The following is a 72,089-nucleotide window of genomic DNA, read 5'->3' on the forward strand; positions in this document are numbered from 1 at the left end:
CTTGTTGGTTTTAGTGAATTATAATGTAAAATACTATTATTCTATACAGTATGTGTTTAAACAGTATTTAGTCGGACTATATCACAAATCATCCGGAAAAGCCTAGAGGGAAGAACTGAGATAATTACTATAAATCACATTTGGTGAGGTAGGTTTTGCTAGGGCTTAAACTAATCACTCATTGGGAGTTTATACCTCTGGAAGGATCACTAACTTATTCAGGCCACCTAGGTACTATTTGCTGTTTTTATTACTCCCTAGTCCCTAAAGCTAAACAGGTAATAAAAAATCAACAAAGGCTTTCTTTCCCACTCATCTGCTATAAATGATTTTACCTTTGATTCTTTGCCATTACCTCAGGCAAATACAGAATCCAAATGTGATAATATTTAGATTTATTTTTTGGCTTTTTGAAATTTTAATTTTAATTTGTTCAAAACTGCCCACTGTAACTCAACATTTACACCCAGGCTTAGAAACTTTTGGAAAGGGATTTTTTTTTTAAATTTTTTAATGAGGGAAAATTACACGGAGGTAGTAAAGCTAGATTTGCTTTCTTCTTTGTGGTTTCAAACATCTGAGAGTTCAATTCCCTGAAGAGTTACTTCAGTAGAACTCCAACTTTTATTCAAGTAATGTTATTTTATCCACTTTTTCCAATTACATTTTCTTAGTGTTTTTATTTTTTACCATATTCATATGGGCTCTTTGTAGAGAGTCTTCATGAAACACTAAAACTTTATTGTTAGAGGTTTCTGTAAATAAGGCTACTGTATTAATCAGAAATTTTATATTCTGTTAGTGTTTGAAGCAACATCACCCTGTAGAAGTTTCCTAGATGTTGAAAATGGTCTGTCTCTGGGCTGTGCAGTGCAGTAACCACCAATCACATGTGGCTGTTGAGTTCTTGAAATGCAACTAGTGCAACTGAGGAACTAAACTTTACATTTTGTGTAATTTTAATTGAAATAACTATGTAGCTAGTGACTACCACCGGAACAAGTACAGAATATAAAGGAGCAAACCTTTAAATGGCAATAAAAGCAATTTTAAAAGCCCAGCTCTGCTGCTGGCTTGCTGTGTGGCCCTATAATGGGGATTTCATGACCCAAAGAAGTACAGGGCTGGGCCACAGTGGGGTTTCCGAAGCATTCTGCGCCTAGTCTCCCGGTAACAGTGGCAGCCCACACCTTGCACCTGGTTTCTTTCTTGGACCTGGGATCTCCACCAGAAAATGTATATGGTTTATGAAGACATAGGATACCCTGAATGGCATATCATCCTCGGTTACTTCCACTCTGGCTTTGATTCCAGTGGCTTCCCACCAACAAATAATGGAAAGCTGATACACAAAATTCAGACCTTTTAAAGAAAGTAACTTCTGCTCTTTTATCAAGAGATAAACATCAGCTCCATCATTTCCTTGGCATAATTACATAGATTTGTCCACTGAATACTCAGCAAAGTAGATTTGTGCTTTGGTTTACTTTCTGGTCTTCTCATGTGTGTGTTCTTCGTTTGTTTCTTTAATAATAGCATGGTAAATTCTGGCTGTTAACAAGACTTTGGGGGATTTACTAACTTCAGGCGACAGCCCTTCATTAAAGCTGTCCTCACCGTCATTGTCATGAAATGCTACTATTATCACCTCATGGCTGGGCCAGCTGTTGCGGAGACAATACTGATTTTTCAAGTACATCAAACATGTGAAGCACAACTGAGATCCAAGGGCAAATGATATTAGAAAAGCAATTGTGCTGTACAAATTGTAGTGCCATATCCAGGGTATATATTTATTTTAGAGCTGTTCGCACGTTTCTTAGACCTTTTAAATTTGATAGCTGCTTACGCACTGGGACAGTTTAGGGATATTAAGTATTTTGATGTTTAAAAGTCCCCAAATGTTTACATCATAAACATTGCGCAATACTATGGTTATAACCATAAAATTAATTTGATAATTAAATAGTCAAGCTGAACGCCGTAATGTCAAGCACAAATTATAAATGTTCTCGTTAGCCGTCTAAATTGGTACTTCATTAAGCGGCAAGGAAAATCTGGGCAAACTAGCATTGCTTTGCAAAGCCGATAGAAATTTCTGACTCCCTCCTTCCTTTCTTGAGGTGGCCAGTTGAATCAACATGTCCCTTTTCAACTCCCCAGTGTTTAAAAGAGAAAAGAATGTAAAGAAAGCTTGAGGGAAATAATGACAGAACCATGGAAGTGGAACAAGTAGGTTTGCAGCTGCCGAGCATTTGCGAGCAGACTTTATTTTATTTTTCTCAGTAATTGTGCTTCTCAGATAAAAAAAAAAAAAAATTCTTTGTCAGAAATACACACTGAATGTACAGAGCCAGTGTTGAGCACCTGATTTTCTAAGTGTGAGTTTCTCTTCCCTTTCAGTGCTGAACATCTGGAATGTGCCAGGCACGCCTGTCTTCTCTCTCCCTTACTAACTCATCCCATCGGAGCCTTTGTTCTCAGTCCTGAAGTGCTTCTCCTCAGAAGTCACCTCTTACCCCGTATAAGGGATAAATTACATCAGTCTGCTTCTTCCCTAACGTCTACTTAAAACTTAATCACTCTCTCCATCTTAAACAGCTTCTTCCCGTGTTTGTGATGCTGTGCCATCCGGGGTCATTTTGCAATCTCTTTAATATAAGAGGAATAATGATTTGCAGATGTGTAACTCTGTGCTTTATCTCTTTTAAAGTCCTCCTTTCCCAAGGCTTTCTCTAAGGGAAGACAAGGGCAAGTCTTACTAAAAAAACAAGATTTGGGTCAGATTTGGGGTAGCTTTAGGGTAGCAGGAAAGATGTTATTTCTGGATTTCTTTAGCATGATGTGTCATAAGACTGGCTTTTGTAGGAGAAAGGATTTCTTGGTGCATTAGCTCTTGTTTTGGAAAACAAACGCTTGGCCTGGAGGGTGAGATCCCTTCTGTAAGGCAGGTTGATGGGTGTCTTGGCAGGAAGAGGAAGGAGGAACAGTGAGAGGAAAGGAAATAAAGAGGAATCTACTGGAGGCAGCAGCATTGAGTGGCTTCAATGAGCATCAAATCCAAGTCCCGATACTTCAGTCCATGACCTTAGGCAAATTATTCTGACACTTTTTCCCTCCTGATCAGCCTTATCCAATGATGATGATATTAACTACCTTTTAAAGTCGTTTTCTCATAAGGTGGTTGTCAAGATTACAAGCTAAAGCACTTAAAACCATGCTTGGTACACAGTCAATGCCTTGTTAGTGTTTGTCAAATATCTTATTGTCTATAGGTCTCCATATTCCGGGCCTGACTCTTGGAGCAGGAAGGTGTCTTAAATAAGTAACTTTCCACTGATGATTCTGGTGGAATTGCTTCAGAGGCTGTTCCCACCCCAACCTGAATCTGCAGGCTGCCACTTCAGAGTAATCTTGACAAGACAGCGTGGTAGCCGAAGGAAGCCTGAGTTTAGTTTGTTCTCTGGAGATGATTTCGTTCCCAGATAGGGATGGCACTTGGGGGAGGGGAGCGGGTCATATACACCAAAAAGGATGGAAATGGAATGAGTTGAGGTATTGGCCGGGCAGCTGACTCCAGCAAGGTCACCACCATGAAGGTAAAATATTTCCCATCCGAGATCACAACCCAACCTCAGAGGGTCCACAGATCCAGCCAAAGGCCACAAGGATAGCAAGAAAGATGAGGAGCTGGGTTTTGATCCTCCCAAGAAGGAGAATGGGCCACAAAGTACATCAGCCCAAGGCTAATGTAGAGGCTAAAGCAAAGTACTCTGAGTCAGAGACTCTCACACAGACACAGAGCAGCAACACTGGAGGAAGAAGGGAAGTTAGTGATCATATGGAATACTGAATGCCAAGAGCTCCAGCCTCGTGCTCCCATTAGGTGGTCGGAGTCCTGTATGCAGAATCATCCAGGCATACTTGGAAAAATATTTTCTTGGGAAACATAACCAGGCCAAGATTAAATTGATTTTATTGACATTGGTTATTACCTCTTAAAAAAAAAAATTAAAAACCCTATTCAGAGCAGTCTATATGATCACGTTGCAAACAGCCCCCACCACACATAGGCATATATATCACCTGGCAGATCCTGTCAGTTTCTTGCACCCTCTTAAACAGGAAAATACAACAAAGTAGGATCAAACACTGTTGGGTCCATGGTCAAAGGAATGAGACTGATACAAAGAGAAGGTCAAGCAAAGCTTTATTTTGTGCCAAGTATCACGAATCAGACTGACCATCCAGGGACGTCTCTTGCAAAGAGGCGACCTCTCTCTGCCTTACAGACTAGTTTTTAAGGGCAAAGGCCATGTTGTTGGGCCTGGCCATGCACAGGTGACCAATGAGATTGTAATACACAGAGAAAGCTGCACAGCCATGCTAGTGACCAATTGAATTACAATTTACCCTATAGTAGATATTAGAACTAGCCTATCACCTTGGTCAGAATTGGCACCCAAAAGGCACCCAAAGGGCGGGGCCCATACTCCTTGGTAGCTAGGGAGATGGTATGCACCCCCACTGATTGGATACCTCCACCTGGCCTGACCCACCCTTGTATTTGGGCTTTGTTACCTGGGACTGGTTTCCAGGACTTGTTTTTAAGTAAGTCCCCTGGGGGGAAGGGGGCACAGGGACAGTTTAAGTTTTACTGCATAAACAACAAAATCACTATTTAACAGGATGGAGCTGCTTTGGCTAAATAGGCCCTTACAATACCTTAAGAAAACCTATAACATGTAAATTATCCCAAACAAACAAACAAAAACCATAATGCATCTTAGAGAAAAAAAAAAATTCTCTTCAGAAGGAAGAATTGTATTACTAGCACTCTATCAGTGAGCTAATAGATGATACTTAATGCATAGTACAGGACTGAATTGTATAAAGAAACATGAAGAAAATAAGAAAAACCTTTTTCATTTAAAAACATCATAGTAGAATTTAAAATTCTGCTAGGAGATTAGGAAGTTACAACAGAGAAATCTCCCAGAAAGAAAAGCAAAAAAAAAAAAAAAAAAAAAAAAAAATCAGAGAGGTAGAAGAAAAAGAGAGAACAAGTGGAGCACTGTGAAAAGTTCTAGAAAGACAGAAAGAAAAAACCAAACAGATGACTTTGTCAGAGAAACTTGTGCAGAACTGATGGAATGTCAGTTGTCAGCCTGAATCCCTAGCACAATAGATGGAAACGGACCTATATACTGTGAGTTTTCTAAACAGTGGCAGTAAAAAGAGAGTCTACAAGTTGTAGAGAGGGAGAAAGAAACCACACAGATCATATACACAGTATCAAAAATCAGAATGACTTGAATGGCATCCTCAGAATCAAAAAGACAGTGGAACTTCAAATTATGAAGAAAATTCTATTCCCAAAAGGTAATAGTCAAATAACACTTTTAAACATGCGCAGTCCTGAAAACTTCATCTCCCATGTACCTTTTCTTAAAAAGCCACTGAGGATGTATTACACCAGAACTAGAACACAAACCTAGACAGAGGAAGACGTGAGCTACAGAGAGAAAGTCAACAAACAAGGGTGTAACAATGTATTTCCCAAGAGGATGGAGAAGGGAGAGCCCCAAACTGGCAGCTGCACATCCAGGAGAGATAGGATGATGGGTCCAGATTAGAACGCTGTGCCTCAAGACCAGATCTAAGGAGGGTTCTGATCACCCAAATCCCCACTGCCACTGTGTGTACCATCTCTTTAACCTCAGAACAGAATGCCTCAGAAAACTTCACTCAGATTCATGTCTACACCTGCATTAATTTGACCTTGTGTTGAAGTCCTTCTTCTTCTTCTTCTTCTTTTTTTTTTTTAAATGCTCTGCTTTCTGGATCAACCGATGACTCTCCTTCTCTCATTTCTCCCTCAAAGCAAGCAGTCGTTTTGATCTTTATGTGAGAGCAGGAGTTTGGCCATGGATCTTACTTAGAAGCAGGAGACTCCATACCACTTCTGGACTTCCAGCCACAGTCTAGGTCTGTCTGATGACCCAATTTTGCCCAATCTTGTTTCGTAGAACTGTTTCATGTCCTTACCACCGACTTCCCCACTGACTGAGAATTGAGTTTTGTTAAACTCTTGAAGCAGTTAAAGTCAAACTATGATCTAGAGGCTCTGTTCAGCTTATCTTCTCTTGGATTCTACTTCTAACAATGGGGATGGTGTCATGCCCTTTTCCCATCAGGTTTGTCTTTGCTACGGATTTTTCTAAATTAAACACTGTATTATTTAAGGATATGTACATAGGTAGAAACACTACCAAGGAAAGAAGGAGAAAGATGGGAATATTCTGGACAAGGACACATGAGTGCTCCTGAGATACTGCAATGATCGATGTCTTAACCCAGGTAGGAAAGATGTTGAGAGCATCACTGTTTTTTGGCTACTATTAATTTGTAAATTACATGTTTACAGTGTAATACATATCAAAAAATAAATAACAATAAGGAAATAAGGGGGGGAGGCAGAAAAGAAGGAAGGGACAGAGAAGGAAGAGAAGGAGAAAGGGAGGAAAGAAAGGAAGAAGGAATGATGGCAGTGGGAACATGATTGTTCATCCTTTCTATTTTAGTGATATATATCCATTCACTATGGATTATTAACAAACAGATTTTTGATCAACCTCGGTAGTTTCTATATATATATAAATCCCAATTTTCCTTTGTTTCTACATCCTTCCAGCCTCTTGGAAATGTTACCATGCTATATTTTAGTTCTGTTATTGAAATTTACATCAACCTGACTGAATGCAGGGTAAAGGCATCTTTTAAGATTTTGGTAAAGAATATGCTACACAATTTTGCTTTACAGTTTTATGTTTTTGAGGATGTGGATATACGGAGAGGGTTTATTAACTAGAGTTTCCATACATATGAATTTAATGTATCTACACATTTAATTTTAAAATACTTTCCAACAGAGTATTTTATATTTGTTTCTGAGAGAGAAAGAGAGAAAACTCTAGCCTGAGCCAGATTTACCACTATATGTATGTATACTGGTCACTGATAATTTATCTATATTGAAAGTAGTCGGAACTACATAGCATTACTTAAGTTTTGTTTGGCCATTAAAACATTCCTTCTAAATGTCCTTAAAAATACTTAATATTTCAGTAACTTCATTAGATTAAACATTTCATTTATTAAGAGCAAATGTCCATGGAAATGAATCATTAACAATTCAGTGTAAATTTTTACGCTCTGTTTATGTTCCTTCTAACATAAAGGCAGCAGGATTATGGGCAGATCATCATTGTTTAATATTAACTGACACCGTAATATGTTCCATAGATTGTGTCCAGCTTTTCATCTATATTTCAATTAATTTTCAAAATAACTTCAAAGGTTGGAATTATTTTTTTTTATCTCTGAGATAAAATTAAGCCCAGAGATACTGTTACCTGCTCAAATCATGAGAATAAGTCAATGTCATGAGTGGGTGTCTAAGCAGATCTGGTGGGTTTGAAGCATAAGTCCTTTCCAGGGGAAGCAGAGAAGCTGAAGGAAAGAGTTTCCAACATGGTAGGACCCAAGATAAAGAGCCATAAGGCGGAGGTTACATAGTGTTAGAGTCCTGTGCTAGGAAAAAATAGAGTTTAAAAAAAAGCGTTGAGAAGTAGGCAGGGTAGGACAGCAACTCTTAAAACATCACACGTTTTTGTCTATAAGCATCCCTAGCTATCATAACTGCAAAGTGGTTTAATGTTTTTCCAAAATATTGGAAAATTCTGAACTATCATGCTTTTCAACCCAGCGTCTTCCTGGCATAGCCCAGCGTCGATGATGCAGATTCACAAAGGTGTCCCATTTTATGTCCTCAACTCTTCTGTCTATGCACCCTCATGGTACTCATGAAATCCAATGAAAGATAACTTCATCATTTACGTGAAGTACATGTATTATGAAGACAACCACAGTCTCACCTGGTTTGCCCATATCCTCTTTCTCGGGGACAGGTGTCTTCTTAAACGCCCCAGCGTGATCAAACCTGAGAGACTCTTTTTACCCTCCCAGTTGTGATTTCAAATTGGACTCTGGTTGCTCTTTATGCCACCATTTGACTTTCATCCACGCCTTTCTCCGTGGGTTCTGCCCCGGATTTGTAAATGCAGTCGCTTCACATCTCCACGGGGATTTCAGCTGAGTCATTTGGGGCTTGTACTCTCACACCTTCCTCCATGAGTTCAGTGCTGCTCCGTCTCTTGAAAGCCCCTCTAAGCCTTGTTTTTAGTTCACTAACATTTCCTTCAGTTGAGTCCCTGTGTCGGTGACAGATGTGTGGAGCACATTAGCCTGAAGCCCAACTCTACATGAAAAAATGCCTCTTTTTTTTTTTGGAACAGTGCAACACAATGTCTAAAAAATAAGTCTGATAACAAAAGTTGATATGTGCTTTCATGTTGAACTATCCTTAAGTTCCTTAAAACAGTTTTGTAAAATATCACAAAATTCCCTCTATCCAAGGTGAGGCAGACTACAGAGATGGGGTCACGCAGTCACTTTCCACAAAGGGCTTTGTTTTTGAGAAACTGTGATATCTTTCAGCTAACTCTTTTCTTCATAGATATCCAGGACATTTGAGTCTAGTACTGCACATCCATGATCCTGCAATGAATGCATTATAAGCCTGCAATAATCAGTTCCAAAGTATAAAGCCCTCTAACGTAAATTATTGGAGAAAATTTATTTAACAACTCTCTAAGTCTGAGATTCATGATCAATAAAGTGGTGATAGGAACAGACCCGATTTCAGATGGCTTTTGTACAATTAATAGAAAAAAAATATGTAAAGCAGTGACCAGACTGTCTGGATTTTTTTTTAAGTTTTCTATACATTGAACAATTATTTAATTTTTGCCATGAGATCCATGAATTAGTTTAAATCTGAATTAGTTTAAATTACCAAAAAATGGGCATTTTTATGTTTTCAAAGAGTAATGGCAATGAAGATTGACCTAGGAAAATATTTGTAAGTGAGAGGTTTTGGATAATACTGCAAAGAATTATTATCCAAAAAATAGGTTTTGGATAATAAATCAACGAATCCAAAGATTTAACATTATAATGGGACATTCTATTGACACCTTCAGAAAATTTTTTTTTTTTTTTTAGTAGACTCAAATGATTTCTGACATTCCACCCCCTGATTATAACTCTCTTAACTTGTATGGCATTGTGGTAGATGAGGGCCATACCGGAACCCAACGGCCTGAGTTCAAATCCTGGCTTTGCCCGGCACTGTCAGGGACTTTTGCCAAATTTCTTTGTGTTTTCCTGAGGTATGCTCCTAGTTACTGAGGTGGGCCGAGCGAAAAGCACATATGTATTTATACACACATATTTCTATCCCTGTATCTTGACAGCCATGAGTTTACGCCAATACCACGAATTCCAATCCAAACATACGATTCATTCAAACTTTCACAATTTCATATTTGTACTCCGCTTCTCCAATGGTGAGAAGCCTGCCTCTCATTACCTTCAATACATTTGCATATTTATTCAATGCTCCTCTGCATAGACAATCTCCAGACTCCGACATGTGGCCATATCACACAGAAGTTTCTCTCTTATGGACTGCACACCATGCCAGCCTATCATGCCTTTGCCTTGAACCAACACAGTGTTTCTTAACTTCTTTTGATATGGAAATTCTTTGAGAAGTTGATGCAAACTACCTTCCCTTTCCCTAGAAAAAAGCAAATTTACACCAAAATGTCTATAATGTCAAGAGGTTCATGCCAGTTGCTTTAGGGCATAAAAATGGTTTTGCACATTTTTTAAATCTAAAATGAACTTTTGGGGTTCTAAGCTTTAGAAGTAGAAAAAGATTAATCTCTAAATAAATAAAATTAAAATATGCACATTTATTCAAGTGGATTGCTTTTAATTTTTTAGAAAGTTAATAACCAAATAATACATTTAATGTAACTCTTCTACCCACTTACAAGAATTTAAAAATAGAGAGAATTTTGCTTTTAGGAAATAGTGGTCTTTATTAATTGTTTTTTCTTTTTTACTGTGGTAAGACCACTTAGCCTAAGATCTACACTCTTAACACCTTTTTTAAGTGCAAAATACAGTGCTATTAACTTTAGTCACAGTGTAGTAAGGCAGATCTCTCAAACTTATTTATCTTGTGCCACCAAACTTTAGACCCTTTGAACAGCAACTACATCTCCTCCTCCCTTTGACCCTGGTAACCACCATTCTATTATTTCTGTGATTTTTCTATTTCAGATTCCTCATATAAATGCAATCATGCTGGATTTGTCCTTCTGAGACTGACTACCTTCATATAGCATGGTAACAGAGCATGTTTGTTTATTGATGCTTCATAACCAAAATTATCCTGAGTAAACCTGAAGTCACATTGTCTGGGTTAGAAACGTGGTTTCAGCAGTTACAAGTATACCGCTGTGCAAATTACTTAGCCACTCGGTGCCACAGTTTGCTCATCTGTAAAATGGACAATCATAGCATCTACTTAACTTGTTGTTTGTGAAAATTAATTGTTGCAAAGTGTTTCAAATTATGCGTATAAATTTCAGCAAAATTTAAAAAGAGAAAATGAGGGGCTCCTGGATGGCTCAGTCAGGTAAGCATCCTTACTTCAGCTCAGGTTCTGGAACGAAGCCCTGAGCTGGGAATCCCTGCACAGCAGGAAGTCTGCTTCTCCCTCCCCCTCTCCCTCTCCCTCTGCTGTTCCCCCTGCTTGTGCTCTCATCCTCAAATAAGTAAATAAAATATTTAAAAATAGAAATAAAAAGAGAAAATAAAGACAATACTTCCTCACTATTAACATACTGAAATGATACACTATAACATCCTACAACCATTTAAATATCAAAACTGTGTCTATACAAACAACAGTGCAAACATTCTAAGGATCTTCTGATTGTATATAGAGCCAAATTACCAGTTTTGTACTCACGTACAGCAGAGCGACCAAAATGGCCTGTTTGCCCCATCTCTACACGGATTTTTGTTATGCAGCTGTTGGCTTTAAGAAAGGTTAGCACGGTTCTCAGAACCACATTGTCATGGATATATGGTCACAGATTAAAATCTAAACCTCAAATCTAAAGTCAGTTCAGTCAAATCTAGGAGACTGGAACAGGGAAGTAAAATTGTCTAAATTTGCTGCGGGGCAAACAGGCATCCATTTTAACAGAATCCTCTTATCTTTTCAATTGGTTGTCTTGGCATTTGTAGTGGCTTTAGGATAAACACTTAAGAAGTGAATACAATACTTATCTCCCTCACCATTCAGACTGATGATTGTCGTTTGACAACCTAAGATGAAAGATCTATTCTGAGTGCAAATACTTATTACTACGGGATGTGAGCATTTTCAAAGACGAACCCAATGTACAATTTTAGGCCCATAAACTGGCTTCAATTACTACTATTCTCCTGTGAGTGTTTATATTTCAAAAGTATTTGGATCGGAAAAATATAATTTTTAAAAAATATTGATGCCATTTGTGTTCCTTTGGGTTACTTCTGAAGTTTAGATGCAGTGTTTATCAAAATTGTTTGTCTTGTAGAGGTAAGAATGACATTTCTAGACTACTAGCTCCATATTTAGGAATGGTCTGTCAGATAATCAGACCTATAAATAAGAACTGGAAGCAGCTGGAACAGAATTGGATTCCTCTGGATAATTGGCTTATATGTCACCCAGGGAGAAGCAAGTACTCCTTCTAAAATAATGTTGACTGATGAGACAGGATATGTCTTTCCACATATACCACACATTTTCACAGGAAAAAAAAAAGCTCAATGTCCAGAGACATTTTAAGTTTCATGACTATGTACTTTGAAATCAAATGGACCAGCTTCTTGAAACCTCAGGAAAAGGAGGCAAAATGTCAAACATTCTTAAAATCAATACCATGCTCATGTTTTGGAAACTGAACTTCCCAGGAAGTATAACAGATTATAAAATAAACAGTTCAAGTAGAAAAGGCTCAATTAAACATATTTATAAGATGTCTGCCTTTGAGCTAATTACATAGTACTATTCATGGTTAACAGTGGGAAAACATACCTTTGGTTTCTGTAAGATGTCTCTTCACATCAAGGAAAATAATGAGTACATTAAGAAAGCACTTTGGAAAGTGATAAAGAATGTGTCAGTTAATCAAAATGATCTGTAAAGTGGCCTCCACATTCACCTTTATAAAACCAACCATAAAGTTAAATATCATCATGAAATCATTTTTTGGTGCTGGTATATTGGTGAAGATGGAATCACTCATATATACAGAAAAAAGGCAAAACAGTACATTAGAAAATAATACCTAGTTGAAGAAACTTATCCCATTTGAGAAAATCTGCTTTTATATTTAAGAATTATTTCCTCTGCCCTTAGAACTACAAATGATCGTAACTCAATTAAGTGTTCATTTCTATTGAGATGCTAATTTATTTACTTATTTATTTTAAAGATTTAATTTATTTGAGAGAGAGAGCATGAGCAGGGGGAAGGGAGAGGGAGAGGGAGAGCAAACTCCCCACTGAGCAGGAAGCTGAGGTGGGGCTCAATCCCAGGACACTGGGATCAGGACCTGAGCCAAAGGCAGATGCTGAGCCAACTGAACCATCCAGAGGCCCCTGAGATGATAATTTATAAGCCACATTGATCATGGAATTTAAAGGAAAAATCAGAATAAGTACAGCTACAATATGATACTAAAAGAAAACTACTAAGAACATAAATTTTGGACATACACCTAAAATTATGATTTATGACCAAGAAATGCTGCTTTTAGTAAATATTTTTTCATGTCTAAAGACATGGGATATGGAGCATAAAGTAATATCTGAATTCCTTTTATTCATTTACTTAGTAAATAATTATTGACTACCTAAATTATTCATTATAATTAACCCCTATCCAGAGGAAGCAGTGAGATACGTATACAAATAAGGAACTAGAGTAGCTACTATATGCCAAGCATTATAATAATCACTGTGTGTTATCTCCAATTATTTAAAAATGTTGCCTGGTATGGGTTAGGACTCCTCTTTGCCTCTGAGACAACTGAGGGTCAGAGAGGTTCCCCAAGGTGCTCAACACCTAGAATTCAAACCAAGTTCAGTGATGTTGCTAAGATTTTTTAAGTATGATGATGACATATAGCTATATTTCAGGAAGAAATATCATATTTAAATTCAAACTGCTTTCAGAACTGAGAGAAGAAATGTCCTTGTGTTTCTCCATCCCTGTCTTCTTCTGCCTTACTCATCTTTTGAAATATAGCTACTCAGGATGGATCACTGGCCAAGATTTCACCATTAGCAATTGGTTCCATTGGCTATTTCCTTTCAATTAACCGTATACATAAAACCAACTTTTAAAAGAATTTTTATGAGTTTAGAGAACTAACCATAAGAGTTGTAGTTGCATTTTTATATTAACTACTGTCACTCTAAAAATAACATGGTTCCTACAAAGTCAATATTTAAAACTAACTCCTTAGTTGTGATTTGTAGGTTCTATGTGGAATCGTCAATAAAGATTTTAGTTTATGAAAGTGAGAATGATAGTCTGAGGGAGAGATGCCAGTGGCATCATGCAAAGCACCTAAATTTGATAGTAAATCCTCAGTCTTTCTGCCCTTAAGAACCAGAGAACAGAGTTCATGCCAACCTCAGTTTTTGGATAGGAGGGTGTGGGAATCCTAGAAAACAGAAGGTAAGAGGGGAAAGTCCCACATTTTGTATATATAATTTGCCAAAATATTTGGCTATGAGACTATGCATGATCTAAAATTAAATCATCCAGTTAAGGGTAAAAGACCTGAGTTTTGATATGACCTCCCTCCCAAAAGACAGGGTTTACAGTTTAAATCCAACCATGTTAACTGCTCAATAAAACTAAAGTCAAGATTCTTCAGAGGATTACAACAGCATTCTGGGCCTCTGCGACATCACAATAACACTGTTTATTATATAATCCAGGAAAATGTTACTCATTCTCAAAAGAAAATGAAATAAATGGAAACTGGCATTAAGATGATCCAGATGTTGGAATTAGCAGACAACAATTGAAGCAGCTTTTAATTACTAAGCTGCACAATATAAATGGAATTGTGGATCTAATGAATAAATAGATGTGAAATCACAGCAGAGAAATAAGAAGTATACAAAGGAATCAGATGAAAATTCCAGAACTGAAAATTGCAATCCTTGAAATAAAGAATTCACTGGTTGTATTTAACAGCAGAAAGAAGATTAAATGAAAGGAAAGAATCTGTAAATTTCAAAATAGGTCAATAAATATAGACTAGTATAGACATTATGTATTATTTTTTTCTTTTCTTTCTTTCTTTCTTTTTTTTTTTTTTTTTTTGCTTTTAAGGTTTTATTTTAATTCCAGTTAATTAACATACAGTGTTCTATTGGTTTCAGGTGTATGACATAGTGATTCAACACTGCCATACATCACCTGGTGCTCATCGCCACACCTATTTCACCCGTTCCTCCAACACCCCTCCCTTCTGATTACCATCAGTTTGTCTTCTACAATTTAAAGAGTCTATTTCTTGATTTCTCTCTCTCTTTTTCCCCTTGCTCATTTGTTTTGTTTCTTAAATTCCATATATGAGTGAAATCCGGTGGTCTTTCTCTGACTGACTTATTTCACTTATTGTTATACTCTCAAACTCCAACCATTCCATTGCAAAAGGCAAGATTCCATTCTTTTTTATGGCGGACTAATATTCTGTTACATATATAACATGATATCTTTTGATGAATCTGTATCCATTCATCAATCAATGGACACATGGGCCTCTTCTTTGTCTTGATTTTGTAAATAATGCCGCTACAAACATGGGGGTACATGTACCCCCCTGAATTAGTGTTTTTGTATTCCTTGGGGAAATACCCAGTACTGCAATTGCTGGGTCATTGGGTGGTTCTATTTTTAACTTTTTGAGGAATCTCCATACTGTTTTCCAGAATGACTGCACCAGTTTGCATTCCTACCAAGAGTGCATGAGGATTCTTATTTTTTTCAAATAAACACAGCATAAAAATTTCAGTAGCCCTGGATCCTATCTGAGAAAATGATTTAATTATTCTCACCTATAAGATGATCTGTAATATCATGTTAAGCCAAATTTTATAAAAATGCCTTAGCAATAATAAATTTATTTGTGCTCTATGTTGTGGTGAGTGTCTAGTTCTACATGCTGATATTTTAACAACCTTTGCATCTATCAGACATATTCCACAACATATCTTTAGTTCCAAATCATGTGATGCTATTAATGTTAACTGTTATTTTTATGCACCATTCAAACTCTGGTACATTCATTTAGTCTAAGTTCTTCTTTGTCTGTTATGTTTGCGGCCTGAGTGACTCAAGCTATGCTTCTCCCAAATTCCACAAAGATTTATTTATATATCAAAAATGACAAGTTTTTAAATTTATAATGAAATATATACTGGACTCCAGGAAATGGTCATTTATCCTATGCTGCTTTATTTCCTAATATAAAGCTACCTGAAGAAAATAAGTGAAAATCAGAAGCTTTTTGAGTATTAGAATCAGAGCAAAAGTGTGGTCTTAAGGGAGATTTTCACGAAGCAAGCACATCCTAATAATGTTCCTTTCTTCAAAAAAATGTAACTACAACTTCTTGGGATAAAATGGTCACTAATTATCCTTAGTTTCTTTAGCATAATAGTCTTTCCAATTTGTTTATTATTTACATTGGTCTATTGATATAAAAGTTATCTAAAGTCTTCCATATCTTTTTGTACTCTCAAGAAATTTGCACATGGGAGTTTGAAAGAATATAAAATTAAATACCAAAGAGCTAGGATCAATAATCTAGTATCAGCACATACTCTCCCTCATAAAGTGTGGGAGCGTGTATAGGAAAGTTCCCTTTCCCCAGTTTCTACTCTTCTGAATTCAGCAATAATCAGTGATTCCTGATTTTCAAACTGTGTTCAATTTCTTAAAAAAAAAAAAAAAATTACCTTTTCAATCTTCCTTTAATGTAAAAGATTTAGGTCAATTTTATGGTAGTGTAGACCCTTGTAGTATGTATATACATTTCCATTTGAAGTGTTTTTCCCTTATTTCATCTTTTCTTTGAAGAAGAAAGATGAACAACTTGTCTAAGTAGAAGTCTAAGAAGAACAACAACAACACTAGATCTTGTTATCCTTCTAATGTTCAACCTAGTGTTCACCTTGGAGATCCAGGCTTATAATAACCACTCTTCGAGTCCTTCATATTTAAAAATACTTTTATTTCTAAAGCTTCAACAGAACATTTTCTTGTGATTAGAACCAAGAAACCAGCAAAATCTAAAAGCACGTTTATCTTGTTTAATTTTGCTAGAGCTTTACTCCACATGACAGCCAAATTATCTACTTCCCTTTATTTTTGAACAAATGAAAACAAAGAACAGATATTACCCATTTGAGCAATCGTAGTTTTACATCACATTTTAGCTCACAGTAACCCTAATGAATTCTCGTTATTGAAGTGATAGATGATCAATTTTTAAGTCAGAGAAGCAGTTCAAAACTAGTTCTTCTACTTTCAATTGCGTCCCTAAATCTCCATTAAGATCATTCAGACCTTTTTCTTCTTTTTTTCCCCCTTGTCCTAGGAAGAAATGAGGGTTTTTTTTTTTTTTTTTTTTTTTTTGCACAAAATAATAATGGCATGCTTTATTCTAATAAAAGGAGTTTGCATTTTGGAAGTACGGGTATGATAATGATGGAGACTAAATTAAATATGCGCTACCCATGTAAATAGCCAGCATTTCTTCTGTAGTCTCCTAAAGCCATAAACTGAGCATTCACAAAGATGAGATTTCTCATGGCGCTGACAAAGTGAGGCTGAGCAACAGAAACTAGAAAATCTCTAACAGCAGTGGGGCTTTATACACCATGAGTAATTTAAGATTAAAAATGTAGCTTTATCTCAGTGTGAGGCCAATGTTAATAACTAGACCTATTCAAGGGAAGCTTCAAGAATTCTATAATTGAAAGTTGCCCAATTGTGCATGGACTAACCTAACTTTTGAGGAGCACAATTCATCTTCGTCAGTATTTCACTTAAATAACAAAGTTTCCAGAAAGCAGCAAGTGCCTTTGCTTTGTGTATTATCAACTTTGATGCCCTGAATGTGTTTCTGCTTTTGCAAATGATGGTCCATGTAAATAGCACTCTGGCAGATTCTGATTACAAAATCAGGCAGGCAGAAAAATTCATTTATGGTTAAAAGAACAGCAAATGTTATAATACTCGATCTTCAGCAAAACAATGATCATTTTACCTACAGCTAACTTATCTGTTGTCATGGTACACATTTTTACAAGTTAATTTTTTAGGCTTCTTTAGATTGATTCTTTTTACCAGAGCAATGTTTTTTCAGCTATCTTCATTTATGTTCCATGTTCTGATTATTGAGATTTTGTCTGTTAAACTAATTATACCGGAACACCAAGTTCACTTAAAAAATGAGAAACTACAACTTCCATAATTGCATGTTTATATGAGTGATATGAAAACATCCAGTCACGATCCATGGGTGTGTGTATTACAACAATTTCTTTCGACTTTTGACAGATATCCCAGAGGGAAAAATAAAATAAAACAAGGTCTCCTTTATTGTTTCTCACAGTGAGATTCAGCTTTAGGTTTACTTCTTTTGATCTACTTGACCAAACAGAAGTCTGGACTCTAGACTCATTAAGGTGCAACTTGCAAACCTCCATTGAGAGGAAGTTAATAAGCGTCTGCACTCATGGCATCATTTAATGTCTCCCTTTCAGTTATTTGAGATTATCCTGAGGCTAGTATTTGTCTGACAAACTTAGATTTATGAGATATGCATGTCCAGAATTTGCAATTTAATATGTTTTTTAAGTTCAATGAGATAGGTCAACTTAAACATACAGGCTATTGTCCAACATTGTCACATTCATGTTCTTGAATAAAAATTTCTCATGAGCTATTGAAATATAGCATGCAGGTTGGAATCTTGGCATGATTGCTCGCCTGCCCATCTGTCATCATTATTTTGCCCATACACATTGTGATATGCCAAGATGAACTGGAAACAGAAGCCAGCAAAGGTCTGAATGAGGAATCTAGCCTTCAGGACACACAACCAAACTTATTTTCCCCGGTAAAATGTTCCTAACAGAGAGAAAATTGATGACCTCTTTTGAAAGGATTTTCCTAATGGTGATCTTCCAAAAACAATCTGCTTTGATTTGTACTTTGGTTAGATTTATATCCCATAACCAGATTTATAATTTCTATTTTCAAGTCTTAGATTGTAATATGCAATAATTTTTGCAACATATTTTTTGTTTATCTATTATTTTATATTACTAATTGTGACCAGGGACAACTTAGGTTAGTATTTAGGAATATACAGTTTAGTAAGAGCATGAGATAGTCTGAAAGAAATACCTTAGCTCAAGGTTTCCATGGAAAGAAGGTGAAAGATCAATATGAATGTGAGAAGGTAGTGGAGAGAGTAAAAACATCTGAGGTCCAGAGATAGAACCAAATTAGGGACCAGAAGGTAAATTCAGGGGCCTCATTTCAGAGCAGGATAGCGAGCTTGGAGTAACCTGGATGAATTTTTTCAAACTGTATTTCCATTTTGGTGCCTTAAATGTACAGTGTTAAATAATCTGACATTGGCACTCCATGGAAGTAGATAGTTATCAATCGAATTTCTTCAAACCTTATAAAATTCTAGAAACAATGCTGCTTCAGGCACGGATAATTGCACTGACGAAGTAAGTGGATAACCTGGAGAAAAATTCTCCTCCTTTTTGCATTTGTCCCAGAATCTTGAACAATCTATATGATGTCAACTTCTGAGTCTATGTACAGTAGAAATATGAAATATCCACAAATTTCCCCAGTTTTAGTACTCTGAAGGCCAATTCATAGAGCATTAAACTGTGAGAAAAAACTTTCCTGGGGGTGGATACAAATTAACGAGGATTTAGATTTTTCTTGAAGGTCAAGAGTCAAAATGATCATTTTACAAAGAAAAATTACATCCTTGTTGGTATTCTCCATTATTTCCTATCCCCAGGTATATGCTGAAATTCTAAAATCTCCTCTCTCATTTAAACAAAACTTGTATCAGGATTGCTTATTCTCAGCAAGAAAGATAAACTAGAGACAGCGGTAAAATCTTTTTCTCTTGGGACTGCTTAAACTCAAATTTAATGACTGGTCCTAATTTCTTCTGGACATTGTATGAAAGTAGATGTTATGGACTGAATATCTGTGTCCTCCAAAAACTCATACGTTAGGATCCTAACCCCCAGTGAGATGATTTTAGGAGGTGAGGCTTTGGTGAGGTGATTGGGAGTCTTTGGTGAGGTGATTGGGAGGTGATTGGGAGTCTTCATTAATGAATTTATCACTCATTAAAAAAATAGTAATAATAACACCCAAAGAACTTCCTTGTCCTTTTCATCATATGAGGATGTAATATAAAGACGCCATCTATGAATCAGGAAGCAGACCTTCACAAGACATCAATCTTAGATGTTCAAGCCTCCAAACTGAGAAATAAATTTATGTTGTTTGTAAGCCGTTCGGTGTATGGTATTGTGTTAGAGCATCCCAAATGGGCTAATGATAATTTTTAGATACCTGCAGCAAACATGTTAAGTAGGGGAAATTAACTATGTATATTTACCCAATAAATGAATTTATGTGTGAGAGATGAATTATAAGTTTCTTCCATAAGTTATGTGAGTGGGGTTCACAGTTCTATGCTCTGTGTCTCATAGTTTATAGGTCTTTCATGTTTTATTTTATTGCTACTTTAAATTCCATACTATGAAATATTAGGCCACTATTTTAAGAAAGATAGAATCTGTTTATGGTTTGATTTCTCTCGTGCTGCAATATATGCTTTCACACCTTTAAAAATACATCATTCTACTTCATTTTCTGAAGAGTAATAATTTATGATTATCTTCCATTACAGGCAATGACTTCAATTTACAAGAAGTGCAATAGAGATTCTTTTTTCATTTTTCAAGACAAAAAAGATTCAGCCTTATTGTGTAGGTTTTGACTCCCTGGACAGCTTCACCAAGGTCAACAATCTTACATAAAAGTGAGATGTAGAGTTTTTAAGATGTAAAACCCAAGCAGGATGTATGATCACCCTCAGAAGTAAACTATATTATTACAAAAAGGTCAATAGTGCATTAGTCAATTAATTATCTTTCTAATTGTTAGTAAGTCTTCAATGTGCCATTTGTCATGACACTTATCCAATATGGTACTTTATGTGGATAATAATGAGGAAGAAATAAAAATACACATCTGAACTCTCCATAGAGGTAATTATGTTGTCAAATGTACGGGTAATGAGAAAGTTTTCTAAGCTTTTGAAACTTTTCTAAGTTTTTGTTTTTGTTTGTCAATTTTTTGCAAGCCAAGTTCCACACACACACAACAAATCACAAAGACAATCCTGAGGATGTGTTTAGAAACATAAAATTTAAAAAGCCAATGTGAAATGACTGATTGCTGAATGTTGGAAAATACTTTATTCTGTATTAAAAGTAATAGATGTCTAATATTACAGGGGAAAACACATAACTGAAGTCAGTAGTCAGCAAGTTTCCTATTATTTGATAACCCTGTAGCTTTGTGGATTTTTTTTCCCAGAAATTAACCTTAACTATATATGGTCACTTCTGTAAGTTGGTGGATACTATACAACCCCTCTACACCAAGAATTTAAGAATAAGAAAAAATCACATAGGCCACTGAACATTACAATATGGAAGTAAAAGGTAATGACTCAGACTGTAGAAATCACTATTATGGGGACATGGTTGTACTTAGGGTTCATATGACTAGTACATTGTCTACTTTTTCCAGTTGTGAGGCCAAGGTCCTTGTAATCATCACTTCCTCTTCCTATTATTTATATTTTACTTCCAGTCCTCCAACAAATTCTAAGAGCATTACCATCAAAATCTGTCATCACCTCTGTGGTCTCCATTCATTTTCAAGGAGTGAATTTCTTTTGGTGAGCTTGTTGCACTAAACTCTTGACTGGTCTTCCTATTTCTGCCTAGTGTCTCTTCAGGCTGTTGTCAACACAGCAACAAGAGTGACACTGTTAAAATGTGCATTAGGTCAAGTGATCTTCGCCTTGAACTCCCTTAAAGGCTCCTGAGTTATTCAGAGAAGTAGGGTCTTCAGTATGACTTAAATGGCCCAGTAGAATCTTGCACTTTTCAAACTCTACTTATGCCCCCATCACCAAATCCCATCTCATCTTCTGTTACTCATCCCTTTGCTCACTCTCTTCTGGCCACACTGCCTTTTCATGGGTATTCAAAAGGCCAGGTCCTTTTTCAGGAGCACAGCCCTGTCTGTTCCCTTACCTGGAGCACTCCCCATCATTGAGTTTGCTGTCAGCCTTCCTCACTTTCTTTAGATCTTGATTCCATGCCCTCTTCTCAATATAGGCTTCCCTAATGACCCTACTTAAAATGACATCATTGGGGCATCTGGGTGGCTGAGTCAGTTAAGTGGCTGCCTTCCCTACAGGGTCCTGAGGAGCCGGCTTCTCCCTCTCCATCTGCCCATGACCCATCCCGCCCCCCAGTCATAGTCTCTCTCTCTCTCTCCTCTTACTCTCAAATAAATAGATAACATAAATGAATGAATGAATGGATAACTAAATAAATAAAATGATATCATTGCTTACTCTTGACCTCTTCTCCCCAACACCCCAATTATTTTCTTGATTTATTTGCCCTTACCACCTAACTTACTACATAGTTTTATTTTGTTATCTGTTTTTCCACATTAGAAAGATCTATCAGAATAGATGTAGTTGTCTATTTTATTCACTGTGGTATCCAAGCACCAAGACAATGCTTTGTACAAAGAAGAAACTCTACTCTTATTTGCTGAATGAATAAATAAAGGAATGAGTGAATCAGAAGGAAGATTTAGAAAGCAACAGATATGCAAATTTCCTGAAGATAAAATGTAGCTTCCATGTCAAGACAAGCCCAAATTTAATAAATTCACATATGTAAAGAGAATATATCAGAGAGAAGGGGAATAGGGAGCATGAACATGTAGGCATAAAGCATCCTGAACACAAAATTTCTGCCTTGTAAAAGCCTTTGCAAAGGATTTCCAGCCTCACTGGTGATGTAGTGAGCTCGGTATGTCAGGTTGTCTTAGCTCAATGCCATTAACATTAAATTGTCCTAATGAGCTTCCTTGGCTCTTACTTTCACCCATCAACCTCTGACTCCCCCTTAGGTCTGCTCATAGGTTAAAAATGATCACCTGGAGTGGGCCTTACAATTCAGATTTGACTTCCTATCTGATAAATACAGGGAGAGAATGCAGGTGTGTGAAATCTGGTGCAGAGGTTCAGAGACTAATAAGCCTGATTCTTCTTTTATTTATTCCTTCATTCAATAACCACACTGATATAGGATGCTCAACCATGCCAGTTTGTCCAGGACTGAGGAGGTTCTTAGATATGGGACCATCTCTGTTAAAACTAAGAAAGTCCTGGGCACCTGGGTGGCTCAGTGGATTAAGCCTCTGCCTTCGGCTCAGGTCATGATCTCGGGATCCTGGGATCGAGCCCCGCATCGGGCTCCCTGCTCAGCGGGACGCCTCCTCCCCACCTCCACCTCTGCCTGCCTCTCTGCCTACTTGTGATCTCTGTCTGTCAAATAAACAAACAAACAAACAAATAAAAAGAAAGGCCTATGGAGACTAAGACAAGTTGGTCATCCCAGCCAGTACATGTCAGATGTTGTAATAAATGTTAGGAATAAAAATATGTTAGTATTACATATTTCTTTCTTTGAATATCTGAGAAATCCCTTTATCTCCTACATTTGCCTATAGGCAATCGATTTTTATTTTCTCAAGCATATCAGTTAAATTCAACAGGTCTCTATAAACATTTTGGAACTAATAATCTATTTCCAATTGGAAAAAAAAAGTAGAATTAGGGAAATAGTGCAATAAAAGTATGGTAAATTTAATTTGATATGGTGAGGATTTATTGAGCATATATTTATTTGTCAGACAGGATTTGGGTGCTAGGAATACATATGATAAATTTTTAAAATATGAGCAGGGCTTAGCAGTCTCTAAATGGCTTCTTAGCTCCAGTTTAAATTGTCTGGGTCTTTTTCCAGGACATCTGCCCATCAGAACAGACTATCAAGGGGGAAAAAAAAAAATCTCATTAAATATGTAACCTACCCTTCATGCCTTGTGGGAGCTAGGAGAATCAGCCATTATCTGTTTTTCCTAGCATCCAGCCAAAAGGTCTAATTTCTCTAATTCTAGAAGCAATTACAGAACTATAATTGACTGCATCCATTATTTCAGAGAGCAAGAGAGAGTTACTTTTATTATAAGCATTAAAGAGTAAAATCACCTACAGAGACAATCTCACACTATGGAAACCGATTCACACACCACAGCTCCAGCCAAACATCAGAAACTCTGGTTCTTTGGCTGTGTGCAGGTTTCTTTAGTCTCTGCTGCAGGTGATTTAAGAAGTTCTATTACTACTATGAGTCCTGTCTGGCCTTTGCTGAAAATCAACTTTGTTCAGCAGCATTAGTTCCCCATTATCTTTTGGAGAGGCATGAGAGCCAGGGTCTAAACAAAAAAGAAAGACCATCGCATGTCTTTATTTATCCCAGCACTTAAAGACTTGAAAATATCTTTCTCAGCAACAAATCTGTAACAACAGTCTTTGGGTAGGAACTGCAGCTTTTCTTTAGATCTGGAGAGAAACGTGCTTATGCAGTCTTCTGTTAGAAATTCTCCATCCCACACATTATTAGAGACAACCTGGTGATAAGTCTTCAAAGCTAATACACTAGTAGCTGTATCTTAAGTTTTCCCTCAGTCCTTTCTTCAAATACTGTTTCCGATTGTGACTGTCACTCTTCCTGTGCCTCCCTGGAGAAGGTTTCAGTCAGCAAATTTAAGGGCTAGTCACCATGGTGATGCTGGTATGTTACATAGACTAATTTGAATCTTCAGTCAAAAATGGAGCAAAGCGTTAGCAAGAGAGAAAACATTTTGAGAATTACAGAATTTAAATAACATTTAATGTTCCAAGGAACCCCCTCAAACAAACGGTCCACAGTGAAACTTTCACCGTCACTCCACTCATCAGGGCTTTACACTGGATATCTCCACGTTCTTAGACTCTACATGTCAAAAATGAAACTCATCATGACCATCTCTCAATGAGCTCTTTCTTTTTCTACATTCCCGCTTCATTCCAACTAATGGTGCTACAAACGGTTTATACCGTGGGCCCAGGAGCTAGTACCAATTCCTCCATCGTCACCACGTTTGCACAATTACCCACCAGTGAGCAATGCACAGAGACCGAAGAGACTGTCCACTGAGACTTTAAATTCACTGTCAGTTCCTGTATCTATTAAACAAGCAACAAACAGTGCAAAGGTTATATACAACTAAACTTAAACCCATGTCTCAACTGCCCAATGGCCTCCTTAATTTCTCCCAGAGTTACGCCAGGAGAGTGACAGTCAAGGCAGGTTACAGTGGGGATTAAAAAAAAATTTTTTTTTTTAAATCCATCATTTGAAGAGCCCAGATTTGAGGGATGTACATCTCTTGGAGTATTTGGCAAAGGTGGGAGCCATGACAATACGGAGGGTTCCCCACACTGTGGTATAAAGACCCGTACCCTGGTTCCATTCACATAATCCCAGGGTATTTGCCCTCCTGCACCATCAGGTCTCCTGAGCTGTCAGCTCCGCAGATGGGTCCATGACCCACCACCACCCCAAGGCTGTCTACTCTGGCCTATTGCCTCCTATCCCTTCCAACTGCCACTGCTTCGGCTCAGGCTCTGACCACCTCTTACCCCTCAGGCTCACCTCACCATACCCCATCATCTGCAGGGCAGTAGTTAGCTTCCTAAAATGCAGGCACCTACCCACCACCTGCAGGTTCAAAGCACTGTATGACCCCTTGCCAAATCAAGTCCAAACTCCTCACTGTGTTACAAAAGGCCTTTTGGGCCCTATCTCCTGAATTTTTTCTCTGATTACTTCCCTGATTATTTCCCACCACTGTCTCATGCAACATCTCCTTCCAGCAAATGCCCATATTGCAGGTCTGTGGCTGTGGCCACAGATGTGGCTCTGTGTCTGCCTTTGTACACAGTATCCTTGCTCTTGCCTTTGTTATTCACTGGTCACATATTTACAGCCAATTCTGTGCCCAGCTGCTGGGCTCCGAGGATCCAAAGTCAGGTAAGACATGCTTTTCTGCAAAAAAAAAAAAAAAAAATCTGGTATTTGGGAGAAATTCAAATATATAAATCAACAGGCATGATAGAAAGTGATAAATTTTTAGTAAGGTCATATAAAAATTATTATAGGAGCCCAGAGGAACATTCACTAAAAGGATGATGGGAGGAGGACGAGCACTGAAGATTTCTTGATATTTTTGTCAAATTTTTACAGAATTTTTTTTTTAAAGATTTATTTATTTGACAGAGAGAAATCACAAGTAGACAGAGAGGCAGCCAGAGAGAGAGGGAGAGGGAAGCAAGCTCCCTGCTGAGCAGAGAGCTCGATGCGGGACCCGATCCCAGGACCCCGAGATCATGACCTGAGCCGAAGGCAGCGGCTTAATCCACTGAGCCACCCAGGCGCCCCAAATTTTTACAGAATTTTTACATCATACAGTTGCTGGGAGCTATCCTGTGTAGATTGCCACTCTCACTTCTAGGCTGATAGAAGGAAGCCCCATTTTCTAGTCTAGGAAGATTAGTGAATGATTTGGATCTGTCAAAAGAGGTTTTTGTTTTTTCTCAGTTGGAATTTGGTAAAGCCTCAGAACATGGCGGGAGCGGGGGGGTACAAAAACCTTGCGGGGCGCCTGGGTGGCTCAGTTGTTAAGCGTCTGCCTTTGGCTCCGGTCGTGAACCCAAGGTCCTGGGATCCAGCCCCACATCGGGCTTCCTATTCCACCGGAGGCCTGCTTCTCCTTCTCCCACTCCCCCTGCTTGTGTTCCCTCTCGCTGTGTCTCTCACTGTCAAATACATAAAAGCTTTAAAAAAAAAAAATGACCAATGGTTATCACAGGAAAACCTTTCATGATGGCAAAATAAAGTCATGGAAGAGTCCCAGCTCTCATCACATGGGAAGGACAATAGTGTCATGTCATAGTTTGTCCAGGCTTCTGTAACAGAACACCACAGACTTGGTAGCTTAGACCAAGCAAATTTATGTCTCACAGTTCTGGAAGCTGGAGGTCGGAAGGCAGGGTGACAGAGGGACAGAATGGTCAAGTTTCAGCGAAGGTCCTTTTTGGGTTTCAGGCTACTGACTTCTTGCTATGCCTTCACATGGTGGAAGGTGGAAGGAACCTCTGAGGGTTCTCTTTTGTAAGAGCACTGATCTCACTCACAAGGGCTCCACTCCCATGGCCTCAGCCCTTCCCAGAGACCCCAACTCCTAAGACCACCACACTGGACATTAGGTTCCAACATAACAATTTGGGGGGGGGGGCACAAATATGCAGACCATAGCATGTGGGGTAGAATGAAAGTTATCTTTGTATTAACCGCATAACCCTTCACGTGTTACTTTCAGATCTTGACTCACCTTGGTTGTGTTCCAACCTTCTCCAGCCATGTTCTCTGAGAAGAGAACTTTTACTCCCAACTACCCACCTGAACAATGCCAACCAAACTGACCTGAGAATGGTAATCTTTCTTCCTAAGTAGGCAACCAATGATAATGGATGGAAGGATGGATGGATGGATGTTTGAATACGTAGTATGCATGCCTGAACATTTATGGGATAGTCTCTGTTCTACTTTCTTCTGCTTTACCAGTCCTCATTATTTCTGGGGTAGTAGATAATTGAATAAATCCAGAATGGAAATCAATAGGGGAATTGTATATAAACAATTATTGAAACCTCAGTTTTATGTTCCTTTCTTCCCTGGCGAATGTCTATGACTCCTTCAAGACCCAGTTTAATAATCTCTCCTCTATGAAGTCCCCCTGACTCCCTGCTGATTTGATCATTCCCTCTTCTATGATAAAACCAAATGTGGTAAGCACTTATAGCTGTAGTTGCCACAGTATTATTTTTCTCAAGTCCCACTAGACTATGGGCACCTGAGGACTGCAGCTTATGTAACTATAGGTTTTCTCATCCTATAGTCATAATAGCATAGGGTCCTTTTATTAGTCTGATGTTGCTAGGGGAGACTTTGTTCTAGACAATAATCTTTGATATCTGAAATAATTAAAATCATGTTTCTATTTCTAAATTATTACCACTTTTTTTTTTTTTTTTTACTGCTCTTTTACTTCTTAATCAGAGTATACTGAACTTAATTTTGGGCCCATGTTTATTATTTAGAACTGTTACTACAGATGCATTACTGAGCTCTATTAAAGTATGGAATCATGCTTTCTTGCATTTTTTACAAATATTTTAGTTGTGCTCTATAGTATCAGGCAGCAAGATCTGGGCACTGCCATCACTGCTAGGAGCAGGGGACAGCTTCCCAGGAGCTGCCCCTGAAACTGCCAGGGTCTTTGATACCAGCTACGGGATCCATGCATTCACTGGGGTCTGGGGCATAGCCACTGCTCTCAGGGGTACCAGGGTCGATGGGATCATAGGCATCACGGCTGTTGACACCACAACTGTCTGGGTCCTGAGGCCACTACTGCTTCTGGAACCACTGGGGTCACCAGCACCATCACTGTCGCCACTCTGCAGGTCTTGTCCCTCATCTCCCAGTTTTGCCACCTCCATGAAGTCCAATCCACCCACCTCAGATGTACAGAGGTGTCTGCTGTGCTTTGCAGAGAAACCTTTGTTGGATCATGGATGTCCTAGTGGTTGTAGACTGAAGGAGATAGTCAAAGGGAATGACTTATGCTGATGTCACTCCTAAGGGGATTTTCTGACAAGTAAATTACATGGCATTAAGACTTGTATTTTTGCTCCTCAAAGACGTGAGAAAGAACTAAGAGTTATCCTTCAGCCTTACGTCTCCAACTCTATTCAGGATGAGTGAAGTCCTTCCAAAAAGTGAGGCCTGCAAATGGAGAGCATGCACTTAGATGTGATTGTCAAAAAGGAAGATAAAATAAAAAGTAATAAAGAGATAAACAAACAGTAAAAACTAGCCCAAAACTTTCCCACTGATAAAACTATTTAGAAAAAAATGTTAATTATTTGAACTTGAAGCAATAGATATAATCTGTTTAAAGCCTTGCATCTTTGACCCAAATTTATTCCATTAATTTGCATCTAAAATAGTAACCTTTCAATGGTGGCAGTGGTGATTGTGTGTGTGTGTGTGTGTGTGTGTGTGTGTGTGTACGCTCTCAAATGGTAAGTACATGTGTGTAATCAAGCAAACCTTCTGCTGCCCTGTTGAGATAGGAATCAGTGAAAAGGAACAGATGTGGGAAATGCTGAGGGCAAGTAGCAAGTGTGTATGCCTACAAATTTAGCAGAATCCTTGCTGGAGAAAACAGTATAATTTTTTCTTCAATTCATTAAACATTATTAGAAATTATCTTTTTACATCAGAGGAGACATTTGTTTCATGATCTGTTGAACAACCTCTACTAGAGATTTAAACTTATTAAGTTTTCTTAATTCCCATTAAATTAATTCAGAATTTAAGCTGCAAAATGCTCAGATATTTGTCCAGAGCTTTTTCCCAGTACAAAACAAAATGCCAGTTTATTGTCTAGCAAACATATTCTAATTTGCACCGAAGCATAGTACACACAAAAATCATGACACAGCATAACAAAAATCATCAGCTATTTCCAGAGTACTTTGAGCAAATTGATATGTTTTGTGCTTGGTATTGGGTATATTCAATTTTCTTAATAGGAACTGGTGTATGTGGAGATTTTCCCTAGAACTAAAATTTAATCCTGTTTTACAAACTCTAGACATGGCTTCTCCTCATTAGTGCAATTAAGAATAAATCTATATGGTAGTTTAACTGTGATTCATAATTTAAGAGAATAGCAGATTGTTCAGGGCTTAATATTTCATCACTATAATTTTATTGTTGCCATTTGTAACAAAGTAGAATCTCTATAAAAACTGAATGCACATTTGTCAACACTTAACAAATAAGCTAGCTGCCTAAATTTTACAGTAACACCTGAAGAAATTAAAAATCAGCAGGTATTTCAACAATCACCAAAAAATAAAGTTACCCTGCAACTAATCATCATGAAGAGGGAGAGGGATTGCTTATGTTGGATTTTTATTTGTGTATAATTTCAGTAAATGTTATGGAATGCTTTATGATGTTATTTGCCTGTCATTTTGATTCCTATTTTTACTGGCTTTTTTCTTTATTCTTTGATGGTATACTGACCTCGTGTAATATAATATGCAATCATGTTGCCTTACTTTGATATTCCATATGGCATTTGTTTGTTTGTTTGCTTTATCTAGAGCCTTTAAAGTACTTTTCAAAGTAGAGTCCATGAACTAAAAGGGTTAGATGACCTGAAAGCTTCTTAGGGTCATAGAATCCAAGGCCCAGTGGATCAGAATCTAGTCTTTAACAAGACTGCTGGGTGACTTCTATGCGCATTATAAAGCAGCCCTATCCTAGGGCATAGAATTCATGCGCATATTATTGGACTTTGTAACATGAACATTCAATATTGAGCCTGGGAACCTTGCAACTGAATTTCTAAATTGGGAGAAAAGAATTATATCAAAATTTTGCTAACTTAGGGGCGCCTGGGTGGCTCAGTGGGTTAAGCCTCTGCCTTCAGCTTAGGTCATGATCCCAGTGTCCTGAGATGGAGCGCCGCCTCAGGCTCTCTGCTCAGCAGGGAGCCTGCTTCCTCTCTGCCTGCCTCTCTGCCCACTTGTGATCTCTGTCTGTCAAATAAATAAATAAACAATCTAAAAAAAATTGTGCTTAAATAGCTATGTTGATGTCTGCAAACTTGTATTTTTTCAATGCTTTTTCTTCTTCTTTTTTTTTTTTTTTACAATAAATAACCATAAGTGAGCAAGAAAAAGTCAAGGCCCCCAAAAGTTTGGGGCATCAAACTTCTTTTTTCAAGGGAGCACTGGATGTGGTGCAAAAATAATGAATACTGTTATGCAGAAAATAAAAACTAAATTTAAAAAAAAGAGAGATATCAAGTGTCAAGTGTCATTTAGAGTATTCTGCAGAATCTTCATTCAATCAACAGTGGCAGGCACTGTGACTATAAGAAAGAAAAAATTTCAGAGACACAATCATGACCCTCAGGTAGGTTGTGTTCTGGCAGGAGATACAGGCCAATAAGCAGGTATTTATAATAAAATTTAAAATCACACCCAGTATGAGTGTGCACAGCGAGATACGTTATTCTGAAATGCTAATCATTTCTCCAACATTCCCATCACACTGTGTCAGGGAGAATTCAGAACCCTCTTCCTATTGTTTTTTTTTTTTTTTCTCTTTGTAAGTCACTTTTATTGTTGTTATCAACTAGACTCCAAGGAATTAAAAATGAAGGCTAGTAAGGGGAGTGGATCAACAGATCCCACTACCTCAACAGATTTCAAAGAGAACAGAGAAGGGACAGGGCCTCCAACAATCTTTCAGTCTTCACGTGGGAAACAGGGAGAAGGTGGATGTGATATGTAATCAGAGAGACAGACATAGGATGTCTGGACAGAGAGACAAGAAAAGGAGGGTGGTCAGTAGAAGAATCTTGGAGCACCATTCATACTCAACACCTGCAACTGAGCAGAAGGCAAAACCTACAGAACAGTTGAGCTGATCTTCTAGTAGCTTTCTGGGTGAGACCCCATCAGCAGCAGCTACCAGTAAGTGACCCTAAGTTTGGCTGAGTAGCATGCTGCCATCTCTCTTTTAATGGTCCAACATCACCATGCCACACAACAACAAAATAAATTTTAAAAGATGGATCACTTAACACCCATGCAACGGACAATGAGAGTGGTCACGGAAAAGCCCCTTGACCTGGTTTGAGGTAGGACTGAACGATGTATGTGTTTACTATGAGTCAGGTATGGGTACCATATTGCATTTTATACTCCTTCCAACCCTATAATGTAGGTGTTATTATCAGCCTTGTTGAAAAATGAAGAAACTGTTGCTCAGAAAAATTAAGTGACTTGCTAAAGAAAACACAGAACTCAAATATAGCAAATGGGAGACTCAGGATCTGATTCCATAACAGTATTGTTAACTTCCATGGTATAGACAGTATTGGGAAATTATTATGCAGAAAGCTTCTCTAATTTTGACTTGGAAAGAGAGAAGAAACATGCTGGAAAAGCTGCAATCTATGTTCAGTCTTCAAGATAAGGAGGCCACTGAGGCAGAGACAGGATATTCTAACAAATGGAATTGGAATATGAAGCATGAAGGCAAGCTCTAAGGCGGGACACACCCTGGCACATGAGGATGGGAGTGTGGAGTAGAGGGCAATGGGTAGGGGGAGGTGGAGTGAGGAGGCTGGAGACATGAGGGCTGGGGAGCGGTCTTCTACTGTGAACTTCACTCATTTCAGAAGAGATATGAACTGAAGATTCTTCCCCAAGGAAGTAAACCAGACAAAAATTAACTGCTTCAAATAAACCGATATGACTTCAGAGCCATAATAATAAGAATATAATATTGGAGATGAAATATGGTTCTAAAGAGAACCTTGTGTATAGCCATTATTGTATCATTTACCACAGAGTGGTTTCATTATGTACTGATCCCAAACCAACTGTTCTCCAAAGTAAATGTTTTCAAGCTGTCCTAATACTTGGCACATTAAAGGATATGTTGGTTGGACTGAATAAAAATACTAAATGTTCAAAATATTTGAACGACATTTTTCAGAAAAGGAAACATGTATGGCCTTAACCGTATGAAAATACACTCAACCTCCCAGGACCCTGAGATCACGACCTGAACCAAAATCAAGAGTCAGACACTTAACCAACGGAGCCACCCAGGCACCCCAATATATAATGAATTTTAAAAATAAAGGTACTACATATATGAAAAAAGAACAAGTTACTACACCAAAGATAAAATGAAAAAATAAGACAGAACTTTGGAAATATCTCCTTTCTTTGTTGTCTTCCTGTCCAGACCTCTTGCCTCTGTCTCTCTGGTTACACATCACACCCACCGTCTCATTCTTTCCCATGTGGAGGCTAAAAGACTGTGGGAGACCCTTAACCTCATAAATGACCATAACCAGATGAAGATAGGTTTTACCTCTTGCTTCAGAATAAGAGAAGTATAAATACAAACTAAGAGTGAAGTAGGTACTCTTTTACCCAATCAAATGGTAAAAGTCAAAAAGTTATGTCTTGCTGGTGGCCAATTCGACAAAATCTGTCAACATCTAAAATTCATATATCCCTTGATCTATGAAAGTGTGAATGACACATATTTAGGAATCTCCATCTCATTATAACTTTCCCTCTGCCATACATTCAATCCCTTGCTTTCTGGATCCCTCTGTGCCGCCGCCTTCTTCTTCTTCTTCTTCCTCCTCTCCTCCTTCCTCTCCTCCTCCTCCTTCTTCCCCTCCTCCTCCTTCTTCTCCTTCTTCCTCTTCTTCTTTCTTCCTCTTCTTCTTCTTCTTCTTCTAATTTTTATGCTTATTCTTATTCTTTTTTAATTGTCTCACTTTGTAGCAAGCAAGCCCCCAGATAATCCTAGGATAAAAAGGATTTTTTTTATTCCTTACATGTCTTAAATGCCTTTGTTCTAGCATTGCAATTGTATTAATTTGGCTAGGTATAGAATTCTAAATTGTGAGTAATTGTCCTTTGTCTTTCAGTTTCCAGGATTAAAATTAACAAGTTTAAAACCTTAAGTGACTCTTAATCTCACAAAACAAACTGAGGGTTGCTGGGGGGAGGGGGGTTGGGAGAAGGGGGTGGGGTTATGGATATTGGGGAGGGTATGTGCTTTGGTGAGTGCTGTGAAGTGTGTAAACCTGGCGATTCACAGACCTGTACCCCTGGGGATAAAAATATATGTTTATAAAAAATAAAAAATAAAAATAAAATAAAAAAAAAATACACGTGTTCTAAAAAAAAAAAAACAAACATAAATCCTTGTAGATCTGTTTTTCTCTTCTTTTTTTTTTTTTTTTTTTTTTGGTCAGAGAGAGTGAGCACAGGCAGACAGAGTGGCAGGCAGAGGCAGAGGGAGAAGCAGGCTTCCTGCTGAGCAAGGAGCCTGATGCGGGACTCAATCCCAGGACACTGGGATCATGACCTGAGCTGAAGGCAGCCGCTTAACCAACTGAGCCACCCAGGTGTCCCTGTTTTTCTCTTCTAAAAAGTTTCAGAATCTCTTCTTTCTTTTCCTTATCTTCTGGAGAAATTTCACAATAATGCATTGCTATTTTCATTTCATTCTTTGTAAACTCATATGTCAATATTCAATGAGCCACTTCAATGTGAAAGCTTTAGTTGTGGAGAATGCTTTTGTATTGTTTCCTTAATAACTTCTCCCCCTCTATGATCTCTGTGCTTCTTCTCTGGACATTCTTTCAATTGCATGTGAAACAACCAGGAATGATTGAAGTTCTAGTCTCTCCCTCCTCCTTTTCTTATAACTAAAAATATCACACCATTCTAACCTTGGTGAATTTATTAGCTCATTTAATTCTCACAAGAATACTATAAAGAATATTTACTGGGCAAGCTTGGGTGGCTTAGTCAATGAAGTGACCGACTCTTGATTTGGATTCAGGTCATGATCTCAGGATGTGGGATGGAGACCTGCACTGGGCTCCATACTCAGGGCAGAGTCTGCTGGAAATTCTTTCTTTCCCTCTCCTTCTGCCTCCCCCCATCCCCCGCCCCCCACTCTCTAAATAATTAAATAACTAAATATATTTTTAAAGAATATTTATTATTATCTCACTGTATGGGTAAAGAAACTGAGGAAGAGAGATAGTAGATAATTAGCCTAAAATTTTACAGCTAGTATGTAGCAGAGTTAGCTTTGACCATTTTTCCTCTTTGAGAAGAAATTGCTTCAACTCACTTTACAAATCTTCAGTTGATATTTTTTTCTGTTGTAATATTGCATTAACTTCCAAAGTTTTGTTTTGTTCTTTCATTTTTTCTTTTGGGTGGTGACTTGTTGTTCTCCCATATATCTTTTTTATTTTTAAAATTCATTTTAAATTGGAGAAACTGAGTGGCTCAGTTGGTTAAGTGTCTGAGTCTTGATTTCAGTTCAGGTCATGATCTCAGGGTCCTGGGATTGATCCCCACATCAGGCTCCATGCTCAGTGTGGAGTCTGCTTGGGATTCTCTCTTCCCTTCTCCCTCTGTCCTAACCCCCAGTCATGCTCTCTCTCTCTCTTTCTAAAATAAATAAAATCTTTTAAAGAAATTCATTATAGATTTTGGAGTGTCTGGCTCTTTACAAACTGTTTTTGTGAATTTCACATTCTCATTTTTTTTTCTTTTTGTTTTTGTTTCTTTCACATTAAATTTTTCTTCAACTGCTTAGGAACAATGAATGAAGCACTGGAGACAGAGTGGTAGCTTTGTGTGTAATGATAAGATATGTTGATTGATGGTCTTCACTCTAGTATAGAGAAAACATACTGGTATTTCAGCCTCTCCCAGATATTTTGATTTGATGGATTTGTGATGAGACACAGACACAGACTTCAGAATACTTAAAATTTCCCCAGGGAGATTCTAATGTGCAGACAAGGTTGAAATGACTAATCTTGGAGGAACTCTTAATATCATTTGGGGCTAGTTATTTTATTTGGGGAGAAGATTTCCCGTCTCCTTGGATTGGGAGTTGAGGTAAGACACAGGACAAGAATATCAGTAAGATGTCCACATGCAAGGGTGTCTGGGTGGTTCAGTGGGTTAAGTCTCTGCCTTCAGCTCGGGTCATGATCTTGGGGTCCTGGAATCGAGCCCCGCATTGGGCTCTCTGCTCAGCAGGGAGCCTGTTTCCCCCTCTTGCTCTCTGCCTGCCTCTCTGCCTACTTGTGATCACTGTCAAATAAATAAATAAATAAAATCTTTAAAAAAAAAAATGTCCACATGCAGGCATAAAGTTGGGGAAAGCAGTGAGATGGGCTTTTGTTATGTGAGTAAACTTACAAAATCTTACACTTTTAATAGGGAGTCCCACCTCCATCCTCAAGTGTCCAGTGTCCCAAATGCAGAAAACCTATAATTTCACCTCTCCAGAAAGTAAACTCCAGTCTTCTGCCAAGGGAAAATGGAGACACTTGACTGTGGAAAGTTGGGGAGAAAACCTGGCAAGTTTGGAAACATACCATGGGGGTACCTGGATGGCTCAGTCAGTTGAGCAGCCAACTCTTGGTTTCAGCTCAGGTCATGATCTCAGGGTCCTGGGATTGAGCCCTTCTATGGACTCTGCCCTCAGCAGGGAGTCTGCTTGAGAATTCTCTCTCTCCTTTCTCTGACCACCCCCCCACACACACACACACTTGCTCATTCTCTCTCTCTCTTTCTCAAATAAATAAGTAGACTTTAAAAAATACCATGAATCTCAGTTTCAGCTTGGGTATCTGATCGTTCCCATTTTAGAATCCTTCTGGGATTTCGTACTTCACCAGGGGAAATTTGCTCATCTCTAGGTTGCCCCCACCCCCTACAACACAAAGCCAACTTTCTCTTTTTTGTTGACTCAGTTACCACGCATCATCTCCATTTCAGTTCCCAGGAGGTTGATTTCTTTTGTCAACTAATCCATCTTTGTCATTTTTTTTTTTTTTTTGGTCTTAGCGTATTTGTGCCTTTTTCCTTCTTTATTATAATTTTTGAAAGGGTTTAGATAAAATCTAAATGCTTACCCATGAATCTCCCTCTTACAGGTTCTAAGTCCAACAAAGAATGATTGTTGAAGAAGGCAAGCATCAAAGCCATGAGATAACATCAAAATATGCAAGAAGAGAGCAAGTAGTCTTGAGAGACTTTATTGACATTTCATCTGTATTTAAACCACAAGAAGAGATTTTAAGGAGCTGTAGCTCCAATAAGACCAGACATGTGGTTCCTCTATCATGCCCTGGGATAACAGTTCTTCCAGTCTGACAAGTGGTAGACTATTTTATAAATAATTTGTTAAAATATTTCTTTACATGTTTGCCTCAACCTCTTAATAAACTATGGATTTCTCAGTTTTGCTTGAAGTGCCTAATATAGCACATGATACCCAGAGGATGGCCAATTAATTTTTTCAGAGAAAAGGAGGAAGGAAGGAGGCAAAAGAAGGAGAGAGTGAGGAGGGAAAGGTGATAGCTGTTCTGAGTCACTTATTTGAGATCTAGAGACACCTGCCCCAAGGAGACTGCAGGTTTGACCAGACCCACTGTTATTGCAGGTTTACTCTGTGCGAATCACTATGTATTACACTTTACACATATTCTCTTAGATTGCTTGAAAACCCTAAAAGATAGGAGATATCATTCCCAGATGCAAGCTTAGAAAACTGGGTTCTGAGAGGACAAATAAGTTGTCCAAACTCACAGTGTTAAAATGGGTTTGGAATATACTGTCTTTCCTGACCCCTTCCCCCAAGCTTATTCTGAGAACCCAATGCTATACCAACTCGTAAATCAGGAATGAAACTCAATTCAATAGAGTTGTCTTTCCTTCGTAGGAAGAATCATCCTGCATATGAAGAATGTCGCACAGCTTGGAAATCAGCTTGTGGAAAGGAGGATTAACATCATTTGCAGGACCATTTGTTCATTAGTTCTTTCTTAATGACCCTCACATACTGACCAGATCTACTTAAATATAATAGCCCTGTAGAAACAGACTCTATCTAACCCAAAATCCTTCTACTCCAATTTAAAGCCGTCTCTTCTTCTTTTATCCTCAAGAGAAAAGGGAAATATCTGATAATCTTTCTTTTAATAAGACTGCTGCACTTCTGAAAAATTGTAATTTATAGTGTCCCTTATCCAGTAGCAAAAAAAAAAAGAAAGAAAGAAAACTCCCTGTACTCAGCATTGACCAGCCTCTTGTTATTTATGTATTCATTCTTTATTGGATTTATATAGTATCTTTCCCCTGAAGAGCTCAAGGTTCTCTTCGAGAACTTTGAAGCAGCAAATATTATCTCAACATAATGAGCCTGACTCTATCTCCTACAGAAAGAAAGCAGAAGATCATAAATTTAGCCAGAAAAGGGTCACTAATCTGCCATGAACCCGGCCCAGTTTTAAATACAAAGCACCCAAAAAGGGGACATGGCCACTGGGAAGAGGAGCAGAGCCCCTTTCAGGGGAGTTTTCCCTGAAAGGCATCCGTGTAAAAGAGTTATCATCAGTTTTTCTTGCCTATGAAGCTCATGTCTTGTCAATCGGAGATCCCATGGGTGGGAAGAAATAGCAATGGGTGGAAGAAGAAACCATGTGGGAAGGGCAGTTCTTCCAGGAAAGACAGTGGAGAGGAGGGTCCCAGGGGCTGGGGTTTAGAGCAGATCCTGACCTTGAAGTTATCCCTGCTGTTTTCTATGATTTAAATACAATTACCAAGGGCCAAGGTAATAAACCGCCTGAGAGTGATGCTTTTAAATGTATTTCTTTACACAAGCTCTATTTAAACCTACTGTGATGGTAAAGAAATTAAATAGATCATACAGTTAAGATCATAAGTTAAGAAAAACGCCCACCTGTGAAGAATTTCATTGTCAATGTGTGTGCGCTTTGCTAGGAGTTTCAGCAACCCAAATACAAAAGCATAGATTTTTCTCCTTTTTTTTCCTCTCTATTGTCCAGAGCATTGGAGTCTGTTTTATGGGATTCATACGTTCCGCGCAGACTATCTTATCAGACCCAAGATCTTGACTCCTTTGTTCCTGATTCTGTGTTGCACCTGGTGCGGTTTTTCTGAAGAATCCAAGATTAAAGGATAGAACACCCAGTCAAAACGCCCATATCAACGGACACTATTTTTTTAAAAAATCAAGGTAATATAACTCCCTAATAAGAAAATCTTTTTCCATTGTCTCAGGGAGAGTACTATCAGAGCTGGAGGGAATATTTTAGAAAGTTACTCGGAAAGAGGCAATGGGGTGAGGCCTCCAGTGAAATGCTTGAGTAATAAAAGACAGTCATGAAATATCTTTCTGGAAAAAGTGAGTCTTGTTTTAGCAGGACAAAGCTTTTATTTTAATGATTATTGTTGCTCAGAACTACGGAAGAAGAAGACAATTTCCCTCCCTACTCTTGTCCCAGCAGCACCATATGGCGGTGAAGAAATTAAGCTCTAGACTCCTAACAGACCTGGTTTTGCTACCAGGCCTTCCTCCTTAGTTGCCGGATGACTTTATAAAGTCACTCAAATTCTTCGAGCCTCAGTCTTACCAATAGGAAATGAGACTACCAATAATATCTGTTTTATTAAATGTATCTTGATTCAATGAAAGAATGCACACACAGTGGTTGATAGAAGGCATGATTACCTAGCCTATCGGCCCTCTACAAACATTAGCCTTTATCAGCATCTTCAATATTATATTATTATAGATTCAAATTTTGTCTACCACCCTTATTAAAGATAAGAAATAACCACATTGACCTCTTACCATTCCCTAAACATAAATTTATGTTTTATGATTTATTAAGATCTTCAATTCTTTAATCATTTTTCTCCTCAATACAAAAAGTTGATTTTTCATAATAATTACTGTTTATTTCAGTGGTTATTTGACTCCCCGACCTTACAATAAGCATCAAGGGGACAAGTCTGTATTGCTTATCCTATATCAGCAGCCAGGAGCACTGCAAGTACTAATACAAGTCCAATGAATGGGAGCGATAGGCTTGGCACATAGTGCACACTATGTAAATCTTTATTTTGATAAGATATGAATATAAACAAATGTGTAGGTCCAAAGAAAGGCTGGAAACAACCCCCTTTTTGTGTGTCAGCGCCTGCTGTGTTGTACGGGCCCTTTCTCATACAGCAAGGAGCACAGTGAGTGGCAGCTGCTTTATTACTGATGGTTAATGAATTATGACTGCTTAGCATAACAGAGAGGTGAGTAGATTTGAAGAGGGCCAGGTTGATCCAGCAGAGTGATTTAAATGTTAGAAAATAGGATTTAGGATGAGAGGCTGAGGGAATTGGGGTTATTTAGCCTGGAGAAGAATATGGGAGAATGTTATACAGAAGACGAAGGCCAGCTGTTCTCCATTTTTAAAGACTAATCCATGTAATGAAATGCAGGAGGTGATGTGTTAAAATAAATTCACCAAGGGACTGAGGATTCTTTAAACATACATTTATGTTATGACTTTGGGGAACTCTCAAATTTAAATTATACTAGAGAATTATAGTTGGGGAAAAATCACAATGGAAATAGCTATAACTAGTCAAAACACAAAATATGCAAACAAACCCGACTACCTTAATTGTATGGGGAGCCCTCACTTAATAAATTTGTTGTACACTTACTATTTCCAGGATAATTATTTAAGTTCAGTAAAATTTTGATTCAGATAAGATTCATCACAGGATTTTTTCCAGGAAATAAACTAATCTAGACCTTTATGGGTAAAAGAAATATGCAAGATAATTAATAGCATAAAATTTTATATAATCTTGATTCAGTAATAAAAGTACTAGGATTTGATGATCTGGAATAATCATCTAACTTTCATCTCACTTTATGTAATTTACTTTACAAAACATGTCAATTGTATCACATTATGAATGCATTAAAACAAATCACGATTTCAAAATGTATCATTTTATGAATCTCTTAGTAAGGAATTATTTTACAACTTAAAAAGTAATCTTCATATGAACGATTCTGACGCTATATATTTAATGACTATTTTAGAGTTAACAGACCTGTACTAGAAATATATGTTCTGATTTTACTCAAAGGATGGAATTTTGCCTTAGTCACTTTTTTCATGGGACTTTCTTCCCTCACTGTAGGGTTTTAGAGTTTGCCTATAGAAAGGAATCAGATTTCGTTAGATATTTTTGAAAATAATTACTGCCACATGGTGGGTATGTACTGAATATAAGCACTGTATATGTTTCTATGCCTCACAACAGTCCTTAAAATCAAGACTACTGCAGTGATTTTCTAGGTGAAGAATATCTAGTGGGTGGCATTGCTGGCATTCCGTCAGACGATGTAGGACTCTCGAACATATGCTCACCACTTCCAAATGTGTTTATGAAAAATAATCACACAAACAAGTCACAGTGATCTGGGGAGTTTTAAATAATACATTCTATAAATCTGGAATTCAACCTGTAGGCAACAGACTTCCAGAGCTGTTTGTTATAGCATACTGGTTAAGACTATGAGCTTCAGTGACACCTGGCTGGTTGAGTCACTGAAGCAGCTGCCTTTGATGTAGGTCATGATCCCAGGGTCCTGGAACTGAGGCTCCCGTGGGATTCCCGGCTCAACAGGGGAGCCTGCTTCTCCCTCTTCCTCTGCCACTGCTCATGTTCTCTCTTTATTGCTCTCTCAAATAAATAAATAAAATCTTTAAAAAAAAAAAAAAAGACTCTGGGCTTTAAAATTAGACAGCTTGGGTTCAAGAGTTGACTCCAACTTCATGACTTTTATTTACTCTCCCCGTCTGTGAGATGGATTTGATAAGAAATAGACCTACTTCTTTAAAAAAAAAAAAAAAAGATTTTACCTATTTGAGAGAGAAAGAGAGAGAGAGTAGGCACGGGTGGGGTTGGGGAATGGGATGGCAAAGTGAGAGGGAGAAGCAGACTCCCTGCTGATCAGGGAACCTCACACAGGGTTGATCCCAGAACCCCAAGATCATGGCCTCAACTGAAGGCAGACACTTAACCCACTGAGCCTGAGTTATACCTACTTCTTTTTTTTGTTTGTTTTGGGGTTTTTTTGTTGTTGTTTTTTTTTTAAAGATTTTATTTATTTGTCAGAGAGAGCGAGCGAGAGCGAGCACAGGCAGACAGAGTGGAAGGCAGAGTCAGACGGAGAAGCAGGCTCCCTGCGGAGCAAGGAGCCCGATGTGGAACTCGATCCCAGGACGCTGGGATCATGACCTGAGCTGAAGGCAGCTGCTTAACCAACTGAGCCACCCAGGCATCCCTATACCTACTTCTTAAAGCTGTTTTAAGAATGCAGTGAAGTCCTGAATGTAGAACACTTATCACAATGCCAGGTATACAATAGACACTCAATAAATGTTAAGCCAACGCTGAACTACATGTCTCTTGCATAACAAGAGAATGAAATTCTGATTTTCAAACTAGCATATATGCCTTTAACGTATTATTTCACTATTTCCTTTTTTTTTCCCCCACTCTCATACTTCCCTTCCAGTCCTGTTGTTGGAAGGGAAGATAGGAAAATGGTTGCAGGATCCTGCATCGTTCGCAAGTGTTTTAATTTGGTATGTTAGCTCTCTTGTGGATGGCTGCTGTTTAATAATGCATTTTCAAAAAAAAAAAAAGTGTATCTTTTAAATTAAGTTGTTTACATTTCAAATGCAATATGGTAAAATTCAAGTACATTGTCATTATTCCAAAGCCTTAGGTTTCACGACTTCAGATTGTTTCAAAGATGTTTTTCCTCTTCCTAGCTGCCTATGTGATCTTAACAGATACATGAGCACCATCTGTCGGCCAAAAGGAGTCATGAAGTTCACTTATTTTTCTAAGGGCGGTCTCTCAACTACTGTCTTGTTAAGTCGTCGTTCTAAAATTGACCCAAATGCAGATAAAATTGAAACAGTTACATTGTTGATTTTTTAGTGATTTTAGTCTGGAAGGAATGAATTGAGAAGCTTCTTTAATTGCTCCCACAAGAACTTGAAAAATGAAAGATATAGTTGAGCAAAATGTAGTTTAACAACAAATTTTGTGGTTCCAGAATCCTCCTAATCTTTCTCCTTCTAATACATACCTCTCCAAAAATGTCAGACCGCTGTGTTCTTACAGATCTCATTGTAAGAACTACCCAGTACCCCTCCAGTGTTCCCAGATGATAATCCACTAAGTAGGGAGGTTGTTCAGGCCAGAGTCATTCAGTCCCGAGGCTGGGTAAACCTTTGCCTTTCTCCACATTGCGTGCCACTCTCAAGCTTTATATCGGCCATTATACTAGTGTGACACTATTTTTCTACCGTGACACTGTGAAGACCTTTTCTCTTACCGTTCCCCTAACAACTTGATATTTTTTTAAATCAATATATTAAAAAATCTGAATTAACATCCAAGAAGATTCTGAGTAGCACAAATGTAGAAAGGTCAGTGTTTCATGTCTTTGGAGAAGCAATAAAATGAGAAAAAATCTTGTTTTATTCTAACTTACCCATATGTTTGCATTTAATGAAAATACTGAAAGACAACGGATCACTGTAAATGATTAAGAACTTTATTATCTTTAAATGCTAAAAAGTTATGGGTACTAGGTATGTATCACCGTTTCTAGTAGTACAAGGTTTTCCCAAGTCTTAGAACTTATGCATTCTTTTTTAATTGGGAAGAAGAGGCATGGTACATAAAATGATAACTCTCTATCTCTTTCGTTTTTGTCTTGTAGTATGAAGTAAAATTTTAGAAATTTTATTGATGAAAAAGATAAAGCTCAATCTATTGTTCCTAAGACTTTGTGTTTCCTATAATAACATTAATAAAATAGCACAAATCCAAAGAAGTAACAAATTCATACTACAGAAGGGTAAATTCATTAGAAAAAAATAATACCTTGATTAAAAGACATTTTATGTGATATCTTAAGAGCCGGTCAAGCTCTCTGGTTTCATTCTAAAATAGAGATATGTATGCAGCAAGCTTATCAGAAAATGCTCTTGGTGCCAAAACCCTTCCCAGCAAACCAGAGAAGGAAGCTTGGGCTCAAGGAGTGATTGACTCCTTGATGTATTGACTCCTATGATGTAGTTCCGCAGAAGGCTAGCCATTTCCTTGGGGAATTCTAGAGCAAAGATGGCGCCTCGACAGTGTCCCAAATTTAGGCAAGGGACCTGAGCCTTCCTAGGGCTTCGCTGAGTAGTCGTGAGGGTTGGACTGCCCCCCAGGGAGAGGATATAACCTTAGGCAAGGCAGCTCATTTGAAGGAGTCCAATTCCAGGTTCTGTCAGGCTCAGTAGTACTGATGAGGGAGCACGAGGCTGGCTGAGGACAAAGCAAACGCTGGCGCCTTGTACCCCCCCCCACCCGCTTCCCCTCTGTCATTTGTGTCGCATCCCTCAGGCAGCCCTGACTGCCATGAACAATAAGCAAATAGTTAACTTGCAGAGCTCACAATCCTGCTAGACAGGAGTCTCCCTTGGCTTACAAATGTTCTAAATCTCACTAACAAAGACAATTGATAGCAGGATTGTGAGACCCCACCAAAAAGTCTCCCAACTATTTTAATGTTAATGGCTGGTTTAAAGACAACATTGATCCAGCCCCAAGGGCAAGGCTTCCAGTAGGCCTGGGACATCCTGGCACCTTGTAGGCCCTCTTTAACATATGAAAACTCCACTGAAACCTCCCTTCCCCTCACCTTCCCCCAACCACAGGGTACATAACCTGCCATCCCTCACAACCCGGGGCAGCCGCATCTCTGCCTGCCCATGGGTCCTGTCCCCGTGCTTTAATAAACCATCATTTTGCACCAAAGATGTCTCAAGAATTCTTTCCTGGTCATCGGCTCCGGACTTCAGCCCACCGAACCTCACCTAGGTTCTAGAACTTCATTAGTACCAAGAGCTGGTAGATAAACCTTCGAACCTGAAGGGACGATCTGGGTGGTACACCTCAGTGTCTATTGCCTCGCTATAGTTACATAAGGGAAAATTCCCCATTGCTTATATTTTTAGTTTTTTGCCTCCTTCACTCATTTGATATATCCAGCCCATCCTTGAAATGCAAATACCATTTAATGTAGACTTAAAGTGAAGTCTAAGATAAAGATGTTAGACTTACAGACTCTGAGCGCCGAGTGACTTACCAAAATTACCACTTCTTGAGCAGAACAATTGCCATATATTGTTATTATTTATTTATTTGTTTGACAGACAGATCACAGTAGGCGGGGGGGGGGGGGGGAGGGGGGGGAAGCAGGCTTCCTGCTGAGCAGAGAGCCTGATGCAGGGCTCTATCACAGGACCCTGAGATCATGACCTGAGCAGAAGGCAGAAGCTTAACCCACTGAGGCACCCAGGTGCCCCAAAACAATTGCTATATTTTTAAGTGAAATAATAAACCCTTGTGGAACTATTTTCAATGCCAGTCTTTTAGCCGCACACTTCCTAAACCTTGTGCCAAGGGACTCTGGGGCACTACAGCATACTCAGTGGAGAACCACGGAATATTTTTAAATTTGTAAGAAAACACAAGAATGTCAGACAGTGTATGAAATACTACCTCAAAACAGTTCACAGTTTTTACATTAGCTCAAACTGTATTCCTTTTGATGATGAATTTTTGTAGAGCTGTAGCTTCTGGGTACAAAATCCCTGGCATGCAAACATCAATGTGAACCAGAAATGAAGGTGACAAGATCCAATCCAATTGTTAAGGCTTGAAAAATTGTGCAATACCCCAAAATTCACACATCCCTCTAACAAGCAATTGTGATTAAGCAAGAAATATAAAATATATTATTTTCTTTCAATATAAGTGTACTGCTGTTTAAGATGGTTATGGAGTTGTTGGGACATAATTATGTATTAACACCTATGGGTGCTAAGAAAAAGTCACTGAGCCACTAAAAGTGTCATGAACTAAGAGATTTGGGAAACTTTCTTTTGACATTTGATCACAGTTGAGAGAAGAATGTAGTTAAGAATGGACATGCAAGGATCCAGAGCTCCCTATAAGACCAAACCAGTGAGGGGGTGAGAGGGAGGAGGTGGCGGAGTGATGGACATTGGGGAAGGTATTTGCTATGGTAAGTGTTGTGAATTGTGTTAAGATTGATGAATCACAGACCTATACCCCTGAAACAAATAATACATTATATGTTAATTTTAAAAAAAATTTTTAAAAAGACCAAACAAGTGACATTTTATGCCATTAAAATGAAAGATGCTTCTTTCCACTTTAGAAGTACAGAAAGAGGAGAAGGAAAGGGAACAGAAGGAAACAGAAGGAAAGGGAACAGAAAAGGGCCATGGCCTTGAGATTAAGTTCAGCTAAAAACAAAACAAAACAAAACAAAAAAATGCAGACTAATGGAAGCAATATGATGTGGGTGACTCCACAGCATCATGAGGGACTCAAACACCTAGGTTTTCTGCTCTACTTCTTCAAGGTCAATTCAAGTTCCAAGATGGTTTTTGGAGCACTAATAATTTCATCAGGCAGAAAGAGGAAAAGAACAGGCCCACTGTCTCTTAAAGAGAAACTTATAGCCCACATATTTCCTTCACATACCACTGACTGGAGGTAAGTCAGATGTGAGGTGGCCAATATACCCGGGTTTGCCTGTCATTTTCCCAGTCTTATTACTGAACATCTCCTAACCTTGAAAACCTGTCAGTCCCTGGCAAACCAAGATGATTGGTCACTCTCATCACATGATCACATCTTGCAGCCAGAGAGACTAGAACAACTAGTTTTTAAGCTGTTGAACAATCAACTCAATTAAAATCAAGCTTTTCTACTAAAGACGGAAAAAATGGACATGTAACTAATACACAGGAATGTAATAGACATTGCTAATAGCAATGTTTTCTGTAATGGCCAGTCATCAAAACTTTGGGCACATCAGTACTTAAAGAGAAGAATAGAGAGAGAGATGGTCATTCAGGAGATTGAAAAGGAACTATTTTAGATAAAGAAAAACCATAAGAAGTGAGAGACATTACGAGAAAAGAATAAATTCCAAGAGGCAGGTTTTACCATATAATCAAATGCTGCAGATAAAGCCTGAAAAGTATCCCCCAGTTGAACTGTAGCTAGAAAGTAATATAGCCATGTGTTGGGGTTCAAGTGCTTTGGATACCTAAGAAGAGAAAAGTTATTAAAAACTGGAGGGGGGGGGGGAGCACAGAAGATGAGAAGAAGGGTCAATGAAAACAAACCTCACTTACAACAAATCTTTACCAGTATCAGCATTAGATCTCAGGTTGATCCTGAGAACAGAGATGTTTAATTTTTTTCCCAGCTTTTTAAGATATAATGGACATATAACATTGTGTAAGTTCAAGGTATACAATGTAATGATTTGATACAGGTTGTAAAATGCTTACAGTAGTAAGGTTGGTTAACCCATCTAGCACCTCACATAGTTGCAATATTTTCATGGGGTGAAAATTTTAAGATCTACTCTCTTAGCAACTTTAAAATATGCAGTATAATGCTGTTAACTATAGTCATCCTTCCGTCCCCAGAACTGATTCATGTTGTAACTGGAAGTGCCCTCTGACCATCGTCACCCAATGAGATGTCACCTCACCCCTGTTGGAATGGCTATTACAGAAAATAAAAATAAATTTTTTAAAAAGAGCTAACAGGGGCACTGGCTGGCTAGTCAGTTGAGAGTCTGACTCAGGATTTTGGCTCAGGTCATGATTTTAGGGTCATGAGATTGAGCCCCATGTTGGGCTCCAAGCTTAGTGTGGTGTCTATTTGAATTTTTTTTTCTCTTTCTGCCCCTCCCCTTGCCTAAATAAATAAAATCTTACTACAAAATAAATAAATAAATAAATAACAAATACTGGTGAGGATATGGAGAAAAAGGAACCCAGAGCACAGTTGGTGAGAATATAAATTGGTACAGACACTATAGAAATTGAAATGACTCAAAAAATTAAAAATACAACTACCATAGGACCCAACAATTTCACTTCTGGGTATAGAGGTGAAGGAAATAAAATCAGAATCCTGAAAGGATATCTGCCCACCCATGTCCATTGTACTATTCACAATAGCCAAGACATGGAAACAGCCCAGATGTGCTTCATTGTTACCAAACACTAGTGCCTTAACACTCTGTGAGAACATACATATTCTTTGCCTTGGACTCCTTGTTTCCTCTGACAAAGAGCTTCCTATAATTTAGTTGCTCTGACCTGGCTGTGTCTTTCTTCCTGGCAACATCACAAAGTACTTTATCTGTGCCCGCCATAGACACTGCCCACTTCAACACGTGTTCAGTGAAAAAGAGAGGATCAGGGGTTTAATTCTCAAGCTTTCCTGTCTATGATCATAAGATTCTTGAAGTGATCTTTCAGAGATCATGCTTCTTTATGAAGCAGAAGTTATGGTTTCTGATGACTAATGAAACATAACTTCATTTAAAAAATAGGATTCCAACTGCCCAGTTACTCCAGCTTGCTCACTCAATTATGTCACCACATAACGCTTACTTAGGATTTCAAGTTCGTTGGTCATCCCTCTGCTTTATCCTTATGTTTCAGTTTCCCACTGCCTTTACATCTTTTTCCGTCCAGCTTAAATTTCATGGCCAATCACACCAACCACACTGTTTCAACATCCTTACTTCGCCTACCCTCCTTGTCCTGGCAAATCTCAGCCATGATCCATCCAGCTGCCCAGTTTGTCCATGTCAGCAGAACGGGACCCGAGCATCACTAAAGAAACTCACACCACAGGGGTAGACGCTCTCACCCATTCTTCACCGAGAGCTACTCTGTTCTCAAAATCAAACCACTGTCTCCAGTCACCTCATTTTAAACTCAGCAAATGACCTTGCTTTTGACCTCATAGAACAAAGAGAAGCCATCCACTAGGAACTACTTCAGCCTCAGCACAGCTGCAAAATCCTACCCTTCTTCTTTTTTTTTCTTTTAAGATTTTATTTATTTATTTGACACAGAGAGATTGATCACAAGTAGGCAGAGAAACAGGCAGAGAGAGAGGGGGAAGCAGGCTCCCTGCTGAGCAGAGAGCCCAATGTGGGGCTTGATCCCAGGACCCTGAGATCAAGACCTGAGCTGAAGGCAGAGGCTTAACCACTGAGCCACCCAGGCCTCCCCAAGATCCTACTGTTCTGATGGAAGTGGTGGCTCTTTCCATGCATGCACTGGACTTTATCTTCTCTGGTTTTCTTTCTTGAAATCTTGTCAATCACCTGCAGCCATACTCCAGGCTATTTTGTTTTCCTTTTTTAATTCCTTCCCCATGCATAAGAAAGCAAAAATCTCTCAGAATTTAAAAAAAAAAAAAATCCTTTCTTGAGTCCTTCGTTCCTACTTTCTCTTTGCAATCAGGTATCTCAAATAAGTTGTTCATGTTTGCCACCTCCATTTATACAATCCCAGTCATTTTGCAATTTACTCTAATCTAAATTCTGTTCCTAACACTCTACTGAAATGACTTTCAGTGAAGTCACCAATGACCATGATGTTCCTGTATCTAATGAATATGTTTTACACCCTTTTGCATGGACAGTGAGTCAGGACATGATAGGACTTAAAAGAGTATCCAAGTTGATATTATGGTTTTGCCAAATGCTGGCTGTGTGCCATAGGAGAAGTTCATCAGTATCTACTTTTGTATGTAAAATGAAGACATTAGGGGAATGTACCTAAGAGTTGTTTTGAAAAGTAAATGAGATAAAGGATAGCACAAAATATATGAATAAACATCAGTTTTTTGGTCATTTATTTTTGTCTCTCCCTTTTACAGGAAACAGTTTTTCAGGAATTTCTCATATTTTTGCACATCTTGAGAACAGAGGCACTGATTGTTTTTTGTTGTGGAATATCTTTTCAAATATTTCTATACACCATACCTTCTTGGAAGATAGAGATTTTCCTCAGAGAGTAAGCATTTTATTTGTTGCCCAGACTTAAGAAGCTATATGAACTTCAAGCAAGATAATAATAAGAAAACCACACTTCTCTAAAAACACAGGGCAAAGATTTGAACAAGTTACAGAGGAGTGCATTTAAATGCCAAGAGATGCTTCGTCATGGCCAGCAAGGCCCTGTATGGTCTCTCACAATCTGCCTCTCGAGTTTCATTTCCTACCGCTTTCTCCGTCGACCATGACCCTTCTTCCCGTTCTTGCAAAAATCAATTCCTACTCATGCTTAAGCTCCATCTCTATGTTTCTCCCATTCTCTGGAATATGTTGCCTACATCCCCAAGTGACTGATTTTTCACCATGTAGAGGCAGCTCCTGATTACCCAAACTAATTTTATTATCTCCCTCTCTCTCTCCCTGTCACATTACACTATTTAATTTCTTCCTAGCACTTCCACTATTTAATATCAGTTTCTCTGTTCATTTGATTATTTCCCCTTTATTAAGTTGAGCCTCTCCATAGCATCTAAACTCTATTTGTGTAAAGATATTGTATGTCTTCTTCAACGCTATTATCTCAAAGTCTAAAAGAAAAACTGACAGAATGCTCAACATTTGATGGTTAGATAAATTAACAAGTAAATGGATATATATGTCATACTAATCACTGACTTCACGAACGAAGACACGTAATTATATTTAGATATTTATATCCTTAGAATGTTCTCTTGTTGTATGTATCTACCTGCACCTCTCCAGGTCCAGCTGTATTTTTGTACCTACATAATGACTTTGTAGATTAACTCTGCCGACAGTTATTTTCTGAATTTTGGTGGGTTTATTTTTTTTTTTTGGATTTTCTAAATTCATATAGCCTGAAAGCTTCATCATCTGTTTCATCATTTCATCGTATGTTCTAACCCATTGAAATTTAAAAGCTTAATTATTTGTTTCCGTATGAGACTAGATTCTCCTTGAAAGCAGTCCTTTTTGTATCTGTTACAACACATGGTATGTCATTGAACAATATTCATTGATTTACAGGTTGGTTGATGATGAATTTAAGATAATAGATTAAAAGTCAAAATAGGCAACAACTATTTATAAATTAAGAAAAAATGGTGATAACAGGAAGGAGGTTGTAGTTCTCTAACCACCTGGGATACATGGCTGCCGTCCTTTATAGAAATTAGCCTCAGGTTCATGGTTCTGAGAGTAATTGTCCAGTTCACTTTTCTCCTATTCTTTTTCCTCCATCTTCTCAATGAAAATAAACAGCACTTGATATGCTGGTAGTTGTTAGTGTCTGAATGTCTGTGAATCACTTTACTTTGGTCTGTCTCCAAAGCTGTTGTCTAAACCATAAAAGAAAAATTGTGGTACTTGGCAAACTCTCCTCTTCTTAAACCATCCCAAACCTATCAATCCTGTAAGTCTTGCTCGAATTCTTACCCTTCCCAAAGTCTTCCTGGGCTGATGTAGTCCAAATTAATATTCCTCTAGCACTTTTGTGTATCCCTCTTTGTTCTTGGCATGTAGATAAGTAAAAGTTTCCTGTAAATCTTCACTGAATCAATTAATTATTTAATCACTCAGGCAGTTTAGTATTGAAGGTGTAGGAAAATAATATACCCCGAATCTATTAGAAAACCAATATGTTTTCAGAATTGAAAAGAGAAAAATACAGAATCCGTAAGTAATTAAGAGATGCAGAGGGATAAGCAATACTATGGATATGTAAAACCTAGGTTGAAGAAAAATAAAAGGATATCAGGCACCCAGAAAAATCAGATGGACCCTCCCTTTAAAAAGTAAATACATATAAAAAGAACTTACTATGATTTTAAAAGGAAAAGTGGATCCTTTATCAAAAGCAAAGGTGATCTGGCTCGGCTGCGGCACCATGTGAAGGATTAAAGAAAACATAATGCTCTTCAGACACAAAGGTGACAAGAGACTGGATAAAAAGAAAATTGAAATGTGGAATACAAGAGAGTTCACGACACAAGGAAAAAGTAAATGGAAAAGGAGGGAGAAAAAAGCAAAGGTGAAAACAAATCATTTATCAAAAGGTGAGCTAGAAAATAGGGACACCTGGACGAAAAAGAAAAAAAAAAAAAAAAACACACACACACAGCCATCCTCTCAAGAGTGTGCAGAGCAAAGGCAGACTTCGCGAAGGAGACATAAAGTTACTGCCTGAAACCCGGGGCGCTACCCCGGGGCCAAAGAAGACGAAGGACACGATTGATTGACGCACCTGGGGTGGAAGCGGAGATAAAGCGAAGCCGCTGAGCTCCACGAAGGGCTTGAAAGATAACCTTGGAGTATATTAAAAGACTTAAACAAAAACAGGTCAGACACAAAGGGAATCCATCAACTGCCGAGAAAAATCCAGCGTTTCCACTGCCCCAACCAAGAACACTCGGTTAGCATGAAGCACGCACCTGAGAACACACGGTGCATACGAGTTGGAAGGCGTCCCGGCGCAGGGAAGGGGACCCAGGCAAGAACTTGAACCTGCAGGAGCCAGCGGGAGGCAGCTGAGCGCCCCGGACTCCGAGAGGGACAGGGTGACACACCCTCGCCCAGGCAAAGGAAAGAAAAGGCGGAGAAGTAATAAATAAACAGCATCCCCCAAATCGGATCTGAGATTTGAAAAAACCCAAAGTAATGTCGGAGGTTTTGCAAGGGAGGTGGGGGAAAGTGATGCTGTTGGCACTTCTGCGTTAGATTTGAAAATGTCATTGAATAAAAAATTCTTTCTTGTTAAGGTAGAATAATTATTAAATTGATATTTGCAGAAAATCAAAGCACAGGAACTGCAAAGGCTGTCCTTGTATGTGTATAATTGCATGAAAGAAGAAAGGTAACTCATAAAAAAAGGAAAAACAACGAAGAAATGAGTTGGTTTAATCTGGTCATGCAGAAAAACAACTGCATGGGGAAAACTTCAAGAAAAGTAAATACATAGAAAATGAAACAAGAGGAGGGTATGTGCTATGGTGAGTGCTGTGAATTGTGTAAGACTGATGAACCACAGACCTGCATCCGTGAAACAAATAATGCATTTTATGTTAATTTTAAAAATGATGTATTATTATGACAGTTTAAAAGAAAAAAAAAATATATGATGAAACAAGAGATCAAAGTAGATTTTCCTGGATCAAGAGTGATGAATGCCCTTCCCCAAAACAGTAGGGGACAGCAGTCCACGTGGAACTGGGCATTAAGATGACACATCAGTAGTTCCAATGGTGAGGAGAATTAATAGAAGAATTTTTAAGTTGAATGAAAAGATCATGTTCTGTGAACATCTTTAAAATTCACTATTGAACACTTGAAGAAAATCATTGCTTTCAGTGTTGTGGTCAGGAGAAAGGTGAAGATTTTGAAAGAAAAAGAGAGAGCCAAAGAGAGGTACTCTACCCTTAGAACCTAGCAGTCTAATGAAGGAACAAGAAATAGAAGTGCATAAATAAATAGGTATGTACTGGGGCGCCTGGGTGGCTCAGTGGGTTAAAGCCTCTGCCTTCAGCTCAGGTCATGATCCCAGGGTCCTGGGATCGAGCCTTGCATTGGGCTCTCTGCTCAGGGAGCCTGCTTCCTCCTCTCTCTCTCTCTGCCTCTCTGCCTACTTGTGATCTCTGTCAAATAAATAAATAAAATCTTTTAAATAAATAAATAAATAAATAAATAAGCAGGTATGTATTAAACAATGTTGGGTTAATGTCAAAGTAAGTAGTATCCACCACAAAGGGCAGAATAGCTCAGGATGAAAAAGTGAAGGCACGGCTGGCCTAATCCAGAAAGTTTTCACAGATAAAATGGAATTCGGAAGATCCTTTGGGAAGTAGAAAATGGGAAAGGCCATGTCACAACACACATCACTATCCCTTTTCCGAAAAGGAAGGTTAAAGCATCTCAAGGAAAAATGGCAGCGCATGTCTGTTCTGCATGTCTCTTTGTGAGGCCGAGAGGATAGCAGAGCTTCTTCCCGGGACCACTCGGAATCCTTTCCAGCTCTGTCAGTGGAGGGGGCTCCCTCCCCCCTGCGCTCCGTTAGAGAGATAATGGAAAAACCAACAAAAAACAATCGAGGATGTGAACAAAGTCAGACACACACCCGCGCCGTGTCCCTCAGGTGTAAAGGGTGGCAGAGAGCCGCGAAGACGAAGTTAAGGCAGTGAGCCAGCTCAGAGGTGACGTCTGTGAGAAGCGGGCGCAGAAAGTTATGCTTCTCCATAGAGGCCAACGTTCCAAACGCATGGGGAAATCGGACCGACAGTTCCCAGGGACAGTGTCTGATTTACGTCCTGCACCGCGAGCACCAAAGGAGCCAAGGAAGAAAGGAAAGAGCTGGAAATCAGAGAATGGTCCTGCCGTGTAGAGGTGTGTAAAGACAGACTGCCCATTCCTGTCAGGCCGGCCGCACTTACTGAGTGTGCGTGTTCTCATTTGACCCAAGAATGAGTGAGAAATGCAGTGTCCGTGGAAAAATGGATATCCTGGGGTGACCAGAGATAGGAGGAAAATGCCTATAAATAAGGATCAGGTACCATGTTTGTTGAGATAAATTGTGAGAAAAGAAACAGGAACATCTTGCGGGGGGGGGGGGAGTGGTAGGGGGCGCTTAAGGTTCCTTTATCCCACTGGGGAAAAAGTCAGCAACCCCTAGAAAAAGGGGGGAAACAGTAATGGTTGGGGGGCCTATGAGGAATCAAGTCTGCACTTAAAGAGAGAGCTCACGACATGGACTTATGAACTGGAAAATGCCTACAAGACCCTGCCCAGGGGCACCTGGGTGGCTCAGTGGGTTAAAGCCTCTGCCTTCGGCTCGGGTCATGATCCCAAGATCCAGAGATCAAGCCCCGAGTTGGGAATCTCTGCTCAGTGGGGAGCCTGCTTCCCCCTTTCTCTCTGCCTACTTGTGATCTCTGTCAAATGAATAAATAAAATCTTTAAAAAAAAAAAAAAAAAAGGCCCTGCCCAGCCTGACCTGGCATTTCTCTAACCTTGCTTCTTCTCTTCCCCTCACGAACTGCTCTCCAACTCCACAGACTTCCTCCCGGTATCCCTGCACACCAGCGAACCCCCCAGATTATGGCATTTCAATTCCCGTTCCTGTCACCAGGAACATCCCTCATTCAGATATCAACGTGGCTCACTCCCTCCCCTCAACTGGGACTTTTCTGGACACCTTTTAAAATTGCACAATTCTGGGCACCTGGGAGGCTCAGTCAGTTAAGCATCTGACTTTGGCTCAGGTCATGATCCCGGAGTCTTGGGATCCTGGAGTCTTGGGATCGAGCCTAGCATTGGGCTCCCTGCTCAGTGGGAGTCTGCTTCTCCCTCACCTGCTCCCCCTGCTTGTGCTCTCTCTCTCTCTCCCCCCTCTCTGTTAAATAAATAAATAAAATCTTTTTTAAAAAGTAAAATAAAACAAAATGGCAAAATCCTCTACCCCCGCAATACACACACAGCAGTGCCCACAGACACATTTTTTATCACCATTCCCCAGTGTGGGTTTTTACCCCCATAAGCATTTAATGGCTCTCAGTACTATAAACTTTTGCTTATCCACTCAGCCTTCTTGTGTCTCTCTATCTAAGATGTAAGGATTATGAAGGCAGCAATTAGTGTTCATTTCTGTATTACTAGACCTAGAAGGTTGCCTGGCCTATGTGCTCTATAAATATTCAGAGACTTAATGAATATTTAAAAAATTAACAGTGTAGGGGTTCCTGGGTGGCTTAGTCGGTTAAAGCCTCTGCCTTCGGCTCAGGTCATGATCTCAGGGTTCTGGGATCGAGTTCCGCATCGGGCTCTCTGCTTGGCAGGGAGCCTACTTCCCCCCCCTCTCTCTTTGCCTGCCTCTCTGCCTACTTGTGATCTCTGTCTGTCAAATAAATAAATAAAATCTTTTTTAAAAGTTAACAGTGTACTAGCTTAGTATTCCAATAGAAAAAGACTGAAAGTTCCACGCCCTAAAGAAAAAAGGACAATTAAACCATGGACAAAAGAAGATAATGTAGGTGTTTCATGGTTTTAGTTAGCTGAAGACTACATCAATGGATAGAAGCTAATGTTGGAGAAAGTTTCCTTAAAGACTTACTATTTAAAAGGAAAAACAGATATTTTCTGCACCAGGGGAAGACAGTTCCACTGTTCTTAGATAGAATTTTTATGAACTGAGGGATGTAGGTAGAAGACCAGACTGGGAGGAAAAAAAAAGATAATGAATGGAGTTGATACTTGATAATTCTTGTGGAGACAATGAGGAATGAGGCGCACCACAGATGAGAAGTACACATTGCCGCTACCTCAGAGAACATTCTAAGCAGGACTCTGAGAAGACCAAGTAAATATGCTGAACATGAGGAAGAGTGTCTATCGCTACAGAGCTGCTGTTTTGCACTGATGAGTAAGCAAACCGAATTCATGAGGTTGAAAACCCAGGTCATCGTGGGACACAAGGAGTCAGAAGACGTTGGCTCTGCTAAGTAGAGGCACTTCAAGAAAAAGTTAGAATAAGTTCTTGATGATGAAGAAGAACTATATAATTTGTAGACGTTAAAGACGTTTAGAGCCCTGTTGGTATGTTCTGATAGAACAAAAACAGTCGTGTGAGAAATTTGCTCATTTCTCCATAAGCTTAGCAATGAGATCAGATTGTGCACACCAGACGCACATTCACCGTGTCTTCCCCATTGTGACGAGCATGGAACTTGGCACGAGGCCTTTCTCTTAACACACTCTGAATAAGTGTTTACCTGATGTAATAATGCATATACGTGAAAAGGCAAATAATGACCCCAGAGTCTGTTTCAAAAACCAGGCACAACGCTCCATATTCCTATGGGGAAGGTGAAGATTAAGAGGGATGCTTGCAGTGCCCAACAGTAAAATCCACACACTGTGCAGTAGAATAAAGTCAGAGGGACCTCAACTAAGAGACCTAGAAACATCTCTTCCTCTCCTCAAGCGAGAGAGGCAACTTGCTCTCCTAAAGCAGGAAGTATTGATAGATGTTTGCAGTGAGCGGAGATAACACACCCGAGCCGAGCCACATGGGAGGCAGAAAGGCCTACCGGGGGCCACACAGAGCAGCAGTAGTAAGAGAACAGAAGGTGACGGCGTTAGACGTCTGTGCTGGGATGGAGAAGAGCCATATGCACCTGTGGCACATCGGGGAAAAATACAACAGACTTGGGCACAGAGGCAGAAAGATGACTCACGGGGGATGGCTTATAAAGATCCCGCGCTTCCCTGAAAGGAAATACAGGGCATCTGGATCACATTAGGAACAGATGAAACGTACAGGGGGTGGGGGACGGTGCGTCTGGAGTCCGCAGGGGTGCACGGGGCTGAGGCAGACGTGGGGGGAGGATGAGGAGGAAGGACCGATGCCGCTAACCGGGGCTAGGAGCAAGAAGAGCACTCTTAGGAACGCTGGAGGAAAACGAGATATTCCCGAGTCTCACTAGGGGAAAGCGAGGTACTTTAATGCTAACTGACAGATGTAAACGCTATTAGGGAACCATGGTTACAGGCGAAGCCTTACGATATTTATCAAGAATGGAAATAATAATTATAAAGTGAAGGAAAGTGGATATACTTTGTGCACTGGTGACAGGTGTGTGACAGGGACTTCATCCCACCTGAGTGTTCTGAGCTCACAGAAGGGCAGAAGAACACACCATAAGAGACGCTTAATCTCACAAAACAAACAGGATAGCAGGGGAGGGGGGGGTGATGGACATTGGGGAGGGTATGTGCTGTGAAGTGTGTAAACCTGGCAATTCACAGACCTGTACCCCTGGGGCTAATAATACATTATATGTTAATAAAAAATTAAGGGAAAAAAGAAAGGGCAGATGAGAAACATAACCATGAGGAACATGGCAGGGGAGTGTGGAGTCTGCCAGGGATAAAAGAAGAAAATCTGAAAATAAAATCCTGGAATGCACTAGAAGAACGTTTAAAACATCTGAGCTGGGGCAAATCACTAAAGATACTTCCAGCATCTAGAAGAAACAGTACCCATGGGACTGACTGAGGGAAAAGAAGAAGAAAATCATGAGTTACGAGAGTGAACAGAGGGTTCCTCCAACTGAATACAGATATTATTAGGCTCTTCAAGGAGACAGTAACCCAGATTTTACTTTTTTTTTTTAAGATTATATTTAAGGATTCTAAATGGAGAAAACTATTCATGAGCCTTTGTGTATGAGTGTCACTAGGGAACTAGTTTTATGGAATATTGCTGGGGCATGCCACTTGCCCTCTCGACGCACTTGGTCCTATGTGAAGCACCGATTATTTACTAGAATGTCAATAAAATTGCTTAGCATATAATAGCATTGATTCGGCTTTGGAAGCATAAATGTAACAGATCAGGGAGCCTGAGTAGCTCAGCTGGTTAAGCATCTGTCTTCGGTTCAGGTCATTATCTCAGGGTCCTGAGATCGAGTCCCACATCAGACTCCCTGCTTGGGTAGGGAGCCTGCTTCTCCTTCTCCCTCTGCCGCTCCCCCTGCTTGTGCTCTCTCTTTATCTCTCTCTCAAATAAATAAATAAAATCTTTTTTTTTTTAAATGTAACAGATCATCCTCTCCCCAGATCGCCAAAATTTGATTCTGTGGGTCAGTCCTCACCTAAGGAGAAGACATAGAGAAGTCATTTCAGGAATGACAACGTGTGGCACATCTTCACCCCTGCAAATTCCAGTATCCCCCACTTGCTGCTGTCCTGGGACGCCTGGCTGCCTCTCTGGAATGGGAGACTGTGTTTCTTGCAGAGAAAAATACTGTGCTGAGCTACAAGACAGAAAGTGAAGGCAGGAAATTGAAGAGGTCAGGCTTTCCGACAGAAGAGAACTCTGCATTTATTGTGCAAAGAACAAAGAAGGCTGACCGGGTACCACTTTTGTCTAGGGTTACCTGATTGATAGGTCATCCCAGGAGCCAGAAGTCTGCCCTTGTCCTAGGCTCTCTTCTCCTGCTTGGGTGTGTGTCCAGTCGGCAACAAGTCTTTTCCTCTCTATCCCCAGTGCCATTGCTGTGGTTCTGCCCCTCCATGTTTCTCTCCTAGACAATAGCTTCATAACTTGCCTTGTGGACTTCTGTGTTGCTACCCTCAAAATATATCCTCTGCTGTGACCAAATCAATCCTGTCTTACTATATCAGCTCCTTGCCTATTTATTTGCCTTTAATAATTTCTTCTGACATGTAGAAATGAAGTTTATGCTACTGGAGAGTGGAAAGGGCAGATAATTTCATGACCTCTACACATATGCCTTTTCATACCCATTGCTCCAAGCTCCCCTACCCATATCCATTTAATGACCCAGCAGCACTGAGATGCTTGTCAGCCAGCACAGACCCTGCTGCCCCACACCTCAAGACCTCAGCCATGCCAATACATCTCTCAGAAATCTCTTCTTTCCTTCTCTATAGGATGACCTACTATTTCTTTAATGGTCCCACCTAGGGTCACCTGTCTCTGTGAAGCATTCCCTCCTATGTTCAAGGTCAATAATCCTTTCCTCGAGCCACTCATATAATGTTGGCCCTGTGCATAGCACACTGGAATTTAACTACTGGTGTAAGTATATGCCTTCCCTTCTGGATTGTGATTTTCTTAAGACAAAGACTATTTCTTATGCATCATTCTAATCTCAATATTTTGTAAAATGCTATGTGTAGTCAGATTAAAATCTTTGTTTTTCCTTCTATAGAGTACAAATTAATTAGATGAGAACAATCTAGGAGAAAAGGAGAAGCACTAAAAGTGCCAAGGAAAATAATAAGAGAGCAGATATTAAAAGAAAATTAAATCAGAGAAGTTAAAGTGTCTTGAGATAAAAATAAAAAATGCAATAATTACCTATGAAACTTGATTATTGTATCAAAGTGGCAATCCATCTATGTTTTAAGAGGTCTGCGATGTCTGAAAATTATACACAGAAGTCATGAAGATTCTCTGTGAGAAAATGATATCTATATAGAGTTACCCTAACTAAAATATAATATCTGTGTTATGGAAAAAGAAACAGTGATATACTACCAAGATAATAGAGAATAGCAAAGTGATTGCTGACTGTTTGAATGGAAGAATATAATGCATTCTGCCTGATGTACCAAATAAAAGAGAAGTTTTATAAGGCAGCAGAAGAAATGAAATGCTCAGAAACTCTTAACCACAGAAGAGTAAGTACAATAGCCTGAAGTTCAAGGAAGAGTCCCAAACCATAGACATAATATGAAATATGAAATTGATGAATAATAGATAGAAGTGATGATAAATTTTATTTAGCATGAGAAGAGAAATGGCAGCTTATCTGCTGAGCAAGGGGAAAAGACCATATAACTTGGGACAAGTAGAAGAAAAAGTGATGGTTTCACACACTGAGAATAGAAAAGAACTTTCTGAACTTGAGCAGACTTAATAGAGAATCCTATGATGAAAAAGAAAGGGAAGAATTTGCCTGTGGGGCCGTAACACTAATGCTAGTGATATTATAGGATGGCCTCATGGAGGGAAGGGTGCTGCTCCTGGGGGGCCAAAGGAAGGATGCCCAAGAAGAAAGAACCAGCCCCCTGCGCAAAGAAGAGCCTCTAGACAAGACAAAAAAAAAAAGAGTAGAGAAGCTCTGGCCCTCATTTCCAAAAGAATAACATATGGTGTTGGTAAAAATGTGAGAAAGACAAGGGGTATAGGATATAGAACTAAGAAAACACTAGATATGTAAAAGGAATCACTTTGATTTTAGACGCTATGGGAGAAATCCAATGATAAAAGCATGAGAAGATTTGATACACCAGACATACAAAAAGAAGAAAGAAAATATCACTCTTCTAGACCCTCCACAGGGAAGGAGGAAAGATAAACTTTTTAGGCTTAAGAAACAATGTTTTCCTGAGAAACGGAGTAAAATTTTCAAAAGAGAGTTCTGAGAACATGTGGGGGACATGAAAATATGAGTAAATTGAGTAATAAAAAAGTGTAAAGGGAAATTTACCATGAAATTTAATATAGTAAAATGGGAAATAATTAACGTGTATAGAAAGAGATACAGAGTCTTCACCTAAATGCAAGTTCGCAAAATCAGGTTTCTTTAGGAGAGACAGGAAGTGAGAGACAGAGATGGTGAACAAAGATGGTAGCCAAAGAGAAAGAAAGAAAGAGGAAGCCAATCAACCCTTCATCTTTCCCCAGTCTATACGGTGGCCAGCCTATTGTAAATACTGAGACACAAGGAAGTTATGCCATACTTTGGTGGACACTGAAGAAGATTAGTATACTGGACAGGAAACCCTAGGTTTGTTTTGTTCTTCGTTTTTTCAAATTTGAGAATGTTCTGTGAATAAAGATAACTTTGAGATTTTCTATCGTTTAGAATTGGTCATAAAAGCTGTGAGGTCTACCCCAGTTTTTATGTAATGGCAAAGGAAAAAATTCATTACTGAATACTGAATTTAAATGAAGAATAAGAAACCAAAACAATATTGCATTTTAATTACATCCTCAATTTTGTGTACATTAAATATACCGTTAAGGGGCAACTGGGTGGCTCAGTCAGTCAAGCATCCAACTCTTGATTTCAGCTCAGGTCATGATCTCAGGCTCCTGAAGTTGAGCCCCACATCTAGCTTGCTGTTCAGCAAGGAGCCTGCTTCTCCTCTCTCACACCCTCTCATGCACTCTCTTCCTCTCTCTCAAATAAAAAATAAATAAATCTTTTTTTTTTTAATTCCAGTTAATTATATTTGTTATTGATGAGAGTTTTCATGGATATGTTTCTGTATATGCATACCAAATGCATATACCTATCTACACTGTGAAAGGGCCAGCACTAAGTGCCATGGAAAATGAAACTAAGCACAAGACATTGTGCATATCTTTTAGATAATTCTGATCAAGTTGAGTAAAGTGATCATGAAAAAATGGAATACTAACAAAGGAATTAAATAACTTATGTTAAAAAGCAGCTTAAGAAATAGCACATTCTGGGTGTTAGCCTGGGTGGCTCAGTCAGGTAAGTCTTTGACTCTAAATCTCAGCTCAGGTCTTGGTCTCAGCATTTGACTTCAAGTCCCACATTGGACTCCCCGTCCAGCATAGAGCTCACTTAGAAGGAAAAAAAAAAAAAAAGAAGAAAGAAAGAAAAGAAAAAACATAATTTCTTGTTATTATTTTCAAATAACTCAAAAGAAGTATAGATAGAGGGATTTAAAGCAAAATTTCTGGAATTGCCTGGAGAAATTTCACGGAGAAGAAAGTCCTATTAGCTAAACCTGGAAGGAAGTTATACTTAATCATGCAGAAAAAGAAACAGAAGCAAGGATTATGACTTCTGAGTACAGAAACACTGGAAATAAAGCACAAGCAGATAAAAAGTTATATCCTGGGTACTATCAAGAAGAAGAAAAAAATCAAATAATTACTAAGTACTTCTATGGGCTGCCAGGCAATCTGGAAAACCCATCGTGACCTGTTACAGGGCAAGATGTGAAATTAAATCTCAACATTATGTGTTACCTTGATTTCTGGTAAACAAGGAGGGCCTAAAATGGCCTAACAGCAAGTTCCGCTCCCTGTTCTTCTCCAATGGATAAGGTGCCTTAGCTGAACAATACTCTTTCTCGAAGGACCAGGCACAGTTCTTGCTCATCCCTGAATAGCAGGCTTTGGTACCCTGTCAGTCCGCAGAATTATTCAAACAAGGGAACGACATCCTCTCACTGGGACCAGGAGATACACTGTCCTCTTGATACTATGAAGCCTGCTTCCCACCTCACCTGGCTGCTCACTCTGTTCTTAGTGGAACCCTTACGTGACCCCCGTGCCATGGGGTATCCACCTCCCACAAGTTAGGAGTATATGAGACTTATAAGTCTGGTGCCAGGTGTGTCTGTTTGGTCATCCCCATAACCCTAGCGCAGGGATCTCTCTCTCACCAATGGGCTAAAGAAGAAGCAATTAGGGGCGCCTGGGTGGCTCAGTGAGTTAAAGCTTCTGCCTTCAGCTCAGGTCATGATCCCAGAGTCCTGGGATGGAGCCCCACATCGGGCTCTCTGCTCAGCAGGGAGCCTGCTTCCTCCTCTCTCTCTGCCTGCCTCTGTGATCTGTGATCTGTGCCTGCCTCTTGTGATCTCTGTCAAATAAATAAATAAAATCTTAAAAAAAAAAAAGAAGCAACTAATCTGCTTAAAAAGAAACAAAAACAAAAATAAAAACAAAACCAGAAACAATGTCTTGACCTTATGTCAGACCAACCGAGAGAGAATCTCTGAGAAGAAGGGACTTAAACACTCCACCCCAGTGATTCAAAAGTCAACCCTGAACTTGAGAACTACTGTCTTAAGGGAAAGGGCACGCTCTCCCTTTTCACCATTTCCATCTTGGACTGTGCTTGCAAGGGCACCTTAAATATGGTAGAACAAGAAGATAGAAGAACTGTACATCCTTGAAATCTCCCTGGACCCTCAAACAAGCCTAGAGTTTTATATAAGATTTAAATGTCTGTCATCTTCTAGCATGCTAGGATACATCTCTTTCACAGCAGCCAAACCTACACCTTCGCCAAAACACAGACTTTGGTCATGATTCCTGTCACTGTCCCCTACTGGGTTATCCACTCACACACAAATTCCGGAACACCCTCCCACTGAACTATTGATTTCATCTTCAGAAATGGAGGAAATTATTATTTTGCACCCAATTATGGAGGAATCGTAGCTAAGGATTTTAGAGTAAATGCCAGGCATGAGTGGACCAAAATTTAAAACTATTCAGCTTTGTCTAGATTCTACAACCAACAGTTTCTGCAAACAATAATGGTCACATTTTACAGATAAGAAAATTAGGTCACAGAGAGGTTAGGAGAAGTTCTCAAGGTTATACAGCTGGCAAATGGTAAAGCTGGGGTACTCATCCAAACGCTACATTTTCAGAATCTGTGCTTTTATCTATTATATCATACTAAGGACTAGTTAAATGAGAATTAATATTTGAAAGCACATACTAGCATGTTTATCATATATTAGATATAAATAATTCTTTCATCCTTCCCTCTCTTCTTCTAACCTTCACTGAACAAACACCCTTACACACCCACATGCACTCACACACCACACTTACACTTCTTTTTTTCTTCCTGTCATGAGATTACTTAGAATAAAAAGTCGTTTTCCAGAAAATGATATTGAGGTGGAGTTGGAAAGCAATGAGGGGAAATTCTTTTGGCATAAAAGGAACATAAAATCTCTACCTAATGTGAAAAGACGATACTCCATTTCCCCCACCAATCTCCATCCAACCCCCATTCCAAAATACAAAACTAAATGTCTATCTACTGTCCCAACACAAAATTCAACATGTAAAAGTGAAATGAAAGTTCACTGATGATACTTATAACAGTAAAATAACATGCAAACTTTTCTTTGTCCATAAACAGAAGTTAAGAACAACATGCACAATGAAAATTCTCGGTCCTGAAAATAAAAAAATTAAATATAGATGCCCCAAGAAATGTCACAAATGGAATGCATGCTGAAAAGAGAGGTCCCTCCCTAAAGGAAGGAAAAGCCTGTCACATACGAGACACATAGACAGGAAAAGATGTCCTGGCGGGGCAGAGAGAAGAGTATACTCCTGGAGCATATGGTAATAAAAGATGAGACACTTGAATACAAAGAGGAGTATGACTGACCCACATGTCATAAAAGATGACACACTTGAGATGCCATAAGGGAAAAGATGACTTATCAGAGAAGTTAGCAGGTAAAATATGGGATGTTTCACTATTACAGAGACGGATGTTGGCCTGTGAATAGCTCTTCTGAGTCAGGTTACCATGCGTCTTTTGTTCCTTTCATGTTGGGGGTGGAGTGAAAGACCTTCTAAGGAAGTCTCCTGAGATCTTCCAATCTGACCGGTATTCCCCTTGTTTTTACTGAATGCATTTAATAATTCAACAAAATGTGTTTCCAAATCTGTTAAGAAGAGCAGTATGATTTTTATTCCAAGAAGCAGTAAGCAAAGCCAGAAAGTCTCCAAGCAAGTCCAGGAATATACAAATAAGGGAATTTTCTAATAAATGGTTCCAATAAATGGTGCCTGCCATCTTGGCTTTAAGACATTGTTGAGCTGTCTACTTCTTCATCCATATTATGCATATCATACTCACTGAGAGTAAATTCACCTGTACAACTCTACCCTTAGAATGTGTTTGGGCTCTATTCTGCTATGAAAGGTGAACAAAAAAGAAACCCCACACTCATTGTGGTTCCAAGATAGGCTAAAAGCTTCAAAATTCCAAAGCCCAAATTATTTCAAACATTATTTTATTAATCGACTAAATAATAAGATGTCTAATAAAATGCTTCAAAGGAAATTTTAAAATAAACAACTTCTCTAGGAAGTGGGAGAGGAACTGCTGCTGATCTGGGCTTTTTTAGGTCCTACCTGTGCCCTAAGTGGGACAGGAGGCCATTGCTTGAAAAGTATCCCTCAAACAGCATTGATTGCTGAAATGTGTTGAGAAGTACTATATAGCACTAAGTAAAAGGGAGGGTTCATCCTATGTGAGTTGCTTAGTAGCTCTGTGACTGTGAGTCACCTAAAATTTTGATATCTCAATTTCATCTTCTGTAACATCAGGATCATTCTAGCACACACATCAACCAGTTTTCATAAGGATCAAATGAGTTAAAAATCTATACAGTGCTTAGGATAACATATTTGCTATTACTATTATTATCATAAGATCTTTTATAAATGCTCCCTTCAGCTTATTACCTGGATATAGCCCAAACCTGAACAAATTGAACTTGATTCTTTTAAGAAATTCAAAATCTCAAGATACTGTGATTTTTTCCTAGCAAATCAGCACGAATTAAACAATGAAAACACTCAGTGCTGTTAAAGAAATGCTCAAAGCTGCCTCTTCTCCCTCTGCTGGTGCAGAGCTAAGTTGGTACAACCACTTCAGATCTTAATAAATTGTTTTGCGGTGCACCTGGGTGGCTCAGTGGGTTAAAGCCTCTACCTTCCGCTCAGGTGACGATCCCAGGACCCCGCCCCCCCTCCGGCTCTCTGCTCAGCAGGGAGCCTGCTTCCCTACCTCTCTTTCTCTGCCTGCCTCTCTGCCTACTTATGATCTCTGTCTGTCAATAAATAAATAAAAATCTTTTAAAATAGAGAAATAAATAATTTTGCTATATTTCCTTGGAAAAGAATGGAAGAAAATATGCCAAACGAAAACAGTGGTCACTGGTCTGTGCTGCATGCAGTATGTAAACATTATTTTGTTCACACAAAAATGTCCTGAATATGATCTTAAAGCCGGGATGAAAATACTCATAGCACAAGGTAGAAATGTATAGGTATCGGAAGAGTCATCGATAAAACGTGATGCAGAGTTAGCGTGGAAAAGTGGCTTTCAACAAAATAATTGCATCAAGTTTCAGGTGATCAAAGCATTTGTGCAAGCTGGAGTCTACATTGGCAGGGAAGGAACCTGGCATAATATTTGGTAATAGGGAAAAAACATCAGATAGAGGTCAAGACTGGGCATATTTAGGAAACAGCAAGCCATCCAGTTTGTCTACCCACTGATACAAATGGACATGCTTTGTGATGGCCTGAGTCGGATCTGGAAAATCACATGCATTGAGTCATGTGACATAGGGCATTAAAAAAAAAGAAAAAAGAAAAAAAAATAGGCAAAATGATGTTTAACCTTTTTGGGTTTTTTTTTTTTTTGAGTAAAGCTTTAAAATCATGATACTTTTAAATAAAACTCCTAATTTCTGGAATTTCTAACCTGAATATTGGTCAGAAGGGGCTGCACCCCCTTTGAGAGGGAACATGCTTTCCGGGGTCTTCAGGCACACGACGCATGCGCCCTGCACCCACCCCTCATTCCCACTCTCTTGTCGCCCTTTCCCACAGAGGACTCTGCCGTCCACAGAAGGACATTAGAAGCCTGATGAATGGAAACACTGGGGTAAATTTCAAGACCATATTGTCTCTGTGCGTTTCTCTTTTTTTAATGTGATTTATTCATTCAGTAATTTACACCAAGGTAGATCACATCCAAAAGCAATGGCACCTCAAAGCCACTGCATGCATATGTCCTGACCTGGAGGAAGGGAGGTAGTTGCTGATTCTGTTTAAATGATGTTTTTGGGGGCGCCTGGGTGGCTCAGTGGGTTAAAGCCTCTGCCTTCGGCTCAGGTCATGATCCCAGGGTCCTGGGATCGAGCCCCGCATCGGGCTCTCTGCTCAGCCGGGAGCCTGCTTCCTCCTCTCTCTGCCTGCCTCTCTGCCTACTTGTGATCTCTGTCTGTTAAATAAATAAAATCTTTAAAAAAAAATAAAATAAATTATGTTTTTGTATTTGTTGTTTTAATTTTCCCCCCCAAATCAAAACCAGCTCAGATGTTTTATTTCTTCTCTCTGTTCTCCATTACTTTTTCCTTTCTTTCTTCCAAACAATGCTGAAGGGAAGCATGGCCTGTTCTTTCTTGTGGATGCTTGTCCTGAGGAATATAAAACTCTTTTAAATGTTTAATTAGTATTCATTACCTGAGCTTGGTCCTTTGCCTCGCCCGTGATGTTAATACTTTCTGACATGTATCAGATTAGTATGTTTGCTAATGTTCTTTAAAGTCTTTCCTTTATGCTCTAGAGCTCTCCCCTTACCCACACCCCTCATTTTCACTTTGAACCACCATGCTCTGAGTCTCTCAAAGGAGTTGATCTACGAGAGATTCTCTTGAGGTTTTTAGGGTTTATTTAAAGAACGTACATTTGTTTTCTATGTAAAAGAATTTCCATGCAAAAATAGATCATGATACATAAGAAACAGTAGATGCATCTCTTTGAGAACAGCAGTCTCTGTTCCATCATGATAATAATACGAACATTTATTGAATGCTTATGAGCCAGTCCCTTTCTTTAGTACTACACGAGTAATAACACATTTACAATAATTAAATGAACGCTTAGGAAGGAACTCTTCACAACGGTTTCAGCTTCACAATGCAAGAGGTAACTACTATTTTTCCTTCAGCATCGTACAGATGAGAAATTGAGAAACAGAACACAAAATCACTTCCCCAACACACCACAGCTAGCTGGGAGCCTGGCCAGGTTTCAAAGGTAGGCAGTCTGGTTCCAGCACCCCACCTGTACCCACAAGCCCATCTGCCTTCCACCTGTCCCAACCCCAGTGGCTCACAGACGGCCCCGCACACGGGACATGGTCCGTGAGCACTCCCTGGCCTCATTTCAATTTCATTATGAGACGCTAAGATAAGTAGAAAGGGTCAGATAGGAAACATGGAAACTGCAAATGTGTAGTTATCATTTCAGATGGCAGAAGACATGATAAAAAAAAATGTTATATTAAGCCCTTATCTATGACTCTTTCCGGTTCCTTGCTCGTTCTGTCATTTTTTGACATTCACACAAGCACCTTGAAAGATGTAAGATATAAGCGATTCTTATAACACGATTCTGTTTTAATCAACCACATGTTTTTATTTTTAAAAATTTGAAAATATAAAAAAGTACAGAAAATTCGTGAGAAATGGCCATGTTTCCATCACCTCAGATTGACCAATGTTAACATATTTTCTTTATCTTTCTTTGTTGGTAATATAAATAAAACTAGGAAGAAAAAGTTGCAGTGCCCTTTAGGGGACACAATTCTTTTTCCTTGGCATGATCTAGTTTTCTTTGATCAAAGATGCTGGTTCATTGCCAAGAGTGAATCTCTTTCCAGCCAAAGATGAATTTTCCCTTATAACTCACCCCCTTCCTAAATAACATATAGGAAAAAGCGTGGTGTCTCTAAAACTATCCTTGCAATTGCCTTGCTAAGGTCACCTAAAACAGCTGAATTGTCTTTAAATGTATTAGTTTACAATGGTTTCAGTTTTTCCCATTATCCATTAGGGCAACTTAATAATAGTCTATTTTCAACCTCACAAATACTCCATCTGAAATATCACTTACAAACCAGTGTCTCTGAAGCCACATTGTTGAAACCTTGAGATTTTCCCTTATCTTTCTCATGAAGTGTTTTTAGATCTCAAGATGGTTTCCAGAGAAATTCTCCACAGAAAGTACAAGAACCAAGAAGTATTGTTTAAGCCTCATACCCGTCAACAAAATCCTTTGCTTCTATCAGCTGAATGGCTCATCTGTGAGAAGCCAAGCTTTATCTTTTCATTCCTCTTCGCATGTTCTGCTTTTGGGAAAAGCTGTTGAGAATGTATCACCTTCACTCCTCCATTGCTTCCCTCATCTTTTGTTCCCAAAAGAATGCCCCAAATATCTTATTCCTGCCATATCCTCCTGCTATTAGTTTCCAACAACGTCTCCTAAACCATGAGTGTCTGACAGCTTCTTCACTTACAAGAACTGAGTATCTTCTCTTTGTTGCTTCATATGGAAACAGTAGCAGTTCAAGCATTATAGACACGATCCCAGCAGGATCCCAACATCCCTGGGCTGCTGGGTCGTGCACAGGCAAAGAAAATAGCATGTAAAATTGTAAGACACTGCATGAATAGTTGCCTTATTTTTTATACAAAAGGTATATTTTAATTAGTTACATCCTTACCTTGCCTTATAAAAATCATCACTATTTACCACACAATAATCACAGATTCACACATGCCAACAAACACTATAATTTAGAGCTACAGGTGAACATGAAGGCAGGGATAACTACCATCCTGTAGTAAGGTGTATAAAAGACTATTATTTTTATCACAGATGCAAACATACTCATACACGCATCTAGAGGTGGAATTGTAGGTGAGAACGTATAAAGTCAATCAGGGTTCCTATTGAGTTTCTTACACAAGAACATGACTGCTGAGGATGAGAAAATGAAAAGAGATTAAACAGTTAAAAATATATCCAGTGATATGAAGCATAGACACAACCCTAATTTACTTGAATGCGCCCCATTACAGACCAGCACATGCTTCTGCAATGACCTTCTGCTAACGAGATTGCATACAGCTGGTAAAGGAGCCTTTTGTCTTTATCCACTTATAACCCTTAGATTGGACAAAATTGCCTCCTTGAAGACCAAGGCCTGGCTCAGGCACATTTTGATGTAGGCCAAGATTTTATACACAACCCTCGCTGAGCTCAGACAACGTCATCTCTGACCTACTAACCCATTTATGTTTCCCAAAAGTTTTTGTACTACTCCCTCTAATACCCAAGAGAGATCACAAGTAGGCAGAGAGGCAGGCAGAGAGAGAGGGGGGAGCAGGCTCCCTCCTGAGCAGAGAGCCCAATGCAGGGCTTGATCCCAGGACCCTGAGATCATGACCTGAGCTGAAGGCAGAGGCTTAACCCACTGAGCCACCTAGGCACTCTCAAGGGCAATCACTTTTAGTGTTCCTCATTGCAGGACTACCTACCACGGCCTTACTCAACATCTTCTGGAGGAAGAGCCGTTCGCACCCATACACAATTTGCTCTGAAATTTCTCCTCCATCTAGAATAGCTGGGGATTCTGCATCACAATCAACGCAAACCCTTCTGAAGTCACACCCACTGTGCTTCCCGGTTCAAGCTTCCCCCACATTGGTGAGAACTCACATCTAACCATGCCTATCACTGCTCTTTCTGACTCGACTGTCCTTTCCTCTCTTTGCTGGAGGTTTGATACCCTCATCATGGTCTCCACAGGGAATTATAACTTGGCTGGAAGCCAAGGGCCTTGCTTCTGAGTCACTGATTTGCAGGACAATACTAGAAAGGATGACACACATTACTCCAACTCTCTGGTCACTGCAATATAACCTCAATTCACTAATTCCTACACTGGGATGCACAACAGTCTTGGAAAGGTTCCTTCAGCTGTCCCATGTGTGGTGTGGATACGTTCGTGCAGAGTCTCTTGCACTCTGAACATAGCTTGGAGTCTGCTCCAGCTGGGGGCCTACGTTCGTCAAGAGACTGTCTCTCCTCTAAGGCTAAGAACCTAACCTTAAAGTCTGTTCAGCTTCACAGATGCCTAAAGCCATAGACAGAACCAGCACTGCTGTCTAGTTAGAACTAGAGTCAGTGTCCCCCAAATGGGAAAATCTGGTCACCCTATAGTGTTGCTAACATGCACTCATGAAATTCCACAGGCCTGGGTTACTCACATTTATCACATTCTTAGAGGCTATATCTTACATTAATGGTGAGTCAAACCATATTTTTCACTCAATTATGTTTTCTAATGAATAAACTCCACAGGCCCTTATCTGTCTTTCTACTCATGAGTCCTTCCTAATTTATCTTCATTTTTCTGATACTAAAAACTCTGCTCTGTTTAGTGTTCCATGCACAATATCTTTGGAGCCCTATGAAAGGAAACTCGCTGTATACAACTGCAAAATATCATTGCCAGGTTTTCTTGGCTTATTATTCTGGAAATACATATTCAACTATACTCATCCCTTAGTGTTTTCTACATTGGATTAGAGCCTTTTCCTCTTACCATACAGTGTTCTGTGTTTCACTGTATTTTATGATATCTGTTTCACTTTATTTTACAGTTCTGTGCCATTTTAAAACCTATTGTGCTATTCGCTAGTCTTAATGGTAATTCTACTCTTTTCAAACCTTATCGTATAAAAAAGGTAACATTAAGTATTAGAATATGTTATGTGCACGAGAAAGCAAAATAGACCAACTGGGTAATGGCCCACTTTCAATAATATCACACTAATTAGTTTGTAAGAATTTCCTACATTATATTTTTATTCCTAATTTCTACATCGAGTCTGACATTTAAGTGAGGAATCCATATGCTGTGATGTCTTGTCAAATATTCTGCCAAACAAGCCAAATAACGTTCACACTAACTGACATGTTTCAGATACATAATTGTAACTTCATTTGAGCCCAAGCAGAGGCAAGGGGAGAGAGAAAAAAGAAGACGTGACTAAAAAGTAGACTTTTTTTAAAAGTAGACATTTTTAAAAATATACGTTTTGGTATAAAAGGTTTCCGGAGCTTGCTTTGCCAAGAATGTCAGCCAGTTTCAGAAAGTTATTCGCTATCACTGTTTTGCTTGTGTGTTACCCAAACATCAGGTTTCCCAGCATAACAGAGGATCTAAAACTATTATGCCTTCCCCACAATGCCATGCCCATCTCTTACATCCCTTAAGGGCCTGGAAGTTTCTGGTTCATCTCAGAATATATAACCTCAATCAGTTTCCAAAAAAGTGACAAGTTAAAAAAAAAGAAAAGAATAGAAAGATACAAACACAAATCAAAACCCAGAGGAAAATAGCACTTTGGTTCAGCCTACTCGTGATGTCAAATACTGGTCGAGTTCATGCAGCAGTTATAGCAGACAACTAAAATTCAGAGCCTTGCTGGTATTTTGTTTATGTTTTTTTAAAAGTCTTGCATTTTATTGAAATGTTTCAATATTTTTAAACTGGGGAATTTGTTAATAAGTTTCCTAAAGAAAGGAAAAGTGTCATGAAGGAGATCTTAGACTACCATGAAAATGAGTCATTAATAAGAATGACTTCTATGAAGGAAATGAATCTATTTGCTTATTTTTCCCTTACAGTTCTGGGGACACCCCCAGTCAGAAATAGAAATATCTGAGCAGGTGTTCCTTTTCTTTAGTTTATTCTCAATGTCAAAAGATGAAGGGTTTTTTGTTTTTGTGGGTTTTTTTTTTTTTCCAGCTAGAATATAACTCCAACCCCACTGATTCCCTCGTAAGTCACCTGGAATTAACCACAAGTGATTTTTTTTTTTTTTTAACATGGTAGTAAATCAAAACTGCCATCCTAATAGGTTGAGTTAACTGTTCCAAGCCTGTGACGTATTTGTCAGCCAGAAATGGGGTGGTTTGCCCTTTCTTCATTAACTCAATAGGCTATATCCAAACCCTCGGTTCTATTTACATCTGTAGCTTTGGTCTTTTGTATAAGTTGTACTGAAGGAAGAATCTGAATTCGAATGATCAAAATTACCACAATTTCATCAGGCAGGACTTTACCAAGAAAGGTGACTGAGGCCATGCCTACAAAGCTTAAAGTCTCCTTCCTTTGCCAGAAAGATGAGAGAGAGAGAGAGAGAGATGTGGGACACAAAGAGGGAGAGGAAGAAGAAACAGATTGAAAAAATAAAGACAATACAAGTGCTGATAGTGTCCATTTTAGAAAGGGGAAGTACTGCAGAGTATAGTGAATATA

This window comes from Mustela nivalis (assembly GCF_964662115.1).
Source record: "Mustela nivalis genome assembly, chromosome: 16".
Classification (NCBI taxonomy): Eukaryota; Metazoa; Chordata; class Mammalia; order Carnivora; family Mustelidae; genus Mustela; species Mustela nivalis.